This window comes from Arachis stenosperma, chromosome 2, assembly GCF_014773155.1.
Source record: "Arachis stenosperma cultivar V10309 chromosome 2, arast.V10309.gnm1.PFL2, whole genome shotgun sequence".
In the NCBI taxonomy this organism is placed as follows: Eukaryota; Viridiplantae; Streptophyta; class Magnoliopsida; order Fabales; family Fabaceae; genus Arachis; species Arachis stenosperma.
In genome coordinates this window covers 105,844,135-105,916,223 of record NC_080378.1, presented here as the reverse complement: position 1 = coordinate 105,916,223, position 72,089 = coordinate 105,844,135, and the positions used below count along the sequence as shown (strand labels likewise).

General features: G+C 36.9%; 2 protein-coding genes across 2 annotated transcripts; one reads left to right on the top strand and one right to left on the bottom strand.

Annotated features, from left to right (window-relative positions):
• Nucleotides 1-11,118: 11,118 nt before the first annotated feature.
• LOC130960212 (uncharacterized) lies at nt 11,119-12,958 on the top strand. The gene is made up of 2 exons (XM_057885542.1): nt 11,119-11,480; nt 12,810-12,958. Exons 1-2 carry the CDS (start codon nt 11,162-11,164, stop codon nt 12,815-12,817), a joined length of 327 nt encoding a protein of 108 aa, XP_057741525.1. The 5' UTR covers nt 11,119-11,161; the 3' UTR covers nt 12,818-12,958.
• A 28,467-nt stretch (nt 12,959-41,425) lies between these two features.
• LOC130963382 (uncharacterized) lies at nt 41,426-42,841 on the bottom strand. Its single transcript, XM_057889506.1, has 3 exons — nt 42,467-42,841; nt 41,773-42,136; nt 41,426-41,649 (listed from the first exon to the last, which is right to left on the bottom strand). The coding sequence occupies exons 1-3, from the start codon at nt 42,839-42,841 to the stop codon at nt 41,426-41,428; spliced, it is 963 nt and encodes a 320-aa protein (XP_057745489.1).
• Nucleotides 42,842-72,089: the final 29,248 nt, after the last annotated feature.

The following is a 72,089-nucleotide window of genomic DNA, read 5'->3' as shown; positions in this document are numbered from 1 at the left end:
ACTATAATTCTCAGATTACATTCACCAATACTATTGAATTAATTCCTAATCCAACTAGTATCTACCCCTAAGCTTTATACACCAAAGCTTAGCAACCCCAAAGTGCTATCCCAACTTGGAAGGGGAACTAATCCTAGTTCATTCACCCAAATTACATCAGAAAGAAAAACAGTGGCTATTTTGCATCACTCTTGCCTTTTCTCTCTTGGCTTTTGATCCTCACATATTTGCCTTTTTCTCAAAACAGAAAATAACGCAAGACAGCCATAGCATAAAATCAGAATTAAGCTTGAGTAGAAGAAAGAGATTCCAGCTCTGTGTTAGAGAAGGTGCTCTGAATGTGTGTCCTCTCTCTCTCTTTTTTTTTTTTTTTTTGAGAAGATGAAATGAAGCTCTTTATATATCTTCGGCCAGGCTTCATTGTAGCTTCTTCCTCTTTTCTTTTCCTTGCTGCCCGTTGGAGTGGTCCTTGATGGCATGCAGTCCTTTCTTCATCCTGCTCCACTTTCCCTGCTGTCCGAGGAGCTCTACCACTACCTCTGATGTCCTTGGTGTTTCTTTCTTCCTTGGCATGTTCCCCTTTTCCATTCTGCTCCATTTCCTTGCTGCTGCTCTATGCAAGTTTGTGTTTTGCATAACCACTAATCACAGCAGAGCTTTGGTGATGTCCTTGGGTTAGTGTGTGTGCGCCTTTGTGTCCTTGCTTGCTTTTACAGAGCTACACTTGTCCTTGCATGAATACAGCTGTTCTCATATTGCTTTTAGCAAATATATGCATAGTCATTTAATGTTGCTGAATGGTGCTATGAGGAAATTGTTGGACTCGGTTACTTCACTAAGGAACAATGTGAGCTGCATTTCTATTTGCTTTGATGGGCTGCTGCAATATAAGCTAGTATGCTTGGGCCTGCCACAATAAAGCACACATTAAACAATATTGGGCTTTTAACCCAAAACAATGTTTGTCATCATAATGTAACCCAAAATCAAACTAGGCTCAATATAAAATATTTTAAAAATGATGATTTTGACTGATTTAATTTTTTTAGGAATAATTTAAAAATTGTGTGATTTTACTCCAATACTTTAGAATTTCGAGATGTGTCAAGTTGTTAGAAGAAAATCAATTCAAACAGTTATCGAATTCAAATTTTGAATTTTAAATTATTTGCGAACTCAATGGATGCATAAAGAAACAGTTGACACATGTTAGACATGAAACTAAAGAAATGAAGAAAAAAATGAGTAGAATGTGCGGTTAAGTGCTCACTAAGAGCGCTCTCTTCCTTAATTCAAATTCTGGTCGATATGCTAATATATATAAATCAAAAAATTAAATATTTGCGCACTGAAATTCTGAACGTTGCATGAGGAAATTCTTCTAGATGTGGTGGTACAATCTGATTGACCTTGGTACTCCATGAGTGCCAAATGTATATATAGTTACGATGTATCTATTATTCTTGCTAATTCTAACATCTTTTTCTTTGGCTTCATTATTTGATTTTTTTTTCCGTGCTCATGTATTGATGCTTTTCCTTTTCTATTTGTCTTGAGCTATATCCCTAGTGTTACTGCTCCAATGTGCAAAATGTTTATCCAATATAAGAACTGATTTGCAATGCTTGTTCACAATGCAAAACTGATCTGCATAATTTGCAGTTTTTATTAGGCTGTTTTTGGGCCTGCACATTTTAATATAAATCAAAACAAAATAGAATAACTAAATAGCTTACTCGTTCCTTTAAATAAGTTTTTGTGTATGCAATAATTTATTGACCAGCGATAGTCTCTTAAATGGAACTTAAATTCGTAACAGATTAGTTATTAGTCTGTCTGACCGAAAAATATCGTAGATAACTAAAAAAATAAATACAAAATAAATTTTTAAATCTAACTAAATATTCAGGACAAAAAAAAAATAAATCTAATTAAATATTCGTCATCATAACTTCAATATGTCAATTTTTTTAAAGATTTTAAGTGAAATTAAGTGGATGAATCATTAAGAAAATTCAGTAATTTTTCTATTAAAGTTTTAGCTAACTAGGTTATGTAACTATGTTAAGATTGGTGATTTTAATTGAGGGTTATATTTTGATGAATTTAATTTAGTCAAATTAAGGATTTTGCTGGTGATTGATTGATTGATAATGGATATTATTGTTTATGTTGGGATTGAGAGATGAGAAAGTGGGTGATCAAGATATGGGTGTGAAATGACTTGGTGATAATTATGATTTATCGGACTTGAGCCGTATATATAAGATAACGAAAATATTTGTAACTAAATAGAATTAATAAAAAATAATTAAAATTTACTTTATTTAATATTTATTAATTATTGTAATATTTACGCTTTTTAATTTCAATATTGTACCGTTGGTGGTGTATTCAACGGATATGGGGTGGGTGGTGTTAAACCTGCTTGTGGTGTCAGGGGGATGGGACTCGGACCCTCCGAGTTCAAGCCACAAAACGCACCGTCCGAGTCCAGTCCATTGGGAAGAAGATGGTGAGGGAGTCGGACCCTCCGAGACGGCGTGCTTCACGGACCGTCCGATTTTGGTGGGAGTTTTCGCACGGTCCGAGTCCATTGCTGCTATGGACACGCGGCGCTTCCCCGTTGAGTCCCTACTCGGTGGGCAGCATAAACGTTGAAAGAAGAAAACCTGCTCTCCTACCATCCGAATCCCCACTTCACTCCCACCAACCTTTCTCCCTCAAAGCCTTCTTCTTCATTTCTCTGTCTCCGAACTTTGCATGGTGGAGGAGCAACATTAATGGGGAAAAAATCAAAAATTAAAGATGTTGATCGATCTGAGCTTCATATTATTCACTATCTCAGTGATCCTGATTATGTAAGTATTTTTTGAATTTTTTTTGAGTTTTTTTATTTTTTTATAGTTATAATTATTAAAATATAAAATTTCAATATTATGGTTGTTGTTAGATACACAGTTGAAGAATAGAATGATTATGACTAATTTATTAGTATTAGTTAGATTATTTTAAAATATTTTGAACAGATTAATAATTGTATTTATGATGATTAAAATTTTTTATATGATTATATTGTTCTTAGACATGCATTTGAAGAACATAAATGGAATGAGTATGACTTAGTTTTCATTGTTTGTTAGATTTCTTTAAAATTATTTTACAGATTAATAATTATATAAATCATGATTAGAAAATTTGTTATGATTATGTAGTTGTTAGAGATATGTAGTTGAAGAATATAAATAGAATGATTATGACTAATTTTTGAATATTTGTTAGGTTCTATTTAAATATTTTTTTACAGATTATGAATTATATATATCATGATAAGAAAATTTGTTATGGTTATGTTATGTTGTTGTTGTTCTTTAGTTTTGTGTTTTTGGCTGTAGTAGTAAGTAGAACATAATGTAAATTTTTAATAAATTTATTTAATTGTAGTATAATTATTATTTGTAAGCCAATGGTATTTGAATGTGTTTTTAAGAAATTAAGTGTAACTGTTATCGATTTTGGTTAGATGTTATTATTATTGTGGTAAAGTGTTAATGCTGAGTTGATTAGAAAGGTTTTTTTAATTAAGCCATGTTAGATATTTCTTTATGAGAAAATTTAAATAATTTTAAATGTAGTAATTATTATTAGCAAGTTAATTATTAGCGTTGTTAGAATATGAATGATGGCATATACAGATTTATTAATATTTTGTATTGTAGGGGAAAAATTTTTAAGAAAAGAGTAATTAATTAATGTTCGATATTATTGTGGATGTTGGAAATATTGTTGAGATTTATGATTAGGAATATATGTATTTGTAATGAGTTTCATTAGCAGTTATGAATACTTTTGAGGATTAACTAGTTAAATTTAGAAGTTACGAGAATTAGTTGTATAAGGATTCAGTCAATAAATTTATGATGGTAAGTTAGCAATTCTTAATAATTTGATTAGTAATTTGTTATGTTTTTTTGTAGAAATCAAGAATGTTGACATGTAACCATCCACTTCCTCCGGATCGGTACAACGAAAGGGTGGAGGATCATCTGCGAATTACCGGGTTCTATCATGCATCTCAGATTGGGATAGTGCAGTGTCAGAAAGCATTGGTAAATGCTCTAATTGAATGTTGGCACCCGGAGACACATACGTTCCACCTTCCCATTGGTGAATGTGCTGTGACACTTGAAGATGTAGCTATGATTCTTGGTCTTCCCACAGATGGTCTTCCGGTCACAGGGATGACAATGAGCAGTTATGAAGCGTTGGAGGCGGAGTGTTTGCTTCAATTTGGAGTTGCACCGCGTATGTCTGACTGTAGATCTAGTTGCATAAAACTTACCTGGCTGCGTGATTTAAAAGAAAATTTACAGTTGATTGATGATATCAGTGTACAGAGGTATGTGAGGTGCCATATTATGTTGTTGATCGGGACGATCTTGTTTGGGGATAAGTCTGGGGCAGGAGTGCATTGGAAATTTCTACCCTTGCTACGTGATTTTGGTAGTATTGGTCAGTATAGTTGGGGAGCGGCATGCCTGGCACATCTCTACAGGGCATTATGCTGGGCATCCCGTTTTAACTGCAAGGAAATAGATGGTCCACTAACACTTCTACTCTGTTGGGCTTGGATCAGGATGCCGTACCTATCGTCGCTACCTAGGGAACCTCGAAGTTTTCCACTAGCAAACAGGTAATAATTTGTTAGTTATGTACCCGTATGTTGATATTTATGATTCATTTAATGGTAGCTGAGGTAATTGAATATATCATCATAGGTGGCGGAACTGGGAGCGTGGTGACCGACGATTTAGATACTTGAAGTTAGCTCACTTTAGGAAGTCATTTGATGAACTTCAGGAAGGGCAGGTATGTTTCAATGAAAGTAGTATTAGTTTTATGTTTAGGGTCTGAGACATAATTATACAGCATTGTCTTTGTAATTGGCTTTGTGGACTGTTATGTTGAGGTTCCTTTATTTTTTCCAGTTTGTTTGGGTTGCTTATGCTGTGGATCGGGTGGATCCGAACATCATTCCTCCTGAAATCTACATGCAGTCGGTGATTTGGAGTGCTACAGTTCCTTTGGTATCATTTGAATGTGTCGAGTGGCATGCTACCGATAGATTTAGGCGACAGTTTGGTTTGGTTCAGGGACTACCTAGTCAGGAGGGGAATCTAGAGAAGGCGCATGGAGAAACCCTGAAGGGTCCCAAGAATCTTAATTGGGCCACGGAAGCGAGTCATTCAAAATGGGTGATGCATTGGTCAAACAGGTATAACTACATTCTATCTGAGCTTCCGATGCCTTCACATGATCTACTAGATAGTTACATGCATTGGTACCGATCAAAATATGGGGACCACTTGAACTTGTCAATTCTTGTGGGTCAAGATAATGATGAAGGTGATCAGGATATGGAGGAAGGTGATCAGGATTTGGATGAGGATAATCAGGATACCGATGAGGGTAGTCAGGATATGGATGCTGACAATCAAGTAGAAGAGCCACATTCGCCGCATATGTTACCTCCAACACCGATTCCAGAAGAACAACCTCAGTCCTCAAGCAATTATGTACCTCAGACACAGTTCCCCCCATCAGTTCCAATCAGTCAACAATATTGGGGTACCTCACAATTTGAAACAGGAGAAGGAGGTTCCTTTAGCCAGTTGCTTGGGTTGATGTCTGCAGATCCTGGACTACCACATTATGGCCAACAGCCTGACCTCATGGCTGGTAGGTATTCATTGGATGCGAGGTATCCGGGCCATACATCATCGGTTGCTTCTGGGGGGTTTGTGTCGGTTGACTCTAGTAGGAGTGATGACGGACGCGGAGCTTTTTTTAGTCAGAATCCTAACCGTGTATCCATGGGACTCATTGAAGAAGATGCTAACACACTCGAGAGGGAGACATATGCGTATCTAGTAGATGACCCGGATGACGAGGAGGATCATGATGACGATGAAATAGAGGAGTTTGACGAGGATGAAGAATCTCGTAATGATGGTATTATGTTTTGTATTCTACTTTACATGTTGCATTACTTTTTTATTTTTTGTTCATAACTGGCATCTATTTTTTACTTTTACTAAATCTTATGTGGTTTATGTCTTGCTGTGATTACCTGCTGCGCATAATTTAATTATTTTTTATAATTTCTATACAGGTCATGCACGCACTCCGGATGAAACCTCCAAAGGTTACAATCTGAGGATTGATCCACCACGTCGCAGTGCTAGTCGCTACACTCCATCTGTCTTCAAAAAGGCGGCCAAGAAATGCAAGAATTTAGTCAAGGATGTGAAGTGGGCCATGAGAAAGTAGTTGTCTTGTAACTTATTTATTTAAGTAGTAATCACGTGGACCATGTTGTATTTATGTAGTATGTTGAGAGTATTTATGTTGTATGTTTAAAGTAGTTATGTTGTATGTTTAGCGTATCTATGTTGTATGTTCAGAGTATCTATGTTGTATGTTTAGAGTATTTATGCACTACGGACACTATTCAGGTATTGTTAATCTTGGGTACGCATTACGGTACAGGTGTTGCATATGTACGCATTATTACGGACACTAGAATGTTGCCTTGACAAGAGCAGTAATAGGAAGATTGCGTGCACCCTTCAACACTGAATTGATGCATTCCACTAGATTCGTTGTCATGTGACCCCATCGGTATCCACCATCAAATGCCAATGCGTACTGTTCGCGAGGAATTCGGTTTAACCAGTTGGTATACGCTTCCCCCCGTTCCCGTAATCGCTGGTAACGCACTTCATACTCCCGCACCGTCCTGGAATATCCTAGAGGAAAGCAAAAAAAAAAAATAAAAATTATAAAACTCGAAAACAAATATTAATATTTAACTACTGTTAATAAGTTACTTAAATTTAGTAAATTATTACCAATGTTGACGACCAATTTTTGGAGGTACGGTGCCTTGAATTTTCGCAGAAAATTCGACTCTATATGCCTGATGCAGAACATATGAAAAGCTCTAGGAGGTGACCAGGCTCCGTTACTCCGTTCCACAGCTGCATTGATGGATTCGTGTCGGTCGGATATCAGTCCCACACCATCCCGAGTGACAACATGTTGACGCAAGTTACTAAGGAAAAAGTGCCACGCATCAGAAGTCTCTCCCTCGACAATAGCAAACGCAATTGGGACGATGTTGTTGTTGCCATCCTGTGAAACTGCGACTAGGAGACAACCCTTATACTTTCCGTACAAGTGAGTCCCATCCACCTGGACAACTGGCTTACAATGTCTGAATGCCCTGATACAGGGGTAATAACTCCAAAATACTCTATGCAGTACCCGAATATGACCAACCAAGTCATCGCCTTGGTATGCAGGCATAGTCTCAAAATGGACAACAGCTGATGGCTCCTTATGACACATGGCCTGAAACCATATAGGCAACGCTTCGTACGATGCCTCCCAACCTCCAAATATTTTTTCTACTGCCCTTTGCTTAGCCAACCATGCTTTCCGATAGCTAACAGTATAGTTAAACTTCGATTGCACTTCTGCTATAACGGACTTTACCTTTAAGGAGGGATCAGCCTCAACCAATGGCTTTATTGCTTCTGCAATTGTGATGGAGTCCAGCTTCGCATGATCCTGTGAAATGGTGGCTCTGGTACAAGTGTGACTACCATTATACCTCCTTATAACCCAACAATACTTCCTGCTGATCAGACTAACCCTGATAAGCCAATCACAACCTGACCCATACTGTGTACACTTGGCATAAAATGTCAAAGGCTCAGACTCATACACCCGGTAATCTACGCTTCGTCATATGGTATACTCTTTTATTGCCTTAATAACAGCTTTCCGGGAACTAAACTCCATCCCAACAGCAAATTCACCATCTGCGACAATAGGAACTTCTGCCAGGACAACAAGCATGGGCAAAATTTCAATAAATACATATATATTTCAAAACCATACTAAATCAATATTAACTGCATCAAGTATGACATAAATCCGACCCTATCGTAAATAATAATAAAATATTAAATTCTATGTTCTATATTCGTTTAAAATAACGTTATATGTTTCAAACATTACTGAACACATATGTTGACTTTTATTTATTTAACTTCCTACTATTTTTTAATTTTTTTTTACATAGGATCAGCTCAACCGGTTCAATGTCTAACACATACATGACATCAACGCATGCTTAAATAATGGGTAATAAATAATAATTCATTCATAAATAATTCAATAAATAAATAAAAAAGACAATTATTTTTTATTAACGTACCTGCAGTCATATATTCCGGAAACTCCGGAACATGCATGGCTTCCAAGTCCAGAACTCGCATGAATGAAGGCTCCCCAAACGGCATATCGTTTGCGAGTGCATCTGCCACCTCTGTCACATCTGGATCCATATTTCCCTCACCATGATCGTCATCTCCATCTGCACCAACACATTCGTAGTTGCTTTCGAACTCTTCTTCACTGTCACTATTATAATCTTCCCGTAGAATGTTTCGGTCTGCCTCAGATTGTTCAAACTCAACATACAACTCGATAAACGAGATCTGCGCCCAGTTTTCAATATACATTGAAAACATCTCCTGCATGCTCGCTTCGTCCGTCACATATCTTGTTTGAAATTGGACAAACCCACCAAATACCGGTACGGGATATCTGTATAGAACACAGGATATTTTTTTTGCCCTCTCAGAATCAATCTTTTCACAGATCAAACCTTTCAGTTCTTCAAAGGAAATGATAAAAGGAATAACAACATCTATTGGATTTTCACAAATAAATTTTACCCCTTCAGATGTTTCTAATAAAATTTGACCAAAATAATACACCTTTATTAGTACTCTATCACTCATTTCTCCTACTCACAAAAAAAAAAACATAACACTAACTACACACTCTTTTGATTTTGAACAAGCATATAACAGATCCAGAAGAAGGAAACAGAGGAAGGAAGCGGCGCATAAGAAGGGGAAGAAGAAGGGTAACCTAACACTAACTCGTTGCACACTTTTATATAGACTCTATACTCAACTCGGACCATCCGACTAGGTTAACTTCATTCAAAAATATACTAAGCAACCAAATCGGACCATGCGTGTTCATAAACCGGTTCTGCCATCCCCAGCCAAAACGGACGGTCCGAATCCAATCCATGCACGCAACTCGGACCGTGCGTCTTGTCCTTCTCCTATGCCATCTCGCAGGGTCCGATTTCCCCCCCCCCCCCCAACTCGGACCGTGCGTCTTCCGGTTTACCATAGTCACGAACAGAGAACTCGGACCGTCCGAGTCCTTCTCCCAAAACCTACCAAAATTCTGCCCCACATCCATGTCTAACCCACCTTAACTCCATAACCATGAAAAGCTCACATACAAGCTCCATATCCAAAAAATTAAGCCTAATATTTAATATTACAATAATTAATAAATATTAAATAAAGTAAATTTTGGCTGTATTTGTTTATTTTTCGTCGCATTACCGAAATATGCAATGAATTTGAAAATGCAAAGAGCTGCAAAATTTTATATGATAGAAACAACTTCGGAAGGCCATTACTTGTAACCGGTCCCAAATCCAATTATTTATAAAATTATATAATTATTAGGGTTCAAAACCATATTAAATTAAATAGAAGAAGAATTTATACGAAATAATTTTTTTAAAAATATATTTTAATGTAATTCGAATTAAACTCATTTAAATTAGTTAAAGTAATAGTAATTCAAATCATTTAAATTTAAATTAGTCCTTATCAAAGTAATTCGAATGGATATAATTCGAATTATGCATGGATTAATTCAAGGAGTAATTCGAATCATATTGATTCGAACTATATGCAAACGTGACACACACTAGTTTAAATTAAGCTGATTCAAACTAACCCACCATTTTAACGGTCATAATAATTCGAAATAGGTTGATTCGAATTATACATGTATAAATGCTACGATAATTCGAATCAAATTGATTTTTTTCGAATTATACATGCATATAGTGTTAGGGTAGTTGTGACATAATTTAAATAAATTTATTAAAAAAATTAATAGTTTAAAAATTAAAAAATACATATTTTATTCTATACATTAAAAATAAAACTAACAAAATATTTATGAATTGTCAATTCAAATTTTGTACAATACTTTTTCGCCCATTCTTGATAACTCACAATATTTTGAAAAAATCTCGTAATTAAATATTTTGTTATTTTTTTAATTAAATATTTTGAAAAAACTAATAAAATATTTAATTACGAGATTTTTTCAAAATATTCATGAGTTATTAAAAATGGGCGGAAGAGTATTGTATGAAATTTAAATTGATAGCTCATAAATATTTTGAAAAAGACTCGTAATTAAATATTTTGTTAGCTTTAGTTTTAATGCATAGAATAAAATATATATTTTTAATTTTTAAATTATTAATTTTTTTAATAAATTTATTTAAATTATGTCACTCTAATTCGAATTACCCTAACACTATATGCATGTATAATTCGAATCAATTTGATTCGAACTACCTTAACACTCGTGCATGTATAATTTGAATCAACTTGTTTCGAATTACCTTGGATGTCAAAACAGTGTGGTAATTTGAATCAACTTAATTCGAACTAGTATAGATCACGTTTGCATGTAATTTGAATCAATATGATTCAAATTACTTCTTAAATTAATCCATGCATAATTTGATTTGTATCCATTCGAATTACTACTGATTTTAAATAGTTCGAATTAGCTTAATTCGAATTATATTAAAATATATTTTTAGAACATCATGTCATGTTTTTTACTTTAGTAAAATCGTGTAAATTCTTCTTCCATTTGATTTAATATAGTTTTTTACTCTAATTATTATGTGTTTGTTTTATTAATTTAATTTTTTTAAAAAAAATAGTATCATGGCACTATATATTACTGCATCTAAACTATATATTTATGTTACATAATCTCAAAATATGTAAAGACTATTTTTTTTCGAAACTCAATGACTTTAAGGGGCAACCAAAATTAATTTATGGCTTTGATTATATTGTTTTATGACTCCTAACAAAGCGAGGGGACACCCTTAAGGTGATTTAAAAGGACATGAATTAAGTAACAAATATATCAATTCTGATATTATAAGCCTTTATAAAACTTCATGCATGGTATATCATACATTTGCATTTCCAAAACAAAAAGAACACACATGGCTAGAAATGGTGGTGTGACCTACAAACAAATAACACGTTTCTTCATTATTATTGGATTTGTTATTTGTGCTATCATTGTTGAATCGCATGACAGTATTCCAAAATGGTCTTCAGCTCAATACGATGGTCTTGAACATCAGGAATATAAGCTGAAAAGTTGTCTTCAAACATGCAAGAGCCGCTATAGAAATAATCCGGAAGCGAAGGAGGATTGCATTAAGAAATGCAAAGCTAAGTATGGTCCTCCGGTGGAAAGTTATAACAGTGGTAAGTATTTAAATTTTAAATTATTATATTATATTAATTATCTAATATTCATATTTGATTATATGAAAAATTTTCCACTCATTGGTGAGTGTTAACTGATCAAAGATACAAAGTATGTAGGATATTCAACTATATGATACAAAATAAAAATTAAAACAAAATCATGGTACTTTAAGTAGTTTATTATAATATTCATGAGTTCAACTAGGAAGCTAATATTTTTCAACTGACATCGATCTATAATTTTTATTTTAAATTTTATATCCTAAATGTTAAATCCTAAACCATAAATTTTAAATTATATATCCTAAATTTTAATTTTAAACCCTAAATTTTCTAAAAATAAAGGTTATTCATTCATAAAGAATTAGATATAATGGTAGTGGTTACAGATGACTTTTAAAAGAGTGAGGGTCCATTTGTGAAGCTTCAAAAGTAATTTTTTTGAGTTTTTGACTTATAAAAAGTAGTAGTATTAATGTTTGATGTATTTTTCAAAACCAAATTGCAGCTTTCTAAGAAATTATAGGAGCTTATAAAGAAGTTAAAAAAAATAAAATCTCTCATAATACTATTACTTTTTATCACATTTTTATAAAATAAGCACTTTTAAAACTACAAACCTAAGTACAAAATAACTTATTTATAAGCTACTTTTAATATAACCATTTATTATTTAAGCTATTTTTTTAAAAGAAGTTTAATTAAACTATTTATCCAAACTGGACGGAATAGAAAAAAAAGTTGACTAAATAATATTAATATTTAAAATTTGTTTTTTATATTTTTCAATATTAATATATGAAATAATAAATACTTCAAAATTATCTTAATTTTGGTGTTTTTTTTTTTAAATTGCACCAAAAGTGTTGAGTAGTATAAAAATTAATAAGATATTGAAAAATAAAGCATATAAATCATTTACCTATATGACAAGGGCCTTAAGATGTAGTCAAAATAATATATGAAATAAATATTTGGGTTAATTGCAATTTATTCCCTGAATTGTAGATTATATGATCTTTAGCCCTTAATCTTTAAAAATTTAAATGTTAATTTGCATATTTTTAAAGTTTAAGGGCTAAAGTCGCATGTGACCTAATGATAATGTTCAAGAAGAAAAGTGCAACTAATCCAAAATATTTCAATAGTTTAATTTATTTTTAATTTTACTTTGTGTTCCATTTTGGTTTTCGTGTTATATATATACTTTGAGCTTGAAGTACAGTACTTTATAGTCTATATATACTAACACTATTGTTATGTGATGAGAGATAATTTTTTTTTCAAATAGTTATGCTAAAAAAACCTAACATTTATTTTCTGCAGGCATGTAAGAGTTGAAATTTAATAAATCTTTAATTTCAATATACATAGAAGAAGATTTGAGCACCTCATCAATCAGACCAAAAAATGATTCACATTGCAATACGGAATGTTTAAATACTTTAATTTGTTAATTATATTTGTTACTTTCTTATTATTTCAATTATGCTTGTGGTTTAATAGTTAAATTGTGCCATAAGGCAATAATAGCCATTAGGCTACAATCAAACGTAATAAAAAATTGTGAAGTGACGAAATTTTTTTTACATGCTCACCCATTTTAAAATTTATTTAGACGAATAATCACAAATGAAGAAATATCGCACATTGATCAAATTCAAAAGCGATTCACGAAGTTTATTTTTTTAATGCAAAATATTTGTTCAAAATTTTTGCAACCATTCCAATTCAGTAGCTTTCGAGATTATAGGGCTTCTTTCACCAAGTTGATTAAGGGCCGAAAAACAATCTATAAAGACATTCTAATATTTAAAATTTATTTGAATGAATAAATAACTCCTAACTCTCTTTTTTCTGTGTCGTTGTTCTCCTATTTTCAGATTTTTTTTACTCTTTTTTTTTTCTGTCATCTTCTTCCACTCTCACCGCCATATGCCACCCCCTCTCATTGCTTACACGTCTAACTCTCAAGGTCATTATAAAATTGTCGTCGCGCATCTGACACGTAACTCGAAGGGAACCGTTGTTGTCGAAGGCAGAATCGTCCGCCACCTTCTTCTCCTCTCTAGTTCTCTAACTCTGCAACTACAATTTTTTCTACTTCTCTAACTATCTGTGACGATGTGATTGCATCTCTTTCTCTTTAGTCTCTGACTCGCTGCTGCTCTTCTCCTCCTTTTCGCTGCCAATTCAGGTAAGATTTTATAAGAAGAAACTAAAAAACTAAACTAGAATTATACTAAAGTTTTATGGCAGGAGCCTTGGTCACATATTTTGACTCGTCATGGATATCCTATAAACAAGTTTTGTACAAAATTATAAAAAATTGCAAGCAATTTTCACTAAATAAAATATAAAAGTAAGAAAGCACAATACTTAATCTAAATTTTTTCCTAAACAAGTCATACATATAAAGTGATCTACTTTTACCAATTTGAAAATTCTAAAGTTTGAGCAAAAAAAATTATATACTTATTTTCTTTTCTATTTCGTCAATTAACTTGTTAGAAAGCTTACTAAAATAGAAAAACAATTTAAGACTTATTTCAACTGTATTTACACTAGAATCTTATTCTTTGTCCTTTTTAAATGGTTTTTGAATCACATTTCTTTCTTTTTTTTTTCTTCTCACTCTTTGATATGGCAAGCAAGTGCATTGTAATAGTAAGCTATTAAATTAAATGAGACCATATATCAAATCCCAATAAGAGCATTTCATAATCAAGTTAATAAATTTAGGGCCGAACAAGGGGAGGATAAAATTGATAAACCAAAAAAATTGAATTTATAATTCAATCTCAACAACATTAATTTAATATTAATAAATTGAATTTAAATAAAAATTTAGTAAAGTAATAACTCAAAACTCAATAGAATCATCAATAATACATTATAAGTAGTGCACGAATTTCCACTCTTCGTACAACTGAACCAGCAAATACACTGGGTCATCCAAGTAATACCTTGAGGTGAGTCAGGGTCGATGCCATGAGGATTGTTGGGTTGGATCAAACAGTGGTTATCTTGTAAATTTTAGTTAGGCGAATAGAAAAATTGTTTGATTGTTTAAATGCATAAAAGTAAAATAAATAAAACGTTACTCAGTTGATGGTGAATCTAATGATAAGAAGATGGTTAAGACTTCAAAGATGCTTTTGTTCTTCTGGATCAATACTTTCTTACCGTCTACTTCAATTGTGAATGATTTTTTCTATAGTAGGCTGTATGTGATTGCCGCTGGTTTGAGCAGCCGCCAATCTTCCTCTAGGATGAACACCAGGTTTAGTGCGCATCCAGTTGACAAACCCCAATTTGACGGTTTGTTTTCTATTGAATTTAGAGTATTTTGATAACCTTTTGTCACACTTAGCCTAGGAATTAGCATGATTTTGTTATCTCTCCCATATTTGTGCTTAAGTGTAAAAACGTGCTTTTTAAGCCTTATTTTGATGAATTCTAGTTCTTCTTTGATTCCATAAGATGCCTTGATGTGTTTGCTAGTAATTCCAGGATTGAAGTAGCTTAGGCATGGATCAAAGGAAGCAAGGAAGGAAGCATACAAGTGGAGAGAAGCATAAAAAGTCAAAGAAGCAAAGTCAGCCATGCACGCGCACGCGCACAAGGCGCTCGCGCGCACATTGCAGAATCGACCAGGGACGCGCACGCGTACCATGCGCGCACGCGCCGATGATGGCACATGACCTCACTAATGCAACACGTGCCTGGCGATTTGAGAGGGTTTCTGGACCCATTTTTGGCGCCAAAATTGCTAAGGGAAAGGAATAAAAGGATGAAGGATTAAGGGGAAGGCATCATCATGATCACATAACATGACTTTTGAACTAATCACTTAATTTAGTTTTAGTAGTTAGAAGTAGTTTCTAGAGAGAGAAGCTCTCACTTCTCTCTAGGATTAGGATTAGGTTTAGTTCAATAATCTTAGATCTAGAGTTTAATTCATGCTTTCATCTCCTTCTATCTCTCAATTCTTTGTTGCTACATTCATCTTCTTCCATTCTTTTGTTATAATTTCCTTTATGTTGTTCTTATATTTTGTTGTAGATCTAGTATTGTTCCTTCTACTTTCTTCCAATTCAATAAGAGGTAATTCATAATAAATGTGTCTTCTTTGCTTTTCTATTGTTGATCTCTTGTTTTTGTAGTTGTAGATTCCTTTAATTCTTGCAATTAATAATGTTTACTTCTATTGCACTTTATGTGTTTGTTGAAATGCCTCTTCTAGATATAGTGTAGATTTTGTTCCTCTTGGCCTAGGTAGAGTAATTGGTGATACTTGAGTTATCTAATTCCTTTGTTGATTGATAATTGGAGAGATTGCTAATTGGTATGGAGTGCACTAAAGCTAGTCTTTCCTTTAGGAGTTGATTAGGACTTGTGGCTCAAGTCAATTCATCCACTTGACTTTCCTTTAATTAGTAAAGGTTAACTAAGTGGTAGCAATGAACAATTCTCATCACAATTGAGAAGGATAACTAGGATAGGACTTCTAGTTCTCACACCTTGCCAAGAGCCTTTTATAGTTGTTAGTTTATTTTCATTGCCATTTACTTTTCATGCTTCTTATCCAAAACCCCAAAATAACTCACAACCAATAACAAGACACTTCATTACAATTCCTAGGGAGAACGACCCGAGGTTTGAATACTTCGGTTTATAAATTTTAGGGGTTTGTACTAGTGACAAACAACTTTTTTGTATGAAAGGATTATTGCTTGGTTTAGAAACTATACTTTACAACGAGATTTCATTAGTGAATTTCTAAACCGTCAAAAATTCAATCATCAAAATGGCGCCGTTGCCGGAGAATTGCAATGGTGTTGTGTTATTGGTTATTGTACATATGTGAATAGTGTGAATATCTTGCTTTTTGCTTTATTTGCTAGTTGTAGAATTTTATTTCTCTTATTTTCCATTATCTTTTGATTTTCGTTTTCTCTTTTCACCATGAATTCTCATTTTGGCTATGAGTGTGATTGCAACTATGTTGTAGGTGATGAGGACTACAATGGAGATGTGTATCAAGAATGGGACAATCAAAGGTGGGAGGAGCCACATGCTTATGATCAATCCTCATGGCAACTACCCCCACCAAGGCACTATGAAGAAGAGCCATTCTATGATGCATACCAATCCAATGGCTATGGTGAATCACCTTGTGACTTCCAAGCACTACCACCATATGCCTATGACTCTCACCCTCAACATGAACCTCAACCATTCTCACAAGCCCTTTCATACCAAGCACCTTCCTATGATCCCTACCCCTCATATAATCAACCACCCCTACCATATTCTTATGACCATTATGAACAAGAGCCCTTAGAACCACCACCCTATCAAGATCACTACCAAGAACCACCTCAATACTCATCATCTCCATACCTTTACCAAGAAGAACCACCTTCCTACTATGAACCCTCTCTCCAAAATAATGAACCTTCCTATTCACCCCAAGCCCCAATAGACGATCCTCTCACTTTGTTACTCCAAGGACAAGAAGCCATGAAGCGGGATATACTTGAGTTTGTGACCAATTTGACCAAGGTGGTGCACACTTTAGCCCACCAATGCTTGAATACTCAAGGTACTTCCGTGACCACATGTGAAAAGTCAAAAGAAGAGCAAAGCATGAAGGAGAAATTGGAAAATTTGGTGGAGAAAGAGGAGTCAAATTTTGTGTTGGAACAATTGGAGAAATCTATAATCATTAAAGAAAAGGAAGAAGTGGTTGAAAATTTAGGAGATGTTGAAAGTCCAAGGGAATGTAGCCTCATGGAGCACTCTTCCAAGGAGCTCGATATTGAAGTTGAAGAGGGTGCGCAACCTCTAAGGCATACCGTAGTTGGAGACTTGGAAGAAGTTTATCAAGAGATGGATTCAATCATGGATGAATTTCTCTCTACAATGGAATCCCCTCCCATTGGACATGGAGTTGAAAGTATAAAAGAGTGTGCACAACCTCCCAAGGAAGATGAGAAGGGCATGGTGTATATCGAAATTGAAGAATATGAAGAGGTTGACCAAGAAATGGATTTATTCATCAATGAATTTTTATCCAAAATTGAACCACCTCCCATTAGGCAAGAAATCAAAGTTCTTGAAGACAACACCAAGCCATGTGATAAAAAGGGAAAGGTTGAAATCAAGGAGGCTCGCAAAGAGGTAGAAATACACAAAAAAGAGCACAAGGATGCATTGTCTAAGTGTGGGGAAGTCTCCCTTCCCACGATACCATCCAATACAACATTTAAGTGGGTAAAATCTCTATCTCTAAGCTTTAATCTCTCACTTGAATATGGTTTGCTTGAAAATGATGGTCAACTTAGAACTCTTTGTGGAATTAAAAGTAAAAACGAGTTGTGTAGTGGTTGGAAAATAGGTGTTAAGCTTATCAAGGTCAAGGCCTCAAGGTATCGGGATGATGTTGGGACAAGGATTACTTTATATGGATCTAGGAGGAAGCATTGGTGGAGTAAAGAGAATTCTATGTGTCAATCACCTTTATGTCAACCGCTCATCCGACAAAACCATGAAACTCAACTAACGGATGGGTGTGAAGACAAGATATGGGATCCCGGTTCGCTATGTGAAGACCAACTATGGGGACTCATATCTTGGGTAGAACTGTGCCCAAGCTTGATGAACATGGTTGGAAATTCTGTCAACCAATTGAGAAGCAAAGATCCTTGGAGATTCAAGGACGAGTACAAACACAAGCCACCATGACAATAGGCTTCTCAAAATGTCCAACTTAAGGACTTAAACTAAAAGTGCTAGGTGGGAGACACCCCACCATGGTAAACTCTTTCCATTCTCTAATAAATTTACCTAATAAGTGATTTGAGTTACCATTGTAGGTAGATGTTTCACACAAATTTGTTTGTACAACTTAATTGTTAGCTTAGTCACATGCATGTTGTGTTTAGTAGTAGATGAATAATATCAAAAATTGCATTTTTGTAAATTGTATGATGGTTGAGTGAATAAGAGTTGTGAACACTAAGGGGAACACCCAACAAGTTTTTTTCTGACAAAAAAAAAAGAGAGGAGATGAGGGCGTGGACGCGCGCGCACAACGTACGCGTACGCGTCCCGACGCGCATGCACCACGAGCCACACTCCAGAGAGTTGGGCCTTCCTTGGGCAAACATTGTGCCTGGAGCCCAACATTAACCCACGCGGACGCGCACCTGCCGCGTCCGCGCCACTTCACAATTCGTCAATATACGCAGACGCGCACTTGCCGCGTGCGCGTCCTTGCGTGTGGCCACCACTCTAGGCCACGAACCAGAGAGTTGGGCGTGCCTCAAGCCCATTCTAAGCCTCAGGCCCAATCTCATGTACGCGTGCATGCATGGTACGCGCACGCGCCTCTGCCTCCTATGCCACCCCACGTTTGCGCGCACTGTACGCTCACGCGTGGTTCTCCATTCCCCTCAATGCACGCGGACGCGTACTTGCCGCGTGCGCGCAAATCTAGTGGCGCGACTCCCAGGCCATTCTCCAGAGAGTTAGGCCTGAGCTGGGCCAACTCTAAGCCCCTAGCCCAACTCCATGCACGCGTGCGCGCACGGTACGCGTACGCGTCCTTCCCTATTTTGCTCACCCCCGCTTAAGCGCGTTGTACGCGCACGCGTAGGACCCACATTTTTTTTCAATGGACGCGGACGCGCAAGGTGCGCGCACGCGCCAATTCAAAAATAGGGATAACCCTAGCTCGCGAAGTACACTGCGCAGTCGCGCACCCCAACCTCCAACCTCTTCTTCTTCTTCTCGCCCCTCAATTGCCGTCGCAGCAGCAGCGCCGGTCGCCGCCGCACGACCTACCTCCGTCACCATATTCCCTTCCCCTCTCACCACCACCCGTTCTCTCTCTCTCCCTCTCACTCCTCTTACCCATTTCACCCCTCCGCCGCGACCACTCCCTCAGCCGCGACCACTCCCTCCGCCGCCACCCCGTCCTCACTGCCAGCGGCTCGGCCCCCCTTTCTGTCCTCCCTACACATCCTCCTTTCCTTCTCCCCTCTCACCATCACCCTCCCTCCTCCCCTCAGTTTCTCATCCCTCCGGCCAAACCACCGCGCCAGCCGTCCTCACTGCCACCGTTCACAGCGGTGCCAGGTTCTGCCTCTGCTGCCCCTGCCTTTTCGTCGTCCCCCTTTCCATTTTCAGTTTTTCCCGGCTCCCAGGTTCCTGCTCCATTTCTGTTAATTCTTTTCTATTCTTCCTTTTCATTTGTTCATTCATGTTAGTTCCTAGAATTGCATGTTAGTTAGCTAAATTCAAATTCTGTATGTTAGGTTAGATAGAAATAATTGCGGTTAGGTAGCTAGGGCTGGATAGAGGATTCTAGGCCTGATAAGTGCTCCGTAAGTGCTTACTCGCTGTCTGTTTCTCTGAATGTTGTATGCTGATTTTGGATTGTTTTTATGCACTCCTTGTCGACTGAATGTCATACAACCACTGCTTTGCCTAATTGGTGTTGTTTTTCGTGTTAATTGTGCTATTTTGCTATCCGGGAACGTCCAATTTTAAGCCGGAATGCTGCCCGATTTTCAAGGAAATTAATTTCACTTGGTCTTTATTTCAATTTTGGGCAATTCCCGTTTCCTTTTTCACTTCCCGAACTTGCACCAATCATCGTGAACGTAAACCACAACTTTTCTTTTCATTACGCATTAATATCATCATATCACTAACCTACCTTTTTAACTTACTAACTTCTTTAACCATTCCACTTCCACTCACCTTTAACCATCTTTAACAATTCTTTCAAAAATATGATGATATTATTGCCTTGTGAATATGAGTTGTTGATCTTAATGAAGCTTGCATTTTTGGTTTACTTGTTCACTTTTGCATATTCATTGCAACACCGTGATTGTTCTTTGTCCATTATGTCCTGAACATGCCTTCTTTGTCACATGCTAAATGTTTTATATATTCTATCATATTTTTCAGGATGTCGGATAAAGGCAAAGCCATAGCCACCGCCTCTAAGAAGAGAAAACACTCTACCCCCTCCATTCCTTCCATCTACAAGAACTATGCTAGGAATCCATTGCAGGACGAGGATAAAGAGAATCAGCAATTGCCTTCCACCAATCCAGCCAAATTCCCCAATCTCTACTATGAGCTTCGGTTCTCTAGATATCGAACCACGAAGCTAAATATTGAGAAGAAGTTGCTCCTACCTAATGATGTGAGACGGCGCATTAACGGTCGGATCCTTGAGTTAGGTATTGATTTTGTGGACCGGGATTTGGGTGACATCAACATATCTTGGGTGAAGGAATTCTACTGCAATTTTTTCCGTCCGACCTTGGATTCAGTTCAGGTGCGGGGTAGAGAGATTATGCTCACCGAGACCGCCATTGGGGAGGCATTACATTGCCGTCACATTCCGCATGACCAGTGTGCCCATCATCAGGCTGAGATAGCCATCCATACCATGACTTTTGATTATGAGGCGCTTCGGCGCGTGATTGGGATACCAGAGGCTTCATGGGTTATGGATGCGGGCAACACCAAGCCAAAGGGGATGTTATTCACTCATTTGACTAGGGAGGCCAGGACTTGGCAGATGATCTTCGCCCACTACGTCCTGCCTACCACCCACTTTTCTGAGGTCCCCATGGAGATGCTTCTGCTGATCGGGTGTGTTATGGAGGGGAAGGATGTCTCCTTCCCTAGACTTATCCGACAGTGCATGTGGCGGGCGCATATTCGTGGCCTACTTCCATTTCCTACATTGGTCACGAGTATGGCGGCCTTAGCTGATGTCCCGTGGTCAGATGATGATGTGCGACCACCACCAGTTGATGCAGATGACAGGGAGGTTACTATCCCCTAGGGTGTTTGGGTGCACGAGAAGCCACCTGCTAGCCGCCGCTCTCGGGCTAGAGCTGTCGTAGGGACACCTTCACCACCAGCCCCTACAGCTGGCCCATCATCTTCGACACCCGCAGCTCCTTCACCATCTACAGACCCTCCAGCAGCACCTGAGCCTACCTATCTCCTGGTCCAGCGTCTCTTCCGGTTCTTAGAGCGAGAGCGACACCATGTCAGACGCCGTTTGGATCGGATGGACCAGGCACTTATCTCTCTGGGCGCTGAGCTACCTCCGCTTCCAGACTCTCCGACCTCCGATGAGCAGGATCATCAGGAGGAGGACGCGGAGGCGCCGGTTCAGCAGGATGCCCCTGACACTACAGAGCCAGCACACATGGAGGCACCACCTCAGACACAGGAGACTCAGCCGGTCCCACAGCCACAGTCAGAGCCAGAGCCTATCGTTGTACCTCCCACTGATCCTCCGGTTTAGCATCGAGGACGATGCTCGGTTTTAAGTGTGGGGAGGGCACCGGTAGCATTATTTGGGAACCGGTAAACTTTTCGGCCTAGTTATCTCATTTTGCACATCTTTGTATATATTTTGATGCATTTCTAGTTTGCTTTGGATACTTTTATTGCTTATTTTGGATTTTAGATATTTTGATGCTTTTGGATATTTTTAGATGTTTTGGATGATAGATTCCGTACTTTTAGTTGGATTCTTCTTTATACATTTTGTTTATCTTTGTTTTTAGTTTGTGGTTGTGATTAGAAATCATGTTTTAAGTGAAACTTAGCCACCCTTTTTGCATAAGAAATTGGTTTTGAGTGAAAAAGGAAAGGGTGAACTAGGAAAATTTTTGAACTTTTCAATCACAACAATGCTTAGTCAAACATTGAGATTTTTCAAGAAGTTTAAATATAGGGCATTAGCCCAATTGATTGAAAGAGAATTTTTGAAACTTGCTTGAATTTCATACCTTGTGAAGCATGTATTGAATTGAGAACACAAGCTTGTGAGACTTGAGCCTATTGATGTGGTTACATTTTATAACCACTTATTTTCCATTCTTGTGTGAAATTGTTCTCTTTCCATGATTGTGATCCTTGATTTGCTTGATTCTATATATCCATTTATTTCTTGTGTTTGTGCATTTATATGATTGATGCCATTCTTTCATTAGCCACTCACCCAAATAGCCAACCTTTTAACTCTCCATTGTTAGCCAATTTTGAGCCTATGCTTAACCAACTTATTCTTATTTTAGCACATTACAAGCCCAAGGCGAAAAACCAATGAAAAGTCCTTGTTTGGATCTTTGATTAGCCTAGGCTAGTCAGAGTGTTTATTATTCAAGTTGGTGAGGCTTGGGAACATTGGATGGGGTAAAGGGGGTAGTACACTTTTATGTTTAGGAATTGGGTACATATTCATGTATTGATTAAATGTAGAAAACTTATGCATTGACGTTCTTGTATTTAGTTTGAAGAAAAAAAAATGAAAAGAAAAAGAAATAAAAGTGAAAAAGAAAGAAAAGAAAAGAAAAGAAAAAAAATGTATATAGAAAAAGAAAGAAAAAAAAAGAAGAGCAATAAAGGGGACAAAATGCCCCAAAGTGAAGCTCAATAAGAATCAATGCATAAGTGTTGTGAAATGAAAAGAAAATGCATGAGTATGTAAGAAAAAGTGAAGAATGGGTAGTTAGAATAGCTCGCATTTGTATAGGTCATTAAATAGGTTAGGAGGGAAAGTCTATGCTAATCAAATATTCAAATCCTAGTCCACTTGACCATAAATGATCCTACCTTGACCCTAACCCCATTACAACCTAAATGAAAGACCTCATGATGAATGTATGCACGCATTGAATAAATGTTGATTGTTAGAAGAAAATCAAATCTTGGAAAACATGATTAGAAGAGAATTGAGTGGATTAACCCTTAAACACTTGAGTGAATAGAGCGGATACACATCCGGTGAGGGTTCAAAAGTTCAATTACATGCATTTCACCTATATTATCTATATTCTTGCAAGTTTGAACTCCTTTTAACAATTCAATACAATTGTGGTTTGGACTTGGTCCTTATTACTTAGCTCTTGTACTTACACATGCTCTCTTGGGAATTGATTTGTTTGAACTAAGCATTTCCAATTGCTTTAGATAGTTGCATTTAGATAGGACTCATATAGTTTAGTTGCATTCAATAAATGCCATACCCCTTAGTTCCTTCTTATTTTAGCATGAGGACATGCTAAGGCTTAAGTGTGGGGAGGTTGACAAACCCCAATTTGACGGTTTGTTTTCTATTGAATTTAGAGTATTTTGATAACCTTTTGTCACACTTAGCCTAGGAATTAGCATGATTTTGTTATCTCTCCCATATTTGTGCTTAAGTGTAAAAACGTGCTTTTTAAGCCTTATTTTGATGAATTCTAGTTCTTCTTTGATTCCATAAGATGCCTTGATGTGTTTACTAGTAATTCCAGGATTGAAGTAGGTTAGGCATGGATCAAAGGAAGCAAGGAAGGAAGCATACAAGTGGAGAGAAGCATAAAAAGTCAAAGAAGCAAAGTCAGCCATGCACGCGCACGCGCACAAGGCGCTCGCGCGCACATTGCAGAATCGACCAGGGACGCGCACGCGTACCATGCGCGCACGCGCCGATGATGGCATATGACCTCACTAATGCAACACGTGCCTGGCGATTTGAGAGGGTTTCTGGACCCATTTTTGGCGCCAAAATTGCTAAGGGAAAGGAATAAAAGGATGAAGGATTAAGGGGAAGGCATCATCATGATCACATAACATGACTTTTGAACTAATCACTTAGTTTAGTTTTAGTAGTTAGAAGTAGTTTCTAGAGAGAGAAGCTCTCACTTCTCTCTAGGATTAGGATTAGGTTTAGTTCAATAATCTTAGATCTAGAGTTTAATTCATGCTTTCATCTCCTTCTATCTCTCAATTCTTTGTTGCTACATTCATCTTCTTCCATTCTTTTGTTATAATTTCCTTTATGTTGTTCTTATATTTGTTGTAGATCTAGTATTGTTCCTTCTACTTTCTTCCAATTCAATAAGAGGTAATTCATAATAAATGTGTCTTCTTTGCTTTTCTATTGTTGATCTCTTGTTTTTGTAGTTGTAGATTCCTTTAATTCTTGCAATTAATAATGTTTACTTCTATTGCACTTTATGTGTTTGTTGAAATGCCTCTTCTAGATATAGTGTAGATTTTGTTCCTCTTGGCCTAGGTAGAGTAATTGGTGATACTTGAGTTATCTAATTCCTTTGTTGATTGATAATTGGAGAGATTGCTAATTGGTATGGAGTGCACTAAAGCTAGTCTTTCCTTTAGGAGTTGATTAGGACTTGTGGCTCAAGTCAATTCATCCACTTGACTTTCCTTTAATTAGTAAAGGTTAACTAAGTGGTAGCAATGAACAATTCTCATCACAATTGAGAAGGATAACTAGGATAGGACTTCTAGTTCTCACACCTTGCCAAGAGCCTTTTATAGTTGTTAGTTTATTTTCATTGCCATTTACTTTTCATGCTTCTTATCCAAAACCCCAAAATAACTCACAACCAATAACAAGACACTTCATTACAATTCCTAGGGAGAACGACCCGAGGTTTGAATACTTCGGTTTATAAATTTTAGGGGTTTGTACTAGTGACAAACAACTTTTTTGTATGAAAGGATTATTGCTTGGTTTAGAAACTATACTTTACAACGAGATTTCATTAGTGAATTTCTAAACCGTCAAAAATCCAATCATCACCAGTCTGAATGAGGGTGAAGCTCCTGCAGTTCATTTCTTTGGTGATCCTACTCAAAACGCCACAGACAAGGTCGAATCTTCCAGATCAGAGAATGTTGCACCTTAGTTCTAGCCTTTACCACAAAGACTCTAATCTCCCCATACCTCGACTGAACTGATGTCTTGAGAAGTTCCCAACGAAGCCGTGGATTAGAAATCTAAGAGACGTATCCTCAAGCTAATGGTTCATTGATATCCGATGAAAGACGCTCGCTAAACCCATGTAGAATAGAGATAACCTTGTGCCGGTTCAACTCATTCATAAGGTTGAAGAACGAAGATGCATCTTAGGAGAGGATCAAACACGAATTGAGATAGAACAGTAGTGCTTTTATTAATTCATAAAACTCAGCAGAGCTCCTAACCTTAACCTTAGGAGGTTTAGAAACTCATATTGTAAATACAATGATAGGTTCGAATAAAAGTGGGGAAGAAGATCCTAAACAAGGGTGATCTTCTCCTTTAAATTCTAAAATAATGACTAGGAATTACAGAAATATGATAGGCTTAGGCTTGTAGTGAGAAAATCTACTTCCAGGGCCTACTTGGTGAGTGTTTGGGCTGACCTTGAGTATCTCCCACGTGCTAGGACTCCCTAGGGGCGTTGAACGCTGGCTAGGGGCCCCCTTTTGGGCATTGGACACTGGCCACCTCTCTGTGGACATTGGACGCCAGGTCTGGGGTAGATGGCTGGCGTTGAATGCCAGTTTTGGGTCTTCATTTCCGAAGCAAAGTATAGACTATTATATATTGCTGGAAATCTCTGGATGTTAGCTTTTCATAGTCGTTAAGAACGCTCTATTTGGACTTGTGTAGCTCCAGAAAAGCTCTTCCGAGTGCATGGAGGTCAGATCCTGACAGCATCTACAGTGCTTTCCCTGTCTCTGAATCAAACTTTTGCTCTACCTCCTCAATTTCAGCCAGAAAATACCTGAAATTGTATAAAAACACACAAACTCAAAGTAGAATAAAAAAATATGAATTTTACACTAAAACCTATGAAAATATAATAAAACTTAAATAAAATATGCTAAAAACTATATGAAAATTATGTCAGAAAGCGTATAAAATATCTGCTCATCACAACACCAAACTTAAACTGCTACTTTTTCCCAAGCAACTAAAAACAAAGTAGGACAAGAAGAGTAAGATACAATAAATCTTAGAGTTTTCAATGAAGCTCAGTTTCAATTGGATGAGCGGGACTTAGTAGCTTTTTACTTGACACCTTCACACCACAAGCACATGGTTAGGGACAGCTTGCTTGAGCCGCTTAGGCCAAGATTTTTGTTTCTTTTAGACCCTCCTAACAATTGATGCTCAAAGCCTTGGATCCTTTTGCCCTTGCCTTTTGGTTTAAAGGGTTATTGGTTTTTTCTGTTTTTTTTCGCATGCAATTGTTTTTCTTTTTGCTGCATCTTGCTTTTTGCTGCTTTTTCTTGCTTCAAGAATCAATTTCTTTTGATTTTTCAGATTACCAATAATACTTCTCCTTTTTCATCATTCTTTCAAGAGCCAACATTCTTAATTTCAATTTCAAATATGTACTATTCATTCATACGTTCAGAAGACAAAAGCAATGCCACCACATCAAAATAATTGACTATTCTTATTATATAACTCGAAAATTCATGCATCTTAATTCTTCTAAAAAATTCACTATTTTATTCCAGTTTGATGATGATAAGAGGAATTATTTTATAACTAATTGACGGAAATAAAAACTATATTATTATTAATGCTTATGCAATTCTTTAAATTAAAAGATAGAGAAATAAAATAGAACATAAAATACTACTAGTGATCATGTAATCCTAAATATAAGAAATAGAAATTAGAATAACAGAAATATGGGAGGTGGAACTCAACCACCTTAATCAAGAGAGGTGCTGGGTTCTTTAGGGGAGAGTTTCTGGCACTTCAAAGCTTCAAATTCACGCCCCTACTTCTCTTGTTTCTTGACCAGTTTGCAAATCATGCTAGTATGATCTTTCTGCTCTTCTCTTAGTTGATCCAAGGTGGTTTGTAGTTGAATCACAGATGCTTTCAACTGAGTCCAATATTCAGTTGGAGGGATCTCTTGTGGAGGCTTAGATGTCTTCCTTTTGGGATGATCCTCTGGTATCTTGGCACTTTCCATCAACTGTTTGGTGATTGGGCTTTCCACTGGGATAAATGTATCTATGTGAAGCAGGACTTTAGCCTCTTGACATAGGTAAAAGATGAGGTTTGGATAGGCCAGCCTGGCTTGGGTGGACATCCTGTTTGCAATCTTGTATATCTCACGGGGATTAATTTGGTGAACTTCTACCTCATTCCCCAGCATGATGCAGTGAAATGCCCATTCTTCACCCTTTTCTGGCATTCAACGCCAGAGAGATGCTTCCTCTAGGGTGTTATGCCTCCTGTTCTACATCGTTTTGTCTCTGTTTAAATACCGTTCATGATCACTAACACACAAAAAAAGTAAAATAATAAAAACTAATTATGAAGAAAACTAATTTAAGAACAAGAATATTCAGAGGAATAGAAAATAATATGCTTTTGATCATTGGGTTGCCTCCCAACAAGCGCTTCTTTAATGTCTTTAGCTGGACTTGATTGTACTTAGCTCAGTAGCAGTGTTGAGCCTCCTGACTCAATATCTCCTTCAAGGTAATGCTTAACTCTCTGTTCAGGTCCTTACCTTGAAGTTTTATGTACCCATAGGGTGATACACTAGTGACCACATAGAGTCCCTTCCAACAGAATTTGAGTTTCCCTGAAAATAATCTGAGTCTTGAATTGAATAGCAGAACATTTTGGCTTGGTTCAAAGACTCTGGAAGTTATCTTCCTGTTATGCCATCTTTTTATTTTCTCTTTATAGATCTTTGCATTTTCAAATGCCGCTAAGCGGAATTTGTCCAACTTATTTAGTTGGAGCAGCCATTTTTCTCCTGATGCTTTAGCATCAAGATTGAGGAATCTGGTTGCCCAATAGGCTTTGTGTTCTAGTTCCACTGGCAGATGACAGGATTTTTCATACACCAATTGATATGGTGATGTTCCTATAGGAGTCTTGAAGGTTGTTCTGTATGCCCATAGAGCATCATCAAGCTTTTTAGCCCAATCCTTTCTAGAGGCGCTTATTGTCCTCTCCAGGATTCATTTTAGCTCTCTATTTGAGACTTCAGCCTGCCCATTTTTCTAGGGATGGTATGGTGTTGCCACTTTATGGCGAACTCCGTAACGGCTCAAAACAGAGTCAAGCTGTCTGTTGCAGAAATGAGTACCTCCATCACTGATCAATGTTCGAGGAATACCAAACCTGCTGAAGATGTTCTTCTGGAGGAACTTCATTACTACTCTAGTATCATTAGTGGGTGATGCTATTGCTTCAACCCATTTAGACACATAATTTACTGCCACAAGGATATAGGTGTTTGAGTATGAAGGTGGAAAAAGATCCATGAAGTCTATACCCCATACATCAAACAACTCAATCTCTAGGTTTTCTTGCTGAGGCATGTCATGACTATGAGGGAGGTTGCCAATCCTTTGGCAACTGTCACAGTTACAGACAAACTCTCTAGAGTCCTTAAAGAGTGTGGACTAGTAGAATCCACATTGGAGAACCTTTTTGGCGCGGCTATTCACTCACCTCCAAAGTGTCCTCCAAAGTCAGAGCCATGGCAGTGCCATAGTATTTTGTGTGCTTCTTCTTCAGGCACACAGCGTCGGATGATCCCATTTGAGCATCTCTTAAAGAGATATGGTTCATCCCACAAGTAGTACTTTGCATCATGCATGAGTTTTCGAGCTTGATGCCTATTGTATTCTTTAGGAATGAATCTTATAGCTTTGTAATTTGCAATGTCTGCAAACCATGGTGCTATCCGAATGACAAAGAGTTGCTCATCTGGAAAGATTTCAGAGACCTCAGTAGAGGGAGGGGATGTCCCTTCTATAGGTTCAATCCGAGACAGGTGGTCAGCCACCTGCTTTTCTGACCCTTTTCTGTCTCAGATTTCTATATCGAACTCTTGCAGGAGTAATACCCATCTTATCAGCCTGGGCTTAGAATCCTGCATGCTGAGTAGATATTTGAGAGCATCATGGTCAGTGTAGATAATGACCTTAGATCCTATAAATAGGATCTGAACTTGTCAATGGCATAAACCACTGCAAGTAGCTCCTTCTTTGTGGTAGTGTAATTCCTCTGCGCGTCATTTAGAATATGGCTGGCATAATAAATGACATGCAGAAGCTTGTCATGCCTTTGCCCCAGGACTGCGCCAATGGCATGGTCAGTGGCATCACACATTAATTCAAATGGCAAGTTCCAGTTGGGTGCAGAGATGATAGGCATAGTGATAAGCTTAGCTTTAAGAGTCTTAAAGGCCTGCAGACACTCTTGGTCAAAGACAAATGGAGTGTCAGTAGCTAATAAATTGCACAGGAGTTTTGCGATTTTAGAAAAATCTTTTAAGAACCTCCTGTAGAATCCTGCATGTCCTAGGAAACTTCTGATTCCTTTGACATTAGTGGGTGGTGGTAATCGTTAAATTACCTCTACCTTGGCTTGATCTACTTCTATTCCCTTGTTCAAAATTTGATCCCCAAGGACAACCCCTTCAGTCACCATGAAGTGACATTTTTCCCAGTTTAAAACCAGGTTCGTCTCTTGGCATCTTTTGAGAACTAGGGATAAATGATCAAGGCAGGATTCAAATGAATCTCCAAAGATGGAGAAGTCATCCATGAATACTTCAAGGAACTTCTCTACCATATCAGAGAATATAGAGAGCATGCATCTCTGAAAGGTGGCAGGTGCATTGCATAAGCCAAATGGCATCCGCCTATAAGCAAACACGCCATAGGGGCATGTAAATGCTGTCTTTTCCTGATCCTGTGTATCTACTACAATTTGATTGTAACCGGAATACCCATCCAGAAAATAATAAAATGCATGCCCTGCTAGTCTCTCTAGCATTTGATCTATGAATGGTAAAGGAAAATAATCCTTTCTGGTGGCGTTATTGAGCCTTCTATAGTCAATGCACATACGCCACTCTGTAACTGTCCTTGTAGGAATCAGTTAATTATTTTCATTATGAACCACTATCATGCCTCCCTATTTGAGGACAACACAACTTGGACAGGGCTCGCCCAGGGACTGTCAGAGATGGGATAAATAATCTCAGCCTCCCATAATTTAGTGACTTCCTTCTGCACCACCTCCTTCATGGCTGGGTTAAGTCGCCTCTGTGGTTGATCCACTGGTTTGACGCCATCCTTCAGCAGGATCTTGTGCATGCATCGTGTTGGGCTGATGCCCTTAAGGTTACTGATTGTCCACCCAAGAGCTGTCTTGTGTGTCTTTAGCACTTTGATTAGTACTTCCTCTTCCTGTAGTTTTAAGGCAGAGCTTTTGATCACAGGATAATGGTGGACGAAATTGTGATCAACAATATTGGCTCTTTAGTATGTACACAAAAACTATTGTGAGAGGAATCATTATTATGGCACTGGTTGAATTCACAACTCCGTTCAACTAACCAGCAAGTGTACTGGGTCGTCCAAGTAATAAACCTTACGTGAGTAAGGGTCGATCCCACAGAGATTGTTGGTATGAAGCAAGCTATGGTCACCTTGTAAATCTCAGTTAGGCAGATTAAATCTGTTTATGGGTTTGAAAATAGAAATAAGAAAATAGATGATATATAATAAAAGAGATAGAACACTTATGCAGATTCATTGGTGGGAATTTCAGATAAGCGAATGGAGATACTGTATGGCTCAAGGATGCCTACTCTCCTACTGCTTTAACCCAATCCTTCTTACTCCTTTCCATGGCAAGCTGTGTATAGGGGTTCACCATCAGCGGTGGCTACTTTCAATCCTCTCGGGAAAATGGTCCTCTGCGGCTGTCACTCGCATGGCTAATCGTCTGGAGGCATCACCCATGGTTGATGGCTACATCCCATCCTCGCAGTGAAAACTACGCTCACGCACTCTGTCACAGCACGGCTAATCACTGGTTGGTTCCTGCTCCTACTGGAATAGAATCCCTTGATTCTTTTGCGTTTGTCACTAACGCCCAGCACTTGCAAGTCTGAAGCACGTCACAGTCATTCATTACCGGAATCCTACTCGGAATACCACAGACAAGGTGAGACTTTCCGGATCCTCATAAATGCCGCCATCTATCTAGCTTATACCACGAAGATTCTGTTGGGGAATCTAAGAGATACACATTCAAGCTCTGTTGCATGTAGAACGGAAGTGGTTGTCAATCACGCGCGTTCATAAGTGAGAATGATAATGAGGGTTATTTACTCATCACATTCATCATGTTCTTGGGTACGAATGAATATCTTGGAATAAGAATAAGAGAGATTTGAATAAAAGAAAATAGAATTGCATTAGTACTTGAGGTACAGCAGAGCTCCACACCCTTAATCTATGGTGTGCAGAAACTCCACCGTTGAAAATACATAAGTGAAAGGTCCAGGCATGGCCGAATGGCCAGCCCCCATGGTCTAAGAACTATGCGTTCAAAGATTAAAACCAAGATGTCAAATACATTAGTTAAATGTTCTATTTATAATAAACTAGCTCCTAGGGTTTACATGAGTAAGTAATTGATGCATAAATCCACTTCCGGGGCCCACTTGGTGTATGCTTGGGCTGAGCTTGATCAATCCACGAGCTGAGGCTTCTCTTGGAGTTGAACTCCAAGTTATGACGTGTTTTGGGCGTTCAACTCCGGATCATGACGTTTTTCTGGCGTTTAACTCCAGACAGCAGCATGAACTTGGCGTTCAACGCCAAGTTACGTCGTCAATTTCCGAATAAAGTATGGACTATTATATATTGCTGGAAAGCCCTGGATGTCTACTTTCCAACGCCGTTGAGAGCGCGCCAATTAGAGTTCTGTAGCTCCAGAAAATCCATTTCTAGTGCAGGGAGGTCAGATTCCAACAGCATCAGCAGTCCTTTTGTCAGCCTTTTTCAGAGTTTTGCTCAAGTCCCTCAATTTCAGCCAGAAATTACCTGAAATCACAGAAAAACACACAAACTCATAGTAAAGTCCAGAAATGTGAATTTAACATAAAAACTAATGAAAAAATCCCTAAAAGTAGCTTGAACTTACTAAAAACTACCTAAAAACAATGCCAAAAAGCGTATAAATTATCCGCTCATCACAACACCAAACTTAAATTGTTGCTTGTCCCCAAGCAACTGAAAATCAAATAGGATAAAAAGAAGAGAATATACTATAAATTCAGAAATATCAATGAATATTAATTATAATTAAATGAGCGGGACTTGTAGCTTTTTGCTTCTGAACAGTTTTGGCATCTCACTTTTTCCTTTGAAGTTTAGAATGATTGGCTTCTCTAGGAACTTAGAATTTCGGATAGTGTTATTGACTTTCCTAGTTAAGCATGTTGATTCTTGAACACAGCTACTAATGAGTCTTGGCCGTGGCCCTAAGCACTTTGTTTTCCAGTATTACCACCGGATACACAAATGCCACAGACACATAACTGGGTGAACCTTTTCAGATTGTGACTCAGCTTTGCTAGAGTCCCCAGTTAGAGGTGTCCAGAGCTCTTAAGCACACTCTTTTTTGCTTTGGATCACGACTTTAACCACTTAGTCTCAAGCTTTTTACTTGGACCTTCATGACACAAGCACATGGTTAGGGACAGCTTGATTTAGCCGCTTAGGCCTGGATTTAATTTCCTTGGGCCCTCCTATCCATTAATGCTCAAAGCCTTGGATCCTTTTTACTCTTACCTAGGGCTCATGGCTTTTTCTGCTTGCTTTTTCTTTTTCTTTCTATTTTTTTCGCCTTTTTTTTTCGCAAGCTTTTTAATTTTCACTGCTTTTTCTTGCTTCAAGAATCAATTTCATGATTTTTCAGATCATCAATAACATTTCTCTTTGTTCATCATTCTTTCAAGAGCCAACAATTTTAACATTCATAAACAACAAGATCAAAAGACATATGCACTGTTCAAGCATTCATTCAGAAAACAAAAATATTGTCACCACATCAATATAATTAAACTAAATTCAAGAGCTATTTTCGAAATTTATGTACTTCTTGTTCTTTTGAATTAAAACATTTTTCTTTTAAGAGAGGTGAAGGATTAATGGATTTTATTCATAGCTTTAAGGCATGGTTACATACTAATGATCATGAAATAAAGACACAAAACATAGACAAACACAATACTAAAAAAACCGAAAACAGAAAGAAATAAAGAACAAGGAATGAATCCACCTCTAGTGGCGTCTTCTTCTTGAAGGACCAATGATGTTCTTTAACTCTTCTATGTCCCTTCCTTGCTTTTGTTGCTCCTCCCTCATTGCTCTTTGATCTTCTCTTATTTCTTGGAGAATGATGGAGTGCTCATGATGTTCCACCCTTAATTGTTCCACATTGTGGCTCAAATCTTCTAAGGAGGTATTGAGTTGCTCCCAATAGTTGTTGGGAGGAAAGTGCATTCCTTGAGGCATCTCAGGAATTTGTTGATGATGAGCTTCCTCATGCACTTCTTGAGGACCGTGAGGAGCTTCTCTTGCTTGCTCCATCCTTTTCTTGGTGATGGGCTTGTCTTCTTCAATGGAGACATCTCCTTCTATGATAACTCCAGCTGAGTAACATAGATGGCATATAAGGTGAGGGAAGGCTAGCCGTGCCATGGGTGAAGGCTTGTCGGCTATTTTGTAGAGTTCATTGGAGATGACCTCATGAACTTCTACTTCCTCTCCAATCATGATGCTATGAATCATGATGGCCGGATCCACAGTAACTTCAGATCGGTTGCTTGTAGGGATGATGGATCTTTGGATGAACTCCAACCATCCTCTAGCTACAGGCTTGAGGTCCAGTCTTCTTAGTTGGACTGGCTTGTCTTTGGAGTCTATTCTCCATTGGGCTCCTTCCACACATATGTCCATAAGGACTTGGTCCAACTTTTGATTAAAGTTGACCCTTCTAGTGTAGGGGCGTTCATCACCTTGCATCATGGGTAAGTGAAACGCCAACCTCACATTTTCCGGACTAAAATCCAAGTATTTCCCCCGAACCATTGTGAGATAATTCTTTGGACTCGGGTTCATACCTTGGTCATGGTTCCTAGTGATCCATGCATTGGCATAGAACCCTTGAACCATTAAGATTCCAACTTGTTGCATGGGGTTGGTTAAGACTTCCCAACCTCTTCTTTGAACTTCATGTCGGATTTCCGGATACTCATTTTTCTTGAGCTTGAAAGGGACCTCAGGGATCACCTTCTTCTTTGCCACAACATCATGGAAGTGGTCTTGATGGCTTTTGAAGATGAATCTTTCCTTCTCCCATGACTCGGAGGTGGAAGCTTTTGTCTTCCCTTTTCCTTTTCTAGAGGATACTCCGGCCTTAGGTGCCATTGGTAATGGAAAAACGAAAAAAAAAGCTTATGCTTTTACCACACCAAACTTAAAATATTGCTCGCCCTCGAGCAATAAAAGAAAAGAAGAGTAGAAGAAGAAGAAGAAAATATGGTAGAGAGGGAGAGAGGTAGGTTCGGCTATGAGGGTGAAGAAGGGGTTGTGTTGTGTGATAATGAAGTAGGATGGAAGGGTATTTATAGGGATAGGGGAGGGTGGGTGTTCGGCCATTTTGGGTGGGAATGGGTGGGAAATTAATTTTGAATTTTATGAAGGTAGGTGGGGTTTATGGAGAAGAGTGGGTTGATGTGAATGGTGAATGGGGGAATTGGGAAGAGTGTTTGAGGTAATTGGTGAAAGGTGTTGGGAAGTGTGACATGGGGAGTAGGAAGAATGAGATTTAGGATTAGGAGAGTGTGATTAGGATTAAAAGGTAAGGTGGGAATATGGTAGGTGGGGATCCTGTGGGGTCCACAGATCCTGAGGTGTAAAGAAATATCACTCCTTCACCATATAGGCATGTAAAATGCCTTCATGTATCATTCTGGCGTTCAAACGCCCATTGGTGCACGTTCTGGGCGTTCAACGCCCATGTAATGCATGTTTCTGGCGTTGAACGCCAGTTTCATGCTTGTTCCTGGCGTTCAGCGCCAGTTTGTCCTCTCTGTGCACATTCCTGGCGTTTAACGCCAGGTTGTTGCTTGTTTCTGGCGTTCAGCGCCAGAATGGTGCTCTGTTCTGGCGTTGAACGCCAGCCAGATGCATCTTACTGGCGTTGAACGCCAGTCTGCGCTACCTCCAGGGTGAACAATTTTTTTCTTCTGTTTTTGACTCTGTTTTTAATTTTTTTGATTTTTTTCGTGACTCCTCATGATCATGTACCTAATAAAACACAAAAATAACAATGAAACAAAATAAAATAAAATTAGATAATTAAAATTGGGTTGCCTCCCAACAAGCGCTTCTTTAATGTCAATAGCTTGACAGTGGCTCTCATGGAGCCACAAGGTGATCAGGTCAATGTTAGTGTAGTCCCAACACCAAACTTAGAGTTTGGATATGGGGTCTTAACACCAAACTTAGAGTTTGGTTGTGGCCTCACAACACCAAACTTAGAGTTTGACTGTGTGGGCTCTTCTTGACTCTGAACTGAGAGAAGCTCTTCATGCTTACTCTCTTTTGTCACAGAGGGATGGCCATGTGCCTTAAACACAAGGTAGTTCCCATTCAATTGAAGGACTAGCTCACCTCTGTTGACATCTATCACAGCTCCTGCTGTGGCTAGGAAAGGTCTTCCTAGGATGATGCATTCATCATCTTCCTTCCTAGTGTCTAGGATTATGAAATCAGCAGGGATGTAAAGGCCTTCAACCTTTACTAGCACGTCCTCTACTATTCCATAAGCTTGTCTTATTGACTTGTCTGCCAATTGTAATGAGAACAAGGCAGGTTGTACCTCAATGATCCCAGCTTCTCCATTACAGAGAGTGGCATAAGATTTATCCCTGACCCCAGATCACATAGAGCTTTTTCAAAGCTCATGGTGCCAATGGTACAAGGTATTGAGAACTTGCCAGGATCTTGCTTCTTTTGAGGTAGAGTTTTCTGAATCCAAGTATCTAGTTCACTAATGAGCAAGGGAGGTTCACTTTCCCAAATCTCATTACCAAACAGCTTGGCATTCAGCTTCATGATAGCTCCCAGATATTGAGCAACTTGCTCTCCAGTCACATCTTCATCCTCTTTAGAAGAAGAATAGTCTTCAGAGCTCATGAATGGCAGAAGGAGATTTAATGGAATCTCTATGGTCTCTAGATGAGCCTCAGATTCCTCAGGATCCTTAATAGGAAACTCCTTCTTGCTTGAGGGGCGTCCCAGGAGGTCTTTCTCACTAGGATTTTCGTCCTCCTCCTCCCTAGTGCATTCGGCCACTTTGATTAAATCAATGGCCTTGCACTCTCCTTTTGGATTCTCTTCTGTATTGCTTGGGAGAGTACTGGGAGGAGTTTCAATGACTTTCTTACTCAGCTGGCCTACTTGTGCCTCCAGATTTCTGATGGAAGATCTGGTTTCATTCATGAAACTGAAAGTGGCCTTTGACAGATCAGAGACTATATTGGCTAAATTAGAATTGTTTTGTTCAGAGTTCTCTGTCTGTTGCTGAGAAGATGATGGATATGGCTTGCTATTGCCCAGCCTATTGCGTCCACCATTGTTAAAACCTTGTTGAGGTTTTTGTTGATCCTTCCATGAGAAATTTGGATGATTTCTCCATGATGAGTTATAGGTGTTTCCATAAGGTTCACCCATGTAATTAACCTCTTCCATGGCAGGGTTCTCAGGATCATAAGCTTCTTTAGAAGCTGCCTCTCTAGTACTGTTGGATGCATGTTGCAATCCATTCAGATTTTGAGAGATCATGTTGACCTGTTGAGTCAACACTTTGTTCTGAGCCAATATGGCATTCAGAGTATCAATTTCAAGAACTCCTTTCTTTTGAGGTATCCCATTGTTCACGGAATTCCTCTCAGAAGTGTACATGAATTGGTTATTTGCAACCATGTCAATGAGTTCTTGAGCCTCTTCAGGCGTTTTCTTTAGGTGAATAGATCCACCTGCAGAATGATCCAATGACATTTTCGAAAATTCAGAGAGACCATAATAGAATATATCCAATATGGTCCATTCTGAAAACATGTCAGATGGACATCTTTTGGTCAGCTGCTTGTATCTTTCCCAAGCTTCATAGAGGGATTCACCATCTTTTTGTTTGAAGGTTTGAACATCCACTCTCAGCTTGCTCAGCTTTTGAGGAGGAAAGAATTTATCCAAGAAGGCAGTGACCAGCTTATCCCATGAGTCCAGGCTATCCTTGGGTTGTGAATCCAACCATATTCTAGCTCTGTCTCTTACAGCAAAAGGGAAAAGCATGAGTCTGTAGACCTCAGGATCAACTCCATTCGTCTTTACAGTCTCACAGATCTGCAAGAACTCAGTTAAAAACTGATAAGGATCTTCAGATGGAAGTCCATAAAACTTGCAGTTTTGTTGCATTAAAGCAACTAGTTGAGGCTTAAGCTCAAAATTATTGGCTCCAATGGCAGGAATGGAGATGCTTCTTCCATCAAACTTGGACATTGGTTTTGTGAAGTCACCAAGCATTCTCCTTGCATTATTATTATTATTTTCGGCTGCCATCTCTTTCTCTTGTTCAAAATTTTCTAAAAGGTTGCTTCTGGATTGTTGTAATTTAGCTTCTCTTAATTTTCTCTTCAGAGTCCTTTCAGGTTCTGGATCAATTTCAACAAGAGTGCCTTTATCCCTGTTCCTGCTCATATGAAGGAGAAGAGAACAAGAAAAGAAAGAGGAATCCTCTATGTCACAGTATAGAGATTCCTTTATGTTAGAAGAAGAAGAAGGGGGTAGAAGAATGAAGAAGGATGGATTCGGATTTATGGGTGAAGAGAGGTGAAGAGAAGTGTTAGTAATTAAATAATTAAATAGAATAAGAAAAGAGAAAGGAGAATTCGAAAATAATTTTTGAAAAAGAGGTTAGTAATTTTCGAAAATTAGATATAAATTGTAATTAAAATTAAAACATGAAACAATTAATTAATTAAAAAGAATTTTTGAAAAAGAGAGAGATATTTTCGAAAATAGAAGAGGAAGAAGTAGTTAAGTGGTTTTGAAAAAGATAAGAAACAAACAAAAAGTTAGTTAGTTGATTGAAAAAGATTTGAAATCAAATTTCAAAAAGATAAGAAGATAAGGAGTTAGATAAGATATTTTGAAATCAAATTTTGAATAAAATATAAAATTTTTGAAAAAGATAAAATAAAAGATAAAAAGATTTAATTCAAAAATTTTGAAATCATTTACTTCACTAACAAGAAACTACAAGATGAGATTCTAGAACTTAAAGATTGAACCTTTCTTAACAAGAAAGTAACAAACTTCAAATTTTTGAACCAATCACATTAATCATTAGTGAATTTTCGAAAATATGATGTAAAGATAAGAAAAAGATTTTGAAAAATAATTTTTTAAAATTTTTCGAAAACAATAAACAATAAAAAAAATGAAAAATATATGATTTTTGAAAAAGATTTTGAAAAGATAAGATTTTTTTTAAAATTGAAATTTTGACTTGACTTGTAAGAAATAACTAATTTTGAAAATTTTTGACCAAGTCAACCCAAAATTTCGAAAATTTGGAGGGAAATAAGGAAAAGATATTTTTTTGATTTTTGAATTTTTAATTAGGAGAGAGAAAAATAACAAAAATACTCAATGCATGAAATTTTTAGATCAAAACAATGAATGTATGCAAGAATGCTATGAATGTCAAGATGAACACCAAGAACACTTTGAAGATCATGATGAACATCAAGAACATATTTTTGAAAAAAATTTTTGATGCAAAGAAAACATGCAAGACACCAAACTTAGAAATCTTTAATGCATGGAAAACATGAATGCAAAAATGCACATGAAAAACAACAAACAATACAAAACAAGAAATTATCAAGATCAAACAAGAAGACTTGTCAAGAACAGCTTGAAGATCATGAAGAACACTATGAATGCATGGAATTTTCGAAAAAAAATGCAAGAAAAATTTTTAAAGCATGCAATTGACACCAAACTTAAAAATTGACTCAAGACTCAAACAAGAAACACAAAATATTTTTGATTTTTATGATTTTCTAATTTTTTTTTTGGATTTTTATTAATTTTTTCGAAAAAAATAATTTTGAAAAACAAAAAATAAAAAGAAAAATTTTGAAAAAGATTTTTGAAAGGAAAATTACCTAATCTGAGCAACAAGATGAACCGTCAGTTGTCCATACTCGAACAATCCCCGGCAACGGCGCCAAAAACTTGGTGGACGAAATTGTGATCAACAATATTGGCTCTTTAGTATGTACACAAAAACTATTGTGAGAGGAATCATTATTATGGCACTGGTTGAATTCACAACTCCGTTCAACTAACCAGCAAGTGTACTGGGTCGTCCAAGTAATAAACCTTACGTGAGTAAGGGTCGATCCCACAGAGATTGTTGGTATGAAGCAAGCTATGGTCACCTTGTAAATCTCAGTTAGGCAGATTAAATCTGTTTATGGGTTTGAAAATAGAAATAAGAAAATAGATGATATATAATAAAAGGGATAGAACACTTATGCAGATTCATTGGTGGGAATTTCAGATAAGCGAATGGAGATACTGTATGGCTCAAGGACGCCTACTCTCCTACTGCTTTAACCCAATCCTTCTTACTCCTTTCCATGGCAAGCTGTGTATAGGGGTTCACCATCAGCGGTGGCTACTTTCAATCCTCTCGGGAAAATAGTCCTCTGCGGCTGTCACTCGCATGGCTAATCGTCTGGAGGCATCACCCATGGTTGATGGCTACATCCCATCCTCGCAGTGAAAACTATGCTCACGCACTCTATCACAGCACGGCTAATCACTGGTTGGTTCCTGCTCCTACTGGAATAGAATCCCTTGATTCTTTTGCGTTTGTCACTAACGCCCAGCACTTGCAAGTCTGAAGCACGTCACAGTCATTCATTACCGGAATCCTACTCGGAATACCACAGACAAGGTGAGACTTTTCGGATCCTCATAAATGCCGCCATCTATCTAGCTTATACCACGAAGATTCTGTTGGGGAATCTAAGAGATACACATTCAAGCTCTGTTGCATGTAGAACGGAAGTGGTTGTCAATCACGCGCATTCATAAGTGAGAATGATAATGAGGGTTATTTACTCATCACATTCATCATGTTCTTGGGTACGAATGAATATCTTGGAATAAGAATAAGAGAGATTTGAATAAAAGAAAATAGAATTGCATTAATACTTGAGGTACAGCAGAGCTCCACACCCTTAATCTATGGTGTGCAGAAACTCCACCGTTGAAAATACATAAGTGAAAGGTCCAGGCATGGCCGAATGGCCAGCCCCCATGGTCTAAGAACTATGCGTTCAAAGATTAAAACCAAGATGTCAAATACATTAGTTAAATGTTCTATTTATAATAAACTAGCTCCTAGGGTTTACATGAGTAAGTAATTGATGCATAAATCCACTTCCAGGGCCCACTTGGTGTATGCTTGGGCTGAGCTTGATCAATCCACGAGCTGAGACTTCTCTTGGAGTTGAACTCCGAGTTATGACGTGTTTTGGGCGTTCAACTCCGGATCATGACATTTTTCTGGCGTTTAACTCCAGACAGCAGCATGAACTTGGCGTTCAACGCCAAGTTACGTCATCAATTTCCGAATAAAGTATGGACTATTATATATTGCTGGAAAGCCCTGGATGTCTACTTTCCAACGCCGTTGAGAGAGCGCCAATTAGAGTTCTGTAGCTCCAGAAAATCCATTTCGAGTGCAGGGAGGTCAGATTCCAACAGCATCAGCAGTCCTTTTGTCAGCCTTTTTCAGAGTTTTGCTCAAGTCCCTCAATTTCAGCCAGAAATTATCTGAAATCACAGAAAAACACAAAAACTCATAGTAAAGTCCAGAAATGTGAATTTAACATAAAAACTAATGAAAACATCCCTAAAAGTAGCTTGAACTTACTAAAAACTACCTAAAAATAATGCCAAAAAGCGTATAAATTATCCGCTCATCAGATAACTATCCCCATCTCCAAGAAATACATATTTCAAGGAGGATGGTAATGGTTTGAGCTCGAGTTTAGGAAGCTTGTCCTCCTCCTTAGGAGTTTTCAGAGGCTCCTTAGTTTTCTCTGGCTCCTCTAACTCAGGCTGAGCATCAAAAAAGATGTCATTCAGCTCTTCTTCGAGTCTCTCAGCCATATTCACTTCTTCCACCAAGGAATCAATGATATCAATGCTCCGCACTCCTCTGGAGTGTCTGGATGCTTCATGGCTTTAACAACATTTAGCACAAACTCATCCTCACTGACTCTTAGTGTTACTTTCCCTTTTTTAACATCAATGAGAGTTCTTCCTGTAACTAGGAAGGGTCTTCCTAGTATGAGGGTTGCACTCTTGTGCTCATCCATTTCCAGTACCATAAAATCTGTAGGAAAGGCAAAGGGTCTAACTTTAAGAATCATGTCTTCAATCACGCCTGATGGAAACTTAATAGAGCCATCAGCAAGTTGAAGACATATGCGGGTTGGTTTCACTTCGTGAGTTAAACCGAGTTTCTTTATTAATGAAACTGGTATCAGGTTGATGCTTGTCCCAAGATCACACAATGCAGTTCTTGTGCAAGCATCACCCAAAGTGCAGAGTATAATAAAGCTTTCAGGATCTTTGAGTTTCTCTGGTAAGCTTCTTTGAATTACTGCACTGCACTCTTCAATGAGGAAGACTATTTCTTCCTCTCTCCAATCCTTTTTATGGCTTAAGATATCCTTCATAAATTTTGCATAAAAAGGTATCTGTTCAAGAGCCTCTGCAAAAGGAATCTTGATCTCAAGTGTCTTGAGATAATCCGCAAAACGGGCAAATTGTTTATCTTTTTCGCTTGGCGAAGCTTTTGGGGATATAGCATCTTGACCCTGTATTCATCAACTTTAGTTGATGTAGGTTGAATGCTTATGAAATTGGTAAGGGGGTTAGTAGCTTGCTTAGGAAGGGTGTTATCAGCACTTGTATGTGTCTGACTACCCTTATTTGGGCGTTCAACGCCCTTGTTGCTACCCTCTTCCTGGCGTTCAACACCAGGAACAATGTCCCATGTTGGGCGTTCAATGCCAAGTGTAGGTATCTCTTCTTGGCGTTGAACGCCAATGATATTCCTCTTTGGGCGTTCAACACCCTTAGAGATGTCTTGGACATCAGTCTAGTATCCTTCTGTGAGTTTTTCTTCCCCTGATCTTCTATTACACCGAGGTTGGGTATTTAGTACTTTTCCACTCCTCAGTTGAATGGCCTGACACTTCTGTTATTTGCTTAGATAACTGCTGGCTTGTTTGACTCAACTGGGCTTCCACATTCTTGTTAGAAGCCTGAGTTTCTCTCAAAACCTCTTGCAATTCCAGCAGTTGCTGGGCAAGGGCATGTAATTGCTGAGTCAATGGACCATCCTGTTTTGGAGGGTTAGATTCAGTAAATATTGCCTTAACCTCTCCTTTCATAGAAGTCTCAGCAGCTGAGTACAGATGCTGATTACTGGCAACTATCTCAATAAGCTCGTGAACCTCTTCAATTATCTTTCTCATATGCATAGAACCACCAGCAGAATGGTCTAAAGACCGGGCCATGTATTTAAGGCCATCATAGAAGATGTCTAATTGCACCCATTCTGAGAACATTTCAGTGGGGCATTTCCGGAGCATTCTCCTATACCTCCCCTAGGCATCATGAAGAGATTCATTGTCCTCTTGCTTGAAGCCCTGCATATCCAGTCTTAACTGGGTCATCTTCCTTGGAGGGAAGTATTGAAGTAGAAATTTATCTACTAGCTACTTCCATGTTCTCAAGCTAGATTTGGGCTGGTTATCCAACCACCTCTTTGCTTGGTCTCTTACAGCAAAGGGAAAGAGTAGTAGTCTGTAAACATCTTGATCTACTCTTTCAGTGTGTACCGTGTCAACAATTTGTAGAAAGTTTGTTAGAAACTCAGCAGGTTCTTCCTATGGAAGTCCAGAGTACTAGCAGTTTTGCTGCACCAGAATAATGAGTTGAGGATTGAGCTTAAAGTTACTTGCTCCAATGGGAGGTATACTGATACTTCTCCCATAGAAGTCAGGGCTGGGGGACATGTAGGACTCCAAAGTTCTTCTGAACTGTTTATTCCCATTTGGGTTCATGGTGAAAAAAAGGTAGAAGAAAGAAGTAAAGAGAAAATAGAATTAAATTATATTTATTTATTAATTAAATTTGAAAATAAAAGTTAATTAATTAAAAAGATTTGAAAGTTAGATGATATAATTTGAAAAAGAAGAGAAAGAAAGAGAAGAGAAATTTTTGAAAATAGAAGAGAGAGAAATTAGTTAGGAGGTTTTGAAAAAGAATAGAGAGAAAACAACAAACTAATTAAAAAGATTTAAAAACAAGATAAGATAGATGATTAGGAAAGATTTGAATTTAAAATTAAAAAAATATAAGAAAAGATATAATTTTAAAAATTGAAATTAGGAAAGATAAGATAAGAATTTAAAAAGATTTGAAAAATATTTAAAAGAGATAAGAATTGAAATTTGATTTTTGAAAAAGATTTGTTTTTGAAATTGAATTTGAAACAAAATAAGATAAAGATTTGGAAAAGAAGTTAAGAAGGATAAGATTTAAAAAGATTTGAAATCAAAATAAAAAAGATAGTTTTAAATTTAAAAAGATTTAAAATTTAAATTTTAAAAGGAGGTTAAGATAAGGAAGAATAAAATTAAAAGAAAAGATTTGAAAATATTTTAAAAAGATATGATTTTAAATTTAATTCTTAACTTGACTAACAAGAAAACACCTAATTTAAAATTTTTGAAATCAAATATGCAATATTTTCAAAAATTAAGGAGGTATAAGAAAAGATATTTTTTATTTTTTATTTTTGAATTAAATGAGGAAAGAGAAAAACAACTAAAAAAAACACCAAATTTAAAATTTTTAAATCTAAAACACAAAGTTTTTGAAAATTAAAAGAGAAAAACACCTAAAAGACACCAAACTAAAAATTTTAAGATCAAAACAAGGAAAATGAATAAGAACAACTTGAAGATCAAGATGAACACCAAGAACACTTTTCGAAAATTCAAAACAAAAAGTGAACACACAAAGGATACCAAACTTAAAATTTGACACTAGACTCAAACAAAAGACACTATTTTTGAAAATTTTTGGAAAAAAAGAAAGCAAAAAATTCTAAAACTCAACAAGAACAAGAACAAAAACTTAAAACAAGAACAAAGATTAATAAAGAAAACAAAGATTTTTGAAAATATTTTTTATTTTTTCGAAAAAAAGAAAAATAAAAGACTCAACAAAATTAAAAACAATACCTAATCTAAGCAACAAGATAATCCATTAGTTTGTTCAAACTCGAACAATCTCCGGCAACGGCACCAAAAACTTGGTGCACGGATTCCCACACTCCGTACAACTAAACCAGCAAGTGCACTGAGTCGTCCAAGTAATACCTGAGGTGAGTCAGGGTCGATCCCACGAGGATTGTTGGCTTGGATCAAACAGTCGTTATCTTGTAAATCTTAGTTAGGTAGATAAAAAATTTGTTTGATTGTTTAAATGCATAAAAGTAAAATAAATAAAATGTTACTCAGTTGATGATGAATCTAATGATAAGAAGATGGTTAAGCCTTCAGAGATGCTTTTGTTCTTCTGAATCAATACTTTCTTACCGTCTACTCCAATTGTGAATGACTTCTTCTATAGCAGGTTGTATGTGATCGACGCTGGTTTGAGCAGCCGCCAATCTTCCTCTAGGCTGAACACCAAGTTTAGTGCACATCCAGTCTGAATCAGGGTGAAGCTCCTGCAGTTTATTCCATTGGTGATCCTACTCAAAATGCCACAGACAAGGTCGAATTTTCCAGACCAGAGAATATTGCGCCTTGGTTCTAGCCTTTACCACAAAGACTCTAGTCTCCCCACACCTCGACTGAACTGATGTCTTGAGAAGTCTCCAATGAAGTCGTGGATTAGCAATCTAAGAAACGTACCCTCAAGCTAGTGGTTCATTGATATCCGATGAAAGATGCTCGCTGAACTCATGTAGAATAGAGATAACCTTGTGCCGGTTCAACTCATTCATAAGGTTGAAGAATGAAGATGCATCTTAGGAGAGGATCAAACATGAATTGAGATAGAACAGTAGTACTTTTATTAATTCATAAAACTCAGCAGAGCTCCTAACCTTAACCTTAGGAGGTTTAGAAACTCATTCTGTAAATACAATGACAGGTTCGAATGTAAAAGTGGAGAAGAAGTTCCTAAACAAGGGTGATCTTCTCCTTTAAATACTAAACTAATGACTAGGAATTATAGAAATATGATAGACTTAAGCTTGTAGTACGAAAATCCGCTTCTGGGGCTCACTTGATGAGTGTTTGGGCTAAGCTTAAGTGTCTCCCACGTGCTAGGACTCCCTAGGGGCGTTGAATGCTGGCCACCTCTCTGTGGGCGTTGGATGCCAGGTCTGGGATAGATGGATGGCGTCAAATGCCAGTTTTGGGTCTTTATTTTGGAAGAAAAGTATGGACTATTATATATTTTTTTGGAAAGCTTTGGATGTTAGCTTTCTATAGCCGTTGAGAACGCTCCATTTGGACTTGTGTAGCTCCAGAAAAGCTCTTTAGAGTGCATGGAGGTCATATCCTGACAGCATCTGTAGTGCTTTCTCTGTCTCTGAATCAGACTTTTGCTCCATCTCCTCAATTTCAGCCAAACATTACCTGAAATTGTATAAAAATACACAAACTCAAAGTAGAATCCAAAACTGTGAATTTTACACTAAAACCTATGAAAACATAATAAAACTTAAATAAAACATATTAAAAACTATATGAAAATGATGTCAAAAGGCGTATAAAATATCCGCTCATCAATAAGTATATTTAAAAAAAACAAAGAAGAAAATAATATAGTATAAGTACAACAGATTGAACGTTGAAGAGGATAAATGAAAGGTCTTACTTGAACTGGCGGCGAAGGGGAGGAGAAGAGTAGCAGCGAACCAAAGACCAGAGAGGAAGAGATGCAATTACACTATAACAGATAGTTAGAAAGGTAGAGAAAATTGTAGTCGCAGAGTTAGAGAGCCAGAGAGGGGTGGAGGGTGGCGGACGATTTTGTCTCTGGCGACGACGGTTCCCCTCGGACTAGGTGTCAAGCGCGCGATGACAGTTCTGCGGTGACTTTGAGAGTTAAATGTGTAAGCAGTGAGAGGGAGAGGATGGCGTACGGTGGTGAGAGTGGACGTGGGTGACAGAGAGAAGAAGAAAGAGAGAATATGAGAGAAGGAGAACGTCGACACAGAGAAGAGAAGGTTAGAGGTAGGGTTTTTTGAGAACATATATATATATATATATATATATATATATATATATAGGGGATATTTTAGTCATTTTGTATAATAAGGATATTGTAGTTATTTTATATAAAAAAGAAACACTAACTTAAATCGGTATAAAATTTGGTTCACCTAATTTTTTATTAAATCAATTTATCCGGTTTATGACAAAAATAATATGATTTAACTGATTATGTGTGTGGCAATTTGATTGGTTGGAATAAAATAATTTTTAGAAAAGTTATTTTGAACAACTTTATGTGAGCTCTATTAATTAATCACTTAAATGAAGTAAAATGTTAAAGGTTAGAAATATAATTATTCATGTGTCTATTTTTATCAGTTTAAATTTTTAGAAGAAATAGTTTCATAATATAGTATTAGAACTTTTTATGACCTAAAGATGAGTTAAACCCCAAAATGGTCCCTGAGATTGGCGTTTTGCACTAAAATCGTCCCTGAGATATTCCAATTGCACCAATTACGTTCCTAAGATTGAAAAAAATGCACCATAGTAATCCCTGGCCCATTTTCCATTAACGATGTGATGACATGGCATGATGACGTGGACTGTAAGTGACACGTGTCATACTGACGTGGATAGTTGTGCCACGTGCCACAATGTTATTTGGCCACGTGTCCGGTTGTGCCACGTGTCGCAACAATATTCGTCCACGTGTCATCTATTATGCCATCGTTATATATGCACCTTAAGTGACTCATTTTAGTCCCTCACTTTGCATTAAGTGACTCATTTTAGTCCCTGAAATTAAATGTCGTGCACCAAACTAGTCCCTTCACTAATTTTTTCTCATTTTTTTAAATTTAAAATTTTAATATCTTGGATACACTAATTTCAATTCTATTTTTTCATATATCGTTTAAATACAAGTGCTTTTATAAAAAAATTTAAGATTTTAGTTTTAATTATATAATTTTTTTTAATAATTTAACATTGGTAAATTTTGTAATATATAAGTATGTTATTATAAAAAAAAATTATATGATTGATTATATGTGTTTTTAATAAGAAATTAATAATTAAAATAAACATTTTTTTCTTATAAAATACACGTTTTTGTTATGTATAAATGAGCTAGATTGAAGGCACTTCAACCACCCTCACTACCACCTTTGACCTCTGCAGTCTAGACGAAAGAGGTCGGATATGGTAATGAGAGAAGCTTGAAATGCCTTCACGTCAACTCCAAGACAGCGGCTATTAGAGGTATCCGCAAGAAAAAAATATTTTATAAAAGTACTGAAAGAGGTCGGAGATGGTAGTAAAGGTGCTTGAAAAGCCTTCACATCAACTCCAAGTTGGCAATTAGGGTATTCGCAAGAGAAAAAATATTTTATAAAAATACTTTTATTCGAAGAACGTGTGAAAAAATAGAATTGAAATTAATGTATTCAAAAATATTGAGAATTTTGAATTTATAGAAAAATGAGAAAAAATTGGTGAAGGGACTAGTTTGGTGCACGACATTCAATTTCAGGGACTAAAATGAGTCACTTAATGCAAAGTGAGGGACTAATTTCGTGCATATACAACGATGGCATAATGGATGACACGTGGACGAATACTATTGCGACACGTAGCACAACCGGACACGTGGCCAAATAACATTGTGACACGTGGCACAACTATCCACGTCAGTATGCCACGTGTCACTGGTCACCACATCATCCTACCATTACACGTGGCCAAATCATGAAGTGACACGTGTCACTTACAGTCCACGTCATCATGCCATGTCATCACGTTGTTAATGAAAAATGGGCCAGGGACTACTATGGTGCATTTTTTTCAATCTCAGGGACATAATTAGTGCAATTGGAATCTCAGGGACGATTTTAATGCAAAACGTCAATCTCAGGGACCATTTTGGGGTTTAACTCCCTAAAGATTTAGACACTACAAGATTCTTATTAATTGGTGGAGGTTTTTCAAAACCTCCCCAACATCATCTATTTGTGACAATTTATAAAACTCCCAAAAATAAAAATTCCAGCATTTATATAGTTAAAACGCCCACACATTTAAAGGCCCAAACAAATACTCAAAGCCCATACTAAAGATGCAAACTAGGGCTTGCTTCGAGTGAGATGGAGAGTGAGCAAGACCTAATCGAAACCCTAAATTATAGTCGTCAACGTGCCATCGCTGCCGCCACTGCCACCATCACCGCTACAGTCATTCATCTCCTTGCTATTGGCGCCAATGCCACCACATGCTTTGACAATTTCTTTTTTCATTGTCTCTTCTGTCGATGCATCTCTTCAGGTCGCGATACGGTAACTTTTGAGTTCTCCTGTTACATTTTTTTGTGCATTTCTATAAAAACTTTTTTTTATTGTTACTTTTGTGATCTCTTTTACGTTAATTTAGTTTGATAGATTACTTCTCTTATTTTAAATTTCACTTGTTACTTTTACGATTATTAATTTAATTTTTTAAGAAAAATAGTATGATGTCACTATATATTACTGCATGCAGCCCCTAAACTATATATTATTATAAGTTACATAATATCAAAACATGTACAGAGCATTTTTTTTTTCGAAACTCAATGACTTTAAGGGGCAACCAAAATTAATTTATGGTTTTAGTTATACGAGGGGACACCCTTAAGGTGATTTAAAAGGACATGAATTAAGTAACAAATATATCAATTCTGAAATTTTAAGCCTTTATAAAACTCATGCATGGTATATCATACATTTGCATTTCCAAAACAAAAAGAAGACACATGGCTAGAAATGGTGGTGTGACCTATAAACAAATAACACGTTTTTTCATTATTATTGTTGGATTTGTTATTTGTGCTATCATTGTTGAATCGTATGACAATATTCCAAAATACTATTATGGTCTTAGAAATAAGGAATATATGCTGCAAGTTTGTCTTCAAAGATGCAAGAGCCGCTATAGAAATAATCCGAAAAAGAAGAAGGATTGCATTAAGAGATGCAATGCTAGGTATGGTCCTCGGGTGGAAAGTTAAAACAATGGTAAGTATTTAAATTTTAAATTATTATATTATATTAATTATCTAATATTCATATTTGGTTATATGAAAAATTTTCCACTCATTGGTGAGTGTTAACTGATCAAAGATACAAATTATGTAGGATATTCAACTATATGATACAAAATAAAAATTAAAACAAAATCATGGTACTTTATTTAAGTCGTTTATTATAATATTCATGAGTTCAAATAGGAAGTTAATATTTTTCAACTGACATATGAAATAAATATTTGGGTTAATTGAGATTTACTCCCTGAATCGTAGATTATGTGATCTTTAGCCCTTAATCTTTAAAAATTTAAATGTTAATTTGCGCATTTTTAAAGTTTAAGGGCTAAAGTTGCATGTCACCCAATAATAATGTTCAAAAGGAAAAGTGCAACTAATCCAAAATATTTCAATAGTTTAATTTATTTTTAATTTTACTTTGTGTTCCATTTTGGTTTCCATGTTATATATATACTTTGAGCTTGAAGTATGGTACTCTATAGTCTATATATACTAACACTATTGTTATGTGAGAGAGAATTTTTTTCAAATAGTTATGCTCAAAAAAACCTAACAATTTTTTTTTCTACAGGCATGTAAGAATTAGCATTTAAATAAATTTTTAATTTCAATACATAAAAGAAGATTTGAGCACCTCATCGATCAGACCAGAAAATGATTCACATTGCAATACCGGATGTTTAAATACTTTGTTAATATATTTGTTACTTTCTTATTATTTCAGTTATCCTTGTGGTTTAATAGTTAAATTGAGATATAAGGCAATAGTAGCCATTAGACTACAATCAAACGTAAAAAAAATTGTGATGAAGTGACGAAATTTCTTTTACATGCTCATCCAATTTAAAATTTATTTAGATGAATAATCACAAATAAAGAAAAATATCGCACATTGATTAAATTCGAAAGCGATTCACGAAGTTGATTTTTTTAATGCATAATATTTGTTCAAAATTTTTGCGACCATTCAAATTTCGTAGCTTCCGAGATAATGGGGCTTCTTTCACCAAATTGATTAGAGACCGAGAGGCAATTTATAAAGTCATTCTAATACTTAAGATTTATTTGAATGAATAAATAATTTCTAATCCTCTTTTCTGTGTCATTGCTTTTCTATTTTTAGATTTTTCTCTCTCTCCTTCTTTCTATCACCTTTTTACACTCTCATCGCTATATGCCACCCCCTTTCATTGTTTACACGTCTAACTCTCAAGGTAATCGTAAAACTGTCGTCGCACACCTGATACCCAATTCGAGGGGAATTGTCGTCGTCGAAGGCAGAGTCGTCTGCCACCTTTTTCTCCTCTCTAGCTCTCTGATTTTGTAACTACAACTTTCTTTACTTTTCTAACTATCTGCGACAATGTAACTGCATCTCTTCCTCTCTAGTCTCTAGCTCGCTGCTGCTCTTCTCCTCCTTTTCGCTACCAATTCAAATAAGATTTTATAAGAAGAAACTGAAAAAATAGACTAGAATTATATTAACACTTCATGACAGGAATTAGCCTTGGTCACAGATCTTGGTCACAGATCTTGACTTGTCATGGACATCCTATAAACAAGTTTTGTACAAAATAATGAAAAGATTTCAAGCAATTTTTACCAGATAAAATATAAAAATAAGGAAGCACAATACTTAATCTAAAATTTTTTCTAAACAAGTCATACATACAAAGTGATCTACTCTTACCAATTTGGAAATACTAAAGTTTGAGAAAAGCATATTATATACTTATTTCCCTTTCTGTTTCGTCAATTAACTTGTTAGAAAGTTGACTAAAATGGAAAAACAATTCAAGACTTATTTCAATTGCATTCACACTAGAATCTTCTTATTCTTTGTCCTTTTTAAATGGTTTTTGAATCACATTTCTTTCTCCTTTTTTTCTCCTCATTCTTTGACATGACAAGCAAGTGTACTGTGATAGTAAGGCATTAAATTAAATGCGACCATATATCAAATCCCTATAAAATGTTGCACTAAACAATAGTATAAGAGCATTTCATAATCAAGTTAATAAATTTAGGACCGAACAAGGGGAGAATAAAATTGATAAATTAAAAAAATTGAATTTATAATTCAATCTCAACAACAATAATTTAATATTAATAAACTAAATTCAAATAAAAATTTAGTAAATTAATAACTCAAAAGTCAACAGAATCATCAATAATACATTATAAGCATATTTAAAAAAACAAAGAAGAAAATAATATAGCATAAGTATAACAGATTGAACGATGAAGAGGATAAATGGGAGGTCTTACTTGAACTGGCAGCGAAGGGGAGGAGAAGAGTAGCAATGAGCCAGAAACCAGAGAAAAAGAGATGCAGTTACACTATAACAGATAGTTAGAAAGGTAGAGAAAATTGTATTCGTAGAGCTAGAGAGCCAGAGAGAGGAGGAGGGTGGCGGACGATTTTGCCTCCGGCGACGACAGTTTCCCTCGGGCTGGGTGTCAGGCGCGCGATGACAGTTCTGCGATAACCTTGAGAGTTAAATGTGTAAGCAGTGAGAGGGGGAGGATGTCATACGGCGGTGAGAATGGACGAGGGTGGCAAAGAGAAGAAGAAGGAGAGAATCTGAGAGAAGGAGAGCGATGACTGGTGCACGAAATTGCAATCACACTTTTGCAATCCCGCACAACTAACCAGCAAGTGCACTGGGTCGTCCAAGTAATACCTTGCGTGAGCAAGGGTCGATCCCACGGAGATTGTCGGCTTGAAGCAAGCTATGGTTATCTTGTAAATCTTAGTCAGGATATCAGAAATTATCAGGATTGATTGTAAAAAGCAAAAGAACATGAAAAAGGTACTTGTTTTGCAGTAATGGAGAATAGGCTGAGGCTTTGGAGATGCTCCATCTTCCGAATCTCTGCTTTCCTACTGTCATCTTCATCAAACACGCAAGGCTCCTTCCATGGCAAGCTGTATGTAGGGTTTCACCGTTGTCAATGGCTACCTCCCATCCTCTCAGTGAAAATACGTCCCTGATGCTCTGTCACAGCATAGGCTAATCATCTGTCGGTTCTCAATCAGACCGGAATAGAATCCAGTGATTCTTTTGGCGTCTGTCACTAACGCCCCGCCTTCAGGAGTTTGAAGCACGTCACAGTCATTCAATCATTGAGTCCTACTCAGAATACCACAGACAAGGTTTAGACCTTCCGGACTCTCTTGAATGCCGCCATCAGTTCTAGCTTATACCACGAAGATTCCGATTAAAGAACCCAAGAGATATCTACTTAATCTAAGGTAGAACAGAGGTGGTTGTCAGTCACATGTTCATAGTTGAGAATATGATGAGTGTCACGGATCATCACATTCATCCGGGTTAAGAGCAAGTGATATCTTAGAATGGAAGCAAGCATGATTGAATAAGAAACAATAGTAATTGCATTAATCCATCAAGACACAGCAGAGCTCCTCACCCCCAACCATGGGGTTTAGAGACTCATGCTGTGGAAGGTATACAAGAAACGTGTAAAAAATGTCATGAGGTCATAAGGTACCGATTACAATGTCAAAAGATCCTATAAATAGTAAACTAGTATCCTAAGGTTTACAGAAATGAGTAAATGACAGAAAAATCCACTTCCGGGCCCACTTGGTGTGTGCTTGGGCTGAGCATTGAAGCTTTTATGTGTAGAGACGTTTTCTGGAGTTAAACGCCAGCTTTCATGCCAGTTTGGGCGTTTAACTCCAAATTTTATGCCAGTTCTGGCGTTTAACGCTGGAATTTCTGAGGCCGGATTGCTACGCAGGTTTGGGCCATCAAATCTTGGGCAAAGTATGGACTATTATATATTGCTGGAAAGCCCAGGATGTCTACTTTCCAATGCCGTTGAGAGCGCGCCAATTGGGCTTCTGTAGCTCCAGAAAATCCACTTCGAGTGCAGGGAGGTCAGAATCCAACAGCATCTGCAGTCCTTTTCAGTCTCTGGATCAGATTTTTGCTCAGAACCTTCAATTTCAGTCAGAAAGTACCTGAAATCACAGAAAAGCACACAAACTCATAGTAAAGTCCAGAAAAGTGAATTTTAACTAAAAACTAATAAAAATATACTAAGAACTCAACTAAAACTACCAAAAACATACTAAAAACAATGCCAAAAAGCGTATAAATTATCCGCTCATCACAACACCAAACTTAAATTGTTGCTTGTCCCCAAGCAACTGAAAATCAAAATAGGATAAAAAGAAGAGAATATACTATAGACTCCAAAATATCAAAGAAACATAGCTCCAATTAGATGAGCGGGACTAGTAGCTTTTTGCCTCCGAACAGTTTTGGCATCTCACTCTATCCTTTGAAGTCCAGAATGATTGGCATCTATGAGAACTCAGAACTCAGATAGTGTTATTGATTCTCCTAGTTAAGTATGATGATTCTTGAACATAGCTAGTGTATGAGTCTTGGCTGTGGCCCAAAGCACTCTGTCTTCCAGTATTACCACCGGATACATACATGCCACAGACACATAATTGGGTGAACCTTTTTAGATTGTGACTCAGCTTTGCTAAAGTCCCCAATTAGAGGTGTCCTGGGTTCTTAAGCACACTCTTATTGCTTTGGATCACATCTTTATTTCTTTTTCTTTTTCTCTTTTTCTTCTCTTTTTTTTTTTGAAATTTTTTTTTTCACTGCTTTTTCTTGCTTCAAGAATCAATTTTGATGATTTTTCAGATCCTCAATAATAGTTCTCTTTCTCCTCATTCTTTCAAGAGCCAACAATTTTTTAACATTCTCAAAACAACAAATTCAAAAGACATATGCACTGTTCAAGCATTCATTCAGAAAACAAAAAGTATTGTCACCACATCAAACTAATTCAACTAGTTTCAGAGATAAATTTCGAAATCCTGTACTTCTTGTTCTTTTGTGATTAAAGCATTTTTCTTTTAAGAGAGGTGATGGATTCATAGGACATTCATAACTTTAAGGCAGAATATTTAAATTTTATTAATTATGAACTAAGAACAAGACTCAAAACTAAATATAAGATTAAACTAGAAAATAAAAATAGAGAACAATATAAAAAAAACGCAAAAACATAGGCTACTAATGATAGAGGTTTTCACAGAGTTAGGACTCAACAACCTTGATTTTGAGAAGTGGATGCTCCCTCAGCTTGAGAGGAGAGCTTTTGGCGTTTCAATTCTTGGATTTCACGCCCCTGCTTCTCTTGTTCCTTCAGCAATTTGCAGATCATGCAGTTTTGATTCTGCTGTTCTTCCTTCAGTTGCTCCATAGTCTCTTGCAACTTGTTAATGGATGCTTCTAGGCTGGCCCAGTAGCCAATTTCAGGGAATTCAGGGAGGAACTCATGCGCCCTCCTCTTGATAGAGTTGTCTTGCACTTGTCCTTCCATTGACTTCTTGGTGATTGGATGTTCAATGGGTATGAACTCATCTATTCCCATCTTTACCCCAGCCTCTTTACAGAGCAAGGAGATCAAGCTTGGGTAAGCCAATTTGGCTTCAGTGGAATTCTTGTTTGCAATTGTGTAGATCTCACAAGCAATCACATGATGCACCTCTACTGCTTTTCCAAGCATAATGCAATGAATCATCACTGCTCTCTTGATAGTAACCTCAGAACGGTTGCTAGTGGGCAATATGGAGCGCCCAATGAAGTCTAGCCACCCTCTTGCAATTGGTTTGAGGTCTCCCCTCTTGAGTTGGTTTGGGACACCCTTAGAATTGGTTATCCACTTAGTTCCAGGGAGGCATATGTCCTCTAGAACTTGATCCAACCCTTTATCTACTCTCACCATCCTCCTATTAAAGGAGTCAGGATCATCTTGTAGTTGAGGCAACTTGAAGATTTCTCTTATTTTGTCCAGATGGAAGTATATAACTTTCCCTCTGACCATGGTTCTATAGGTATGGTAAGCGGTTCCAGTCATTCTCTGCTTATCTGTCAGCCACAAATTTGAGTAGAATTCCTGAACCATGTTCCTTCCAACCTTTGTCTCAGGATTGGTTAGAACTTCCCAACCTCTGTTTCGAATTTGCTCTTGGATCCCCGGATATTCATCTTCTTTCAAATCAAATTTTACTTCCGGGATCACTGACCTCAGACCCATTATTTTGTGATAATGGTCTTCATGTTCTTTGGTTAAGAACTTCTCTTGATTCCAAAGATTCTTTGGATTAGTCTCTTTCTTTCCTCTTAAATTGGTTTGTTTTCCCTTAGGAGCCATGATCTTGATGAATCTTGGCTTAGTGATCACGGAAAAGCACACCAAACTTAGAGGTTTGCTTGTCCTCAAGCAAAAGAAAAGAGAGAAGAGAGGGGGAGGAAGAGGAAATTCGAATGGTGTGATGGAATGAGGGAGCCAAACGTGTATTTATAAGGTGGGGGGAGTTTTCGAAAAAGAAGAGAGAAATTTGAAAGGAGATTTGAGAAGATATGGAAAGAAATTGAGAAAAGGGTGAAATTTTTGAACATTGTTTGTAATTGATTTGAAATAAATTTGAAGAGTGGCTTTGATTTTTGAAGATTTGAAAGTGAATGATGAATGATTGAAGTGTGATGTTGTAGAAAAGTATGGGTTAGAAAAGGAAAGTTTGAAAAAAAATTGAATTGAAAACAAAATTGTGGTCCCCCCCACCAAGCTGGCGTTAAACGCCAGAATGGCACGCCCATTTGCTACCCCTTTTGGGCGTTTAACACCCAGCCAGGTGCCCTGGCTGGCGTTAAACGCCAGAAATCCTTTGTCACTGGGCATTTTTCAGAACGCCCAGGATGCTGCACACCTGGCGTTAAACGCCCAGAATGGTGCCCATTCTGGCGTTTAACGCCCAAAATGGCACCATTCCTGGCGTTAAACGCCCAGAATGGTACCCATTCTGGCGTTTAACGCCCAAAATGCCCCTTACTGGCGTTTTTTCGCCAGTAAGCTCATTTTCTCTGCTTTTTGAGCTGAATCCTTCTGTAACTCTGTGAATTCCTTCATTTTTGATACTTGCCTCTGTAAGAACTAATCATATACCCTCCTAATGACTGGGTTGCCTCCCAGCAAGCGCTTCTTTACTGTCTTTAGCTGGACTTCTGCTAAGAATCACTCAAGTCTCAGTTTTGAGCATTCCTGCCCAAAATTTCCTTCAAGATAGTGCTTGATTCTCTGTCCATTAACAATGAACTTCTTGTCAGAATCAATATCCTGAAGCTCAACATATCCATATGGTGATACTCCTGTAATCACATACGGACCCCTCCACCGGGATTTGAGTTTTCCTGGAAACAATTTGAGCCTGGAGTTGAAGAGCAGAACTTTTTGTCCTGGCTCAAAGACTCTGGTTGACAATCTCTTGTCATGCCACTTCTTTGCCTTTTCCTTATAAATTTTCGCATTTTCAAAGGCATTGAGTCTGAACTCCTCTAGCTCATTTAGCTGGAGCAGTGTTTTCTCACCAGCTAACTGAGCATCCATGTTTAGGAATCTGGTTGCCCAGTAGGCTTTATGTTCCAGTTCCACAGGCAAATGACAGGCCTTCCCATACACCAATTGGTATGGAGAGGTGCCTATAGGAGTCTTGAATGCTGTTCTGTATGCCCACAGAGCATCATCCAAGCTCTTTGCCCAATCCTTTCTTCGGGCTATCACAGTCCGTTCTAGGATTCTTTTTAGCTCTCTGTTAGAGACTTCAGCTTGCCCATTTGTCTGTGGATGATATGCAGTTGCCACTTTATGGCTAATTCCATATCTAACCATAGCAGAGTATAGCTGTTTGTTGCAGAAATGAGAGCCCCCATCACTGATTAGTACTCTGGGAACACCAAATCTACTGAAAATGTTTTTCTGGAGGAATTTTAGTACGGTCTTGGTATCATTAGTGGGTGTAGCAATTGCTTCTACCCACTTAGATACATAGTCCACTGCCACCAGAATGTAAGTGTTTGAGTATGATGGTGGGAATGGTCCCATGAAGTCAATTCCTCATACATCAAACAATTCTATCTCTAATATCCCTTGTTGAGGCATGGCATATCCGTGAGGCAGGTTACCAGCTCTTTGGCAACTGTCACAGTTACGCACAAACTCTCGGGAATCTTTATAGAGAGTAGGCCAGTAGAAACCACACTGGAGGACTTTAGTGGCTGTTCGCTCACTTCCAAAATGCCCTCCATATTGGGATCCATGGCAGTGCCATAGGATCCTTTGTGCTTCTTCTCTGGGTACACACCTGCGGATCACTCCGTCAGCACATCTCTTAAAGAGATATGGTTCATCCCAGAGGTAGTACTTGGCATCTGAAATTAATTTCTTTCTTTGCACATTGCTGTACTCCTTGGGTATGAACCTCACAGCTTTATAGTTTGCCATATCTGCAAACCATGGAGCTTTCTGAATGGCAAAGAGTTGCTCATCTGGGAAAGTCTCAGAGATCTCAGTAGAAGGGAGGGACGCCCCAGCTACTGGTTCTATTCGGGACAGATGATCAGCTACTTGGTTTTCTGTCCCTTTTCTGTCTCTTATTTCTATATCAAACTCTTGCAGAAGCAATACCCATCTTATTAGCCTGGGTTTTGAATCCTGCTTTGTGAGTAAGTATTTAAGAGCAGCATGGTCAGTGTACACAATCACTTTGGATCCTACTAGGTAAGATCTAAACTTGTCAATGGCATAAACCACTGCAAGTAACTCTTTCTCTGTGGTTGTGTAGTTCTTTTGTGCGTCATTTAGAACACGGCTAGCATAATAAATGACGTGCAAAAGCTTGTTATGCCTCTGTCCCAACACTGCACCAATGGCATGGTCACTGGCATCACACATTAATTCAAATGGCAATGTCCAATCTGGTGCAGAGATAACTGGTGCTGTGACCAGCTTAGCTTTCAGGGTCTCAAATGCCTGTAGACACTCATTATCAAAGATAAATTGAGTGTCAGCAGCTAGCAGATTACTTAGAGGTTTGGCAATTTTTGAAAAATCCTTTATAAACCTTCTGTAGAATCCTGCATGCCCAAGAAAGCTTCTGATTGCCTTAACATTGGCAGGTGGTGGTAATTGAAATTACCTCTACCTTTGCCTTATCCACCTCTATTCCCCTGCTTGAAATTTTGTGCCCAAGGACAATTCCTTCAGTCACCATAAAGTGGCATTTCTCCCAGTTTAAAACCAGGTTAGTCTCTTGGCATCTTTTCAGGACAAGTGATAGGTGGTTAAGACAGGAGCTGAATGAGTCTCCATATACTGAAAAGTCATCCATGAAGACTTCCAGAAATTTCTCTACCATGTCTGAGAAAATAGAGAGCATGCACCTCTGAAAGGTTGCAGGTGCATTGCACAGACCAAAAGGCATTCTCCTATAGGCAAACACGCCAGAAGGGCAGGTAAATGCTGTTTTCTCTTGGTCCTGGGGGTCTACTGCAATTTGGTTGTAGCCTGAATAGCCATCCAAAAAGCAGTAATAGTCATGACCAGCTAGTCTTTCTAGCATTTGGTCTATGAATGGTAAAGGAAAATGATCCTTTCTGGTGGCTGTATTGAGCCTTCTGTAGTCAATACACATACGCCACCCTGTGACTGTTCTTGTAGGAACCAGTTCATTTTTTTCATTATGAACCACTGTCATGCCTCCCTTTTTGGGGACAACTTGGACAGGGCTCACCCAGGGGCTATCAGAAATAGGATAAATAATCCCAGCCTCTAGTAATTTAGTGACCTCTTTCTGCACCACCTCCTTCATGGCTGGATTTAGCCTCCTCTGTGGTTAGACCACTGGTTTGGCATTATCCTCCAATAGGATCTTGTGCATGCATCTAGCTGGGCTAATGCCCTTAAGATCACTTATGGACCACCCAAGAGCTGTCTTGTGCGTCCTTAGCACTTGAATCAGTGCTTCCTCTTCCTGTGGATCTAAAGCAGAGCTTATAATCACTGGAAAAGTGTCACCCTCTCCTAGAAATGCATATTTCAGAGATGGTGGTAGAGGTTTGAGTTCAGGTTTGGGAGGTTTATCCTCCTCCTGAGGAATTTTTGAAAATTTCTTTACTTCCTCTAGTTCTTCTTGATCAGGTTGAGCATCTTTGAAGATGTCCTCAAGCTCTAATTCTAGGCTTTCAGTCATATTGATCTCTTCTACCAGAGAGTCAATAATGTCAGCGCCCATGCAGTCATCTGGTGTGTCTGGATGCTGCATTGCTTTCACAGCATTCAACTTGAACTCATCCTCATTGACTCTCAGGGTTACTTCCCCTTTTTGTACATCAATGAGAGTTCATCCAGTTGCTAGGAATGGTCTTCCTAGAATGAGAGTTGCACTTTTGTGCTCCTCCATTTCCAGCACCACAAAGTCAGTGGGAAAGGCAAATGGCCCAACCTTGACAATCATGTCCTCTATTATGCCTGATGGGTGTTTAATGGAGCCATCAGCAAGTTGGAGGCATATTCTGGTTGGTTTGACTTCTCCAGCCAACCTAAGCTTTCTGATAGTGGATGCAGGTATTAGATTGATGCTTGCTCCAAGATCACATAGGGCTGTCTTGGTGCAAGCGCCTTCTAATGTGCATGGTATTATAAAGCTTCCAGGATCTTGAAGCTTTTCTGGTAAGCTTTTTAGTATGACTGCACTGCATTCTTCAGTGAGAAACACTTTTTCAGTTTCTCTCCAATCCTTCTTATGACTTAAGATCTCTTTCATGAACTTAGCATAAGAAGGTATTTGCTCAAGTGCCTCTGCAAACGGAATCTTTATTTCAAGAGTCCTTAGATAGTCTGCAAAGCGGGCAAATTGCTTATCCTGTTCCGCTTTGCGGAGTTTCTGAGGATAAGGCATCTTGGCTTGATATTCCTCAACCTTAGATGCTGCAGGTTTATTCCTTACAGAAGTGGTTGAAGAAGCCTTGTTAGAGGGATAATTATCAGCACTCTTAGGTGCCTGATCCTCCTTGGGCGTTTGAACGCCAGGAATGGGTGAAGTTTGGGCGTTAAACGCCAATTTCTCCCCCTTTTCTGGCGTTTGAACGCCAGAACTGGGCAAGGAATGGGCGTTTAACGCCAACTTTCCTTCCCTTTCTGGCGTTTGAACGCCAATAATATTCCTCTCTGGGCTCTTGTTGTCCTCAGAGGGATTTTAAACAGTGGTATGGTTATCCTCTGTCACTTGTTCTTTGTTTGGCTTCTTGCTCCTTTGAGCAGTGGTGTTCAGTGTTTTCCCACTCCTTAGTTGAACTGCTTGACATCCTTCTGTTATCTGTTTAGATATTTGTTGTTTTGCTTGATTCAACTGCAGTTCTATGTTCTTGTTAGCAACTTTAGTATCATGGAGCATTTCTTTAAATTCTGCTAACTGTTCTGTCATCAGGAGCAATTGTTGATTAAGCTCATTCATCTGTTCTTGAGGATTAGGATCAGTGACTAATGCCATGACCTCCTCTTTTGGAACGAACTCATTGCTAGAATATAAGTATTGGTTTCTAGCAACAGTGTCTATAAGCTCTTGAGCTTCTTCAATTGTCTTCCTCATGTGTATAGATCCACCAGCTGAGTGGTCTAAAGACATCTGAGCTTTTTCTGTGAGCCCATAGTAGAAGATGTCTAACTGTACCCACTCTGAAAACATTTCAGAGGGGCATTTTCTAAGCATACCTCTATACCTCTCCCAGGCATTATAAAGGGATTCATTATCCTCTTGTTTAAAGCCTTGGATGTCCAGCCTTAGCTGTGTCATCCTCTTTGGAGGGTAGAAATGATTCAGGAATTTGTCTGATAACTGTTTCCATGTCTTTATGCTTGCTGTAGGTTGGTTATTCAACCACCTTTTAGCTTGATCTTTTACAGCAAATGGAAACAGTAATAGTCTGTAGACATCCTGATCTACCTCTTTATCATGTACTGTGTCAGCAATTTGTAAGAACTGTGCCAGAAACTCAGTAGGTTCTTCCTGTGGAAGACCGGAATACTGGCAATTTTGCTGCACTATGATAATGAGTTGAGGGTTTAGCTCAAAGCTGCTTGCTTTGATGGGAGGTATACAGATGCTACTCCCATATGCAGCTGTAATGGGGTTAGCATATGACCCCAGAGTCCTCTTGGACTGATTAATTCCACTTGAGTCCATAATGGACAAAAGGGAAATGATAATGATTGCAAAGAGATAAATTTTGTTTGTTTTTTTTTTATATATAACCGAAAAAGTAAAAATAAAATAAAATAAAAGGAAAATAAAACAAAAATTCGAAAATCAAAAAGAAAAATAAGATCAAAGCAAATTGAGAACTGAATCAATTAGTTAATTAAAAAGATTTTGAAAACAGCAATTAAAAAGATATGATTGAAAAGTTTTTATGAAAAAGATTTTATTTTTAAAAAGAGGAAAGAGAAAAACAACAAAAAGACACCAAACTTCAAATTTTTAGAAAATCAAACACTAATTTTTGAAAATTTTAAAGGAAAAACACAAAGAGGACACCAAACTTAGAATTTTTATGAATCAAAAAGGGACTAAAAACATGTAATTTCGAAAAACTAAAAGAAAAAACAAAAGCATGCAATGGACACCAAACTTAGAATATGGAACTAGACTCAAATAAAAGACTCTAAACCTACAAAAATAAAGCAGTCCTAATCTAAGCAACAAGATAAGCCGTCAGTTGTCCAAACTCGAACAATCCCCGGCAACGGCGCCAAAAACTTGGTGCACGAAATTGCAATCACACTTTTGCAATCCCGCACAACTAACCAGCAAGTGCACTGGGTCGTCCAAGTAATACCTTGCGTGAGCAAGGGTCGATCCCACGGAGATTGTCGGCTTGAAGCAAGCTATGGTTATCTTGTAAATCTTAGTCAGGATATCAGAAATTATCAGGATTGATTGTAAAAAGCAAAAGAACATGAAAAAGGTACTTGTTTTGTAGTAATGGAGAATAGGCTGAGGCTTTGGAGATGCTCCATCTTCCGAATCTCTGCTTTCCTACTGTCATCTTCATCAAACACGCAAGGCTCCTTCCATGGCAAGCTGTATGTAGGGTTTCACCGTTGTCAATGGCTACCTCCCATCCTCTCAGTGAAAATACGTCCCTGATGCTCTGTCACAGCATAGGCTAATCATCTGTCGGTTCTCAATCAGACCGGAATAGAATCCAGTGATTCTTTTGGCGTCTGTCACTAACGCCCCGCCTTCAGGAGTTTGAAGCACGTCACAGTCATTCAATCATTGAGTCCTACTTAGAATACCACAGACAAGGTTTAGACTTTCCGGACTCTCTTGAATGCCGCCATCAGTTCTAGCTTATACCACGAAGATTCCGATTAAAGAACCCAAGAGATATCTACTTAATCTAAGGTAGAACAGAGGTGGTTGTCAGTCACATGTTCATAGTTGAGAATATGATGAGTGTCACGGATCATCACATTCATCCGGGTTAAGAGCAAGTGATATCTTAGAATGGAAGCAAGCATGATTGAATAAGAAACAATAGTAATTGCATTAATCCATCAAGACACAGCAGAGCTCCTCACCCCCAACCATGGGGTTTAGAGACTCATGCTGTGGAAGGTATACAAGAAACGTGTAAAAAATGTCATGAGGTCATAAGGTACCGATTACAATGTCAAAAGATCCTATAAATAGTAAACTAGTATCCTAAGGTTTACAGAAATGAGTAAATGACAGAAAAATCCACTTCCGGGCCCACTTGGTGTGTGCTTGGGCTGAGCATTGAAGCTTTTATGTGTAGAGACGTTTTCTGGAGTTAAACGCCAGCTTTCATGCCAGTTTGGGCGTTTAACTCCAAATTTTATGCCAGTTCCGGCGTTTAACGCTGGAATTTCTGAGGCCGGATTGCTACGCAGGTTTGGGCCATCAAATCTTGGGCAAAGTATGGACTATTATATATTGCTGGAAAGCCCAGGATGTCTACTTTCCAATGCCGTTGAGAGCGCGCCATTTGGGCTTCTGTAGCTCCAGAAAATCCACTTCGAGTGCAGGGAGGTCAGAATCCAACAGCATCTGCAGTCCTTTTCAGTCTCTGGATCAGATTTTTGCTCAGAACCTTCAATTTCAGTCAGAAAGTACCTGAAATCACAGAAAAGCACACAAACTCATAGTAAAGTTCAGAAAAGTGAATTTTAACTAAAAACTAATAAAAATATACTAAGAACTCAACTAAAACTACCAAAAACATACTAAAAACAATGCCAAAAAGCGTATAAATTATCCGCTCATCAATGACACAGAAAAGAGAGGGTTAGAGGTAGGGTTTATATATATATATAATAGGGATATTTTAGTCATTTTGTATAATAAGGATATTGTAGTCATTTTATATTAAAAAAAATACTAATTCAGACTAGTATAAAACTTGGTTCACCTAATTGACGGTAATCAGTGGCTAAGAGAAGGGGGTTGAATCTTAGCCCATTTTTCACTGTATATTAATTTCTGATTCTTCAGAGAAACTTCAGGAGATATTTCTGCTTTTGTGTCGTGCCAAGTTGAGAGATACTTTTGTTTTGGCTCGTGACGAGTTAAGAGACACTTTTGTTTTTGTCTCCTGATAAACAGAAACAGAGAAAGGTGTAGGGAAGAAGAAGTAACGCCAGATATATCCTGGTTCAGCTACTAGGTGTAATGTAGCCTACATCCAATCTCCATCACAACAATGATGGAATTTCACTATGTTTTCGAAATATTACAAACACGAATTTCTTCCTAGGAACTACCAATTTCTATCTGGGACAAATCCAGATTCTACACCCAATCTGAATTTGACTAGATCTCAATCTAGCTTTCAACAGCAAAGTGCTCATCCAACTTGCAAGGGACTAGGACTCACCCTAGCTTTCAACTGCAAAGTGCTAACCCAACTTGCAAGGGAATCCCCTCAGGATCATGAAAACAAAATAGAAATACATACGAAGAATTTTTGAGATAACTATGACTTTTTCTTTAACTCTCTGCTTTTTTTCACTCATTGGCTTTTTCTTACGAAACCTCACATTTTGCCTTTTACCAATGAAACACAGACAGACTAAACTGAGAAAAAAAAAATTTAATGAAAGCCATGAAGGAGAAGAATAAACAGCTCAAATAGCTATGGGAACCCAAACGTGTTCTCTCACTCCTTACCTTCAACCCTTGACCGTTCACCCTTAATATAGAAGAGTGAAGCTTCCAAGGTTGAGTCACGTTCAACCCTAGCACTATCTTCTTCTCCAACATCAGAGTAGCGGCGACTTCAACAGAGGAGAGAGAGAGAAACCGAATCTGTTTGCATGCACCTCTCTCATCCTTTTTCATCCATCTTCTTCAATCTTGGCCATTGATCTTGACTTTGGCTCCAAAATTTGATTCTGAGCGTTGTTGAGCATCTAACCCAAGATAGCTTCATGCTTTCCATTTTTGCTTCTTCCAACTAGAGACTCTGAGACTTAGATCTTCTTTGTAGCACAAAAACGAAAACAAATTTTTGCTGAGCCTTCAAGATAGATTTGCTTCAAGAACCGAGGCTTTTCTTTTCCTTTCTTGGCAAAGAAATCTTTTAGCCTCACTACATAGATCTTTCTTCTGTGGAAAAAATCTTCTTCCTTTTGTGTCTTCAATTTTTTCTTTCTTCTTCTATGAAAGAGTGATTTGACCAAAGCAAGAGAGAGGAGAGAGAAGAGGGAATAACTTTCATAGTATGGAGTCTGTGGCCTTTGGTCATAATCCACTCTTTGTGCATTAGAATTTTCTTTCTTTTTTTCTTAGAAGATGATGTGATTTGACCAAAGCAAGTGAGAGAGGAGAGAGAAGAGAGAAGCTTTTGGTGAAAGTTTTCAATGCAAAGTAAATTGAATTGAATTGGGAGTTTCGGTTACTAAGAAATGCAATTAATTGAATTGGAATTTGAGTTCAGTAACCAATGCATGGGAGAAAGTAAATATTTTTTGTGATTACCCTATAGAGCTTGTGCCCTTTGGTTTCTTTCTTTAATTCATTATGGGCTTTGAAGGATTTGGGCCTCTTTGGATTTCTTTTTCTTTTTAACATTCAGTCACTTGATTTAAATCACTTTGGTACGAGGCAACCTTTGTTTGATGATCAAGATGGGCTTGTTTATTTGGACCATAATTAAGTTGCTCTTCTACTCATAACATGTGGCTTGTTTCCTTTTCTTTTATCTTGGTTCAACAATTTTTTATTTAGGATCAATATTTGGAATATTAGTGTAGGCTTATTTTTCATGCTTCTTGGATCAATGAAAAATTAATTTTTCTTTCACACTAAACAAAAGCATCAAACAAACAATTGAAAATATTTTATAAACACTTAATTAACATTTTAATAATGTTTGATCATCATTTTAATATTATCTTTCCAAACTCAACACTAATTTTTGATTGAATCAATTTATTTGGTTTATAACAAAAATAATATGATTTAACTGAATATGGGTGTGGTAATTTGATTGGTTGAAATAAAATATTTTTAAGAAAAGATATTTTGAACAACTTTATGTGAGTGACCTCCATTAATTAATCACTTAAATGAAGTAAAATGTTAAGGGTTAGAAACATAATTATTCATGTGTCTATTTTTATCATCAGTTTAAATTTTTAGAAGAAATAGTTTCATAATATAATATTAGAACTTTTTATGACCTAAAGATTTAAACACTATAAGATTCTTATTAATTGGTGAAAATTTTATAGCGGAGGTTTTTCAAAATCCCCCAACATCATCTATTTGTGACTATTTATAAAATTTCCAAAAATAAAAATTTTAGCATTGTATAGTTAAAACACCCACACATTTAAAGGTCCAAACAAATATTCAAATCCCATACTAAAGATGTAAACTAAGGCTAGTTTCGAGTGAGATGGAGAGTGAGCAAGACCTAATCGAAACCCTAAATTACAGCTGTCGCCGTGCTGTCGCTGCCGTCACTGCCACCACCACCGCTACAGTCATTCATCTCCTTGCTGTTAGCGCTAATGCCACCATGTGCTTCGACAATCTTTTTTTTTGTTGTCTCTTCTGTTGATGCATCTCCTCAAGTCGCGACACGGTAACTTTTGAATTCTCCTTCTATGTTCTTTATTTGTGCATTCCTATAAAAGCTTTTTTTATTGTTACTTTTGTAATCTCTTCCACGTTTAATTTAGTTTGATTGATTACTTCTCTGATTTCGGATTTAGCTTGTTATTAATTTAATTTTTTTTTAAAAATAGTATCATGGCACTATATATTACTGCATGCATCTAAACTATATATTTATAAGTTACATAATCTCAAAATATGTAAAGACCATTTTTTTTTTCCGAAACTCAATGACTTTAAGGGGCAACCAAAATTAATTTATGGTTTTTGATTATATTGTTAATTTATGACTCCTAACAAAGCGAGGGGACACCCTTAAGGCGATTTAAAATGACATGAATTAAGTAACAAATATATCAATGCTGAAATTTTAAGCCTTTATAAAACTTCATGCATGGTATATCATACATTTGCATTTCCAAAACAAAAAGAAGACACATGGCTAGAAATGGTGGTGTGACCTATAAACAAATAACATGTTCCTTCATTATTATAGGATTTGTTATTTGTGCTATCATTGTTGAATCGCATGACAGTATTCCAAAATGGTCTTCATCTCAATACGATGGTCTTCAACATCAGGAATATAAGCGGAAACGTTGTCTTCAATCATGCAAGAGCCGCTATAGAAATAATCCGGAAGCGACGGAGGATTGCATTAAGAGATGCAATATTAAGTATGGTCCTCCGGTGGAAAGTTATAACAATGGTAAGTATTTAAATTTTAAATTATTATATTATATTAATTATTTAATATTCATATTTGATTATATGAAAAATTCTCCACTCATTGGTGAGTGTTAACTGATCAAAGATACAAAGTATGTATAGGATATTCAACTATATGATACAAAATAAAAAATTAAAACAAAATCATGGTACTTTAAGTAGTTTATTATAAAGGGATGCTACGGTAAAGATGTCATTTTTATCTTTTTGTAAAGATGTTTTTCATTTTGTGGTTGTTATTGATTTAAAAGCATATGACTAAAAGTGTTGCTTAAAGAGAAAGTATTACCCTTAATCGTTAACTTGGCTCTGTTACCAATTTTTTAAAGTTGACTTTTCTTTTAATTTCTTTTTCGAAATTTCTATTAACTCTTCATATTTTACTTCGAATAAGTTTATAATTTGTATAGATTCAATTTGTGGTACTTTATTTAAAGGATTTTGATAAAAATAATTTGCAAATTTATAATCTAAAGTATTGACCATTTCTACTATTTCTCTTGTATTTGTTATATGATCATTTATTACTAGTCCTTATAATTCTGATTTCATTTTTATAGTTTTTTAATCTTGTTTTAGTTTATAATATTCTTTTTTTCATGGATTATTGTATATAAAATCTTTTATCTGTTTGTCTTTTTCTTTAATATAATTTCTCAAATCCTCAAAAACTTCTTTTATTTCTACACTTTCTCTTGTTTCTAAATATCTTTTTAATTTTTCAACTTCATTCTCCATTTTTTCTTTCAACAACTTTAATTCTTTTAAGTCATAATATGGTTTTTCAAACATTTATAAATTTTTTAAGTTTAATTTCAACTTGTTTATATTTATTCTTATTTCTATCCTTTTTATTATAAGATCATCAATTTCGATCTGAAGATTATTTAATTCCCTTTTATACTCCTTTATTTTACTTTTTAATTTTTTCGCCCTTTTTCTTTTTATTTTATTTTCTGATTTTTCAATCTTTTTATGCTTCATTATTTATTTTAAAATTTCTGCAAACTCTATCATTGATTCATCACTATTTTCTAGAGATTCTATTAATTTTTCTAGCTCTTCAACTTCTCTTTTCAACTTGTCATAAATTATTTTTAGAGCTTCAAATGCCCTTTGATTTATTCCAGAAAACTGTAAATAATTTAAACGATTTTCTCTTTCAAAGAGCTCTTGTTTCTTGTCTTGATAAGTTACATATATTTCTTCTTTATTTATTGTCATAATTTAGTATTTAGGGTTTCATTTAATTTTTCGACCTTTTTTGTTAATTCTTTTATTTCAGAATTTTCTTCTTTAATCTTTAACTTAGATAAACTTAAAGGGCTATTAATTTTAGATTCTCTTATTTGAAAATTCGATGAAACTAATTTTCCTGATGGTTCTTTTAATAATAGAACTGGGTTTTCAATAGCTTTATATTTTGGTATTTCTGTTTTTACAATTTTCTGAAATAATTCATCGACATAAATTCTTTCTCTGTTTTTAAATATTATACTATGATGGCTATTTGTTAAAGCATAATTTATTGCATATGTAATTGAAAATGGTTCATCATCTTGTTCCATTAGATTCTTTCTGTGAAATTTATAAGCCAAACTTATAGATCTTCCAAGATTTTCAGTTGATAAAGGTATAGCGTATCCAAGATGGGCATTGAATTTAACATTTACATTTGCCAAGTTTCCATGAACAATTCCAATTATTTGATCTATTGGGTCATCAGTAATTTTTTTGTCACAGATTGCTAAGCTTATTGGTGAATTAATTCCTTTCATATATGTAGATTTGATTAAAACTTGTATAGTACTAATGAATCCATCCAATTTTAGATCTTTTTTGTTGATCCTTAATTTTCTCAATATGTTTACTCAATTCTTCATTATTTATCAAAGCTATTTCAAGTTCTCCATTGGCGGATTTTATCTTTATAGGGGCTTCAAGTTGAATTTTTCCATAGTATATTATATTTTTCTATTAAAAACTTCTTTTAAGAGATTTTGTTTATTAAAATTTTCATTTGATTTGAGATTTAATTCTGTTTTTAGAACAGCCTATTTTTCATTATCTAATAAAGCAGTTAATCTATAATAATCAGATTCTTCTGTTAATTCTAAACTTTCTAAATAATTCATAATTAAAAGACTAGGATGAAGATGTACCTTTCTGGAGAAAAACTTCTTTTATTTAGTATATTTTACATAAAGTATTTTTATCTCTAGAGGGGAGATTGTAGATACTAACTCTAGATGGGAGTTTAGAACTATTTTTCCCTAAGGGAATTCTTTCTCAGACTATAGAATCGCCTCGACAGCTTCCTCCTTGCTCTCCTAGCATATGAGTACTCTTAGCCTTCTGCTTTCTATTGTCTGATACCTCTTACAATTGCCTAAGCAATCTATTTATAATGGTTGGGTCTGATGGACAATTCCCATCCTTACCCTTCTTATGACGTCATTGCTTACGTCATTGTTTATTATCTTGCACCAGCTACATTGTTGGTGCCTTATGACCTAAGCGCTTACGTCATTATACAATAATATTGAGGGATGCTTCAGATGCACTGTCCTCTTCTTTTATCATGTGGGCTTCAGATGCATTTTCCTCTTCTTTTATCATGTGGGTTGATTCCGTTTCATTATTGCTTTCTTCAGATATTTCTGAGGCACATAGCTGGCATTTGCGATCTTCTCTGTCTTTTATCAAATAGCAGAGATTCCTCTTTATCCCTTCAGAAAATTTTTCTAAAAGTCCAGATAAGTTGTAGAATGCTGATTCAAATTCCACCAAGAGTCTCATCTCTCTTTCTTCAATTTCATTTCTTTTACTGGACACAAGCAGAGTATTTCTACTTTTATAATTAATCCTTGTGTGAGATTCCTTCGTTATTTTTTGAGTTCTTTCAAAGACCCTTACTAATGTGCTGGCTAGCCTTCCTTCATGACTGTAAATTGTTAAATCTTGAATCTGATCAATTGGTTGAAAATTTTCTGGAAAGACAGACATGAATATTACTTGGTGTGCTAGAACCAAGAATTCTTCTTCTTCATTAAAAATAGGTTGACTGTTTGTAAATTTTAGGGATATATCCCTTGGATTTACATTGTCAATCATATTTTTAAATCTCTTTACTGCATCAACGAATCCTGCAGAAAACTCACTAATAATTTTTAGATCATTAAAAATTAAAATTGTATCAATTAATCCATACTGAAAAAATTGATAGGTGTCAGATGGAGAAGCATCTGGAAATATAACCAGCTTTGTTAGCTGTTCTTTGGCAATAGGATAATATCCCAAAATTGCCCTTTTTTCTTCAGTCCAATTCAGGACTATGTTAAGGGTTTCTCTGAGATTTGATCTACAGACCCTTTTCTTTTCCTTGATTTCAGCCCTTGTAGGAATGTTTCTTATTATCCCCGTTCTCTGGGTTTGAATTAGAGCTTTATCTGCTCTTTTTAGGGTTTGCTCTGGATGAAGAGCTTCATATTCCCTAAAGGATTTCTTTGCCTCTTCCAGTGTTAAAAACCCTCCTTTATGAATTATCCTTGATTGATGTGTGAATGGTGTTGCTTTTTCCCAGGCATCATATACTCCTTTTATGGGGCCATTATAAATTACATAATATTTTTTATCTTGGGTGGATTTTTTAATAATTTCAGTAATTGTTTTATTTTCTGAAATTTTTTCTTCACCTGATTTGTCCACCATGCTTAGCTGGCTGAACTCTGTGGTTTTGCTTGTTGTGTTGATTTCATTGCTTCAATGGCTTTCTTGAGGGATTGGATCTGTGTCCTTATTTGCTGACAATGCTTGCATTTTTCGAGTTCTTGCTCATATTTTTGAATTTCTTGATCTAATGCGTTGTAGACGAACTTCATTCTCTTGTTAATGTATCTGCAATAACATTTTTGTCACCCTTAATATATTCAATTTTTATTGGATATTGTAACAAAAATAATTGCCATCTTACCAATCGTCCATGATTATAATCAACTTTTAAATTATATCGTATGAAACCTGTTAGGTAACTTGAATCTGTCCTTAATGTAAATTCTCTGGGTAGTAGATCAATTTTCCATTTCTTAAGAGATTTAATTGCTGCTAGAGTTTCCTTTTCATGAGTGGTATATCTCTGTTCTGTTGGAGTAAAAGTCCCTGAAATATACCTGCAAAGTAATTCCTTTGGGGAATATTTAGAATCTAGTGATTCTTTTTTCTTGTTCCAAACTTTTTATAGCTTTCTTAGCTTTTAGACATCCTGACCAGGTTATGTCTGAAGCATATGTTTCTACTATTAAGTAGTCATTTTTTTCTGGAATATAAAGTTCTGGAAGTTTTTCACATAATTCTTTAACTCTTTGAATTTGCATACTATCTTTTTCATCCCATTTCCATTCTTTTTTAGTACTTATTTTTGAAAATAAGCTTTTAGTGTATTCTGTTATATTCTTTAAAAATCCTTTATCAGAAATATAATTTATGCACCCTAAAAATCTTTGTAGTTGTTTTCTATCTTCTATTTTATTAGGAAATAAATTTACCTTTTCTAAAACATTTGGTTGAAGTTTTAGCTTTCCTTGAGTGGATAGAATTAATCCAAGAAACTCTATTTCTTGTTTTGCTATTCTTGCTTTCTTTTTGCTAAGAACTAATTCTTTTTTTTACATCTTTCTAAA

What these genes read in the sequence shown, in the direction of transcription:
- LOC130960212 (XM_057885542.1), top strand. Translation starts at nt 11,162, where the DNA reads ATGCATGGTATATCATACATTTGCATTTCCAAAACAAAAAGAACACAC.
- LOC130963382 (XM_057889506.1), bottom strand. Translation starts at nt 42,841, where the DNA reads ATGGCCCGGTCTTTAGACCATTCTGCTGGTGGTTCTATGCATATGAGA. An exon ending in GTACTAAATACCCAACCTCG is followed by an intron (nt 42,137 to 42,466) that starts GTGTAATAGAAG and finishes TGATGAATACAG; the next exon opens with GGTCAAGATGCTATATCCCC. An exon ending in TTCATTAATAAAGAAACTCG is followed by an intron (nt 41,650 to 41,772) that starts GTTTAACTCACG and finishes CCTTTCCTACAG; the next exon opens with ATTTTATGGTACTGGAAATG.